Below are 72,089 nucleotides of genomic sequence, written 5' to 3'. Positions count from 1 at the left end.
TCCCTTCTCTGTTCCAAACTATACATATTAAGATATTTTAGTCTTTCTAGGTAAGTTCTGTGCTGTAGGCCATGCACCATTTTAGTTGCCCTTCTTTGTACCATCTCTAATGTGTCTATATCCTTCTGGAGATATGGCCTCCAGAACCGAACACAGTATTCTAGATGAGGATGTACCAATGACCTATACAGTGGTATTATCACTTCTTTCTTTCTGCTACTGATTCCTCTCACTATGTAACCAAGCATCTGACATGCCTTCCTCAATGCTTTGGTGCTTTGCTTGCCTTTAAGTCATTTGAAATGCTGACTCCTCAATCCCAAGTGCATGATTTTGCATTTTTTTTACATTAAACTGTAGTTGCCAGGTTCTTGCCCATTCCTCTATTCTACCCAGATCCTCAGTCATTTGTTTTACCCCTCCTGGTGTGTCTACCCTGTTGCATACTTTTGTGTCATCTACAAAAGGCATACTTTCCCTTCAATACCATTGCGATATCACCAACATAGATATTAAAAAGCACTGGCCCAAGTACTGATCCCTGGGGTGCTCCACTGGTAGCCTTTCCCTCCTGTGAATACACTCCATTTACTTCAACTCTGTTTCCTATCCTGCAACCAAGATCTTATCCATTCAATAGTCATAGAATCCAATCCCAAGCTTTCCAGTTTGTTTATCATTCTGCGATGCAGGACAGTGTCAAAAGCCTTACTAAAGTCTAGATAAGCTACATCTACGCCCCCCCCTTTATCTATTACTTTTGTCACTAAGTAAAAAAAAGTAAATAAGATTTGTTTGGCATGATCTTCCCTGAGTTAATCCATGCTGTTTGGGATCCTGTAACTTGTTGGATTTGAGAAATTCCACCACTCTTTCTTTTAATAGTGATTCCATTATTTTTCCCACTACTGATGTAAGGCTTACTGGTCTGTAGTTACTTGCTTCTTCTTTGCTTCCACTTTTGTACAGTGGTATTACATTTGCTCTTTTCCAGTCCTCTGGAATCACTCCTGATACTAGCGACTGGTTGAATAATTCTGTTAATGGTGTTACCAGGACCCCTTTAAGCTCTTTTAGTATCCTTGGATGTATCCCACCCGGCCCCATTGATTTATCCACTTTTAGTTTTGAGAGTTCTGTTAGGACCCTCTCCTCTGTAAATGAAATTTCATGTACTTCATTTTTATGAATGCCTCTGCAACTTAATTGTGGCCCCTTCCCCTCTTTTCTGTAGTGAATACTGAACAAAAATAATTATTTAGATGATCTGCTATTTCTTTGTCTCCCTCGATCATGTACTCACTCTCTGTCTTAAGTCTTGATATTCCTCCATTTGACTTCCTCCTTTCACTTATATACTTAAAAAAAGTTTGCTCCCTTTATCTACTGACTGGGCCATTTTCTCCTCAGCTTCTGCCTTTGCACACCTAATCACCTTCTAAAGCTGGCCACACACTAGACCAACTTACATCCAACCATCCAACTAGTTGATTGGTTGGAATGAAAATCTGGTAAGGTATGAAAGTAAATGACAATCAGCAATTTGCTCCCAAATGCCGGAAAATGGACCAAAACTGTTGTTTGAACAAATTGTTTAGATCAAACATTTAACAAACTTGTCTGAACGACCATTTTCATCTGTTTTCTGGCATTTAGGAGCAAATTGCTGATCATCATTTACTCCCATATGTTACCAGATTTTCATTCCAACCAATCAACAAGTTGGCTGGTTGGATGTAAGTTGGTCTAGTGCAGTGTTGGCTAACCTTGACACTCCAGCTGTTGTGGAACTACATATCCCAGCATGCCCTGCCACAGTTTTAGCATGCTCTAATAGCAAAACTGTAGCAGTGCATGCTGGGTTATGTAGTTCCATAACAGCTGGAGTGTCAAGGTTCGCCAACACTGGTCTAGTGTGTGGCCAGCTTTAGCCTCCTTCCTTCTGGCAAAATACACCTCTTTGTCTTTATTATTTTGAGTCTGCTTATATATCCTAAAAGCCATCTTTTTTAATTTCACACTAGATGATACCTGATTTGTAAACCACACTGGCTACCTTTTCCTGGTGCTTTTCCTAACCCTTTTAATACAAAGGCCTGTAGCCTTTAGTATTGCATTTTTTATTTTTTCCCACCTCTCCTGCACTCCTTCCAAGTTCCTCCAATCTGCCACTGACACAGTAACACATCTCTCCATCTCTGCAAAGTCAGCCTTCCTAAAATCTAACACTTTTGTTTGTGTATGGCATGAATTGGACCCTGTCTTTATACTAAACCATACTGCTTGGTGATCACTGGATCCTAGGTTCTCATCCACATTTACATCCGATATTCTGTCACAATTTGTGAGTATCAAGTCCAGAATAGCATTTTTGCGAGTCGCCTCCCTCACCATTTGTTTGAGAGATGCTCCCTAAAGGGAATTTAGAAAGTCACCACTTCTAGAGGAACTTGCAGCAGACACCTCCCAGTTTACATCAGGTAAATTAAAGTCTCCCATGATTATGACCTCTCCTTTTAAAGCCATTCTAGTAATGTCCTGCAAGAGGTACTTATCCAGCTCCCGTCCCTGTCCAAGCGGTCTATAGATCACGGCAGTGCGAATTATGTCCTTGTCCCCCGTTTCTATAGTCACCCAAAGGGCCTCAGTTATTGCTTCATCATTTTGTATTATAGTAGCATTTATGTTGTTTTTCACATACATAGCTACTCCTCCTCCAATCCTCCCCATTCTATCCTTTCTAAATAGAGTATAGCCTGGTATGTCCCAGTCATGATTTTCATTACACCATGATTCTGTAATTGCTACAATATCTAGTTCATCCCTTGTCATTATTGCAATTAGTTAAGAGATTTTATCAGCTATGCTTCTGGCATTTGCACACATAGCTCTAAAGCTGGCCACACACTAGACCAACTTACATCCAACCAGCCAACTTGTTGATTGGTTGGAATGAAAATCTGGTAACGTATCGGAGTAATTGATGATCAGCAATTTGCTCCTAAATGCCAGAAAACAGATGAAATGGTCATCAGACAAGTTTGTTAAATGTTTGATCTAAACAATTTGTTCAAACAACAGTTTTGGTCCATTTCTCGGTGTTTGGGAGCAAATTGCTGATTGTCATTTGCTTTCATTCCCTACCAGATTTTCATTCCAACCAATCAACAAGTTGGCTGATTGGATGTAAGTTGGTCTAGTGTGTGGCAAGCTTAAAAGTTTTGCTTGTGCATCTTTTTTTCCGAGACATGGTTAGATAGTATATTACAAATTGTTCAATGTTTTTCAACTGTTTTTTTAACTGTAATTTAAAATGAATCTACACTTTGTAAATCTCTTCACTTGGAAAATATCTGAACTCAGCCAACTGCCCCCACAACTGAATGCAAAGATAAAGTAGGTCTGATTAACACAGGCTACAGCTGAGGCCACATGACCAGCTAATCAAAGGAGCTAAATTACCCTGTGTTAAGTAAACACTAGGCCATAAATGACACTTCACTGACCAACATCTTCAAACTGGCAAAACCAATTCTAAGCATTTACAATATTATATACATACTTTTAAATTAGTGATGAGCGGTTCGGATTCTGAGGAATCCGAACCGCTCCGAACAGGTGGAATCCGAGTCCACCCGAACGCAAGTTCGGGTGTTCCCGTCTGACTCGGATTCCACCTCGAGGCCGAACGTCACCCGTCCGGCGTCGGATTCTCGCGAGAGCCGAGTGACGTTCGGCCTCAATAAAAAGGCGCGGCGCCCGGCAGTCGGCGCCATTTCTCGCGTGACGCGTAGTTAGGTAGTTAGCTAGTGCGCTGTCTGTTCTAGTGTTAGATAGATTAGAGTAGGCAGTGCTCTGTGACTTTACTGGGCATAAGCCCTTGTGTGTGCTCCGTGACTGGGCATAATAAGCCCACTGTGTGTATGTGTACTCTACTACTCACTGTATTATACAAGCTCCGTGACAACTGACAGGGCATAGCCCACTGAGTGTATTATACAAGCTCCGTGACAGGGCATAGCCCACTGAGTATTATACAAGCTCCTTGACAGGGCATAGCCCACTGTGTCTATTATACAAGCTCTGTGACAGGGCATAGCCCACTGTGTCTATTATACAAGCTCCGTGACAGGGCATAAACCCACTGAGTGTATTATACAAGCTCCGTGACAGGGCATAAGCCCACTGAGTATTATACAAGCTCCGTGACAGGGCATAGCCCACTGAGTGCATTATACAAGCTCCGTGACAGGGCATAGCCCACTGAGAATTATACAAGCTCCTTGACAGGGCATAGCCCACTGAGTGTCTATTATACAAGCTCTGTGACAGGGCATAGCCCAATGTGTCTATTATACAAGCTCCGTGACAGGGCATAGCCCACTGAGTGTATTATACAAGCTCCGTGACAGGGCATAAGCCCACTGAGTATTATACAAGCTCCGTGACAGGGCATAGCCCACTGAGTGTATTATACAAGCTCCGTGACAGGGCATAGCCCACTGTGTCTATTATACAAGCTCCGTGACAGGGCATAAACCCACTGAGTATTATACAAGCTCCGTGACAGGGCATAGCCTACTGTGTATATTATACAAGCTCCGTGACAGGGCATAGCCCACTGAGTGTATTATACAAGCTCCGTGACAGGGCATAAGCCCACTGAGTATTATACAAGCTCCGTGACAGGGCATAAGCCCACTGAGTATTATACAAGCTCCGTGACAGGGCATAGCCCACTGTGTCTATTATACAAGCTCCGTGACAGGGCATAGCCCACTGAGTGTATTATACAAGCTCCGTGACAGGGCATAAGCCAACTGAGTATTATACAAGCTCTGTGACAGGGCATAAGCCCACTGTGTCTATTATACAAGCTCTGTGACAGGGCATACGCCCACTGTGTCTATTATACAAGCTCCGTGACAGGGCATAGCCCACTGAGTCTATTATACAAGCTCCGTGACAGGGCATAAGCCCACTGAGTATTATACAAGCTTCGTGACAGGGCATAAGCTCACTGAGTGTATTATACAAGCTCCGTGACAGGGCATAGCCCACTGTGTCTATTATACAAGCTCCGTGACAGGGCATAAGCCCACTGAGTATTATACAAGCTCCGTGACAGGGCATAGCCCACTGAGTGTATTATACAAGCTCCGTGACAGGGCATAGCCCACTGTGTCTATTATACAAGCTCCGTGACAGGGCATAAGCCCACTGAGTATTATACAAGCTCCGTGACAGGGCATAGCCCACTGTGTCTATTATACAAGCTCTGTGACAGGGCATAGCCCACTGGGTCTATTATACAAGCTCCGTGACAGGGCATAGCCCACTGAGTGTATTATACAAGCTCCGTGACAGGGCATAGCCCACTGTGTCTATTATACAAGCTCCGTGACAGGGCATAGCCCACTGAGTGTATTATACAAGCTCCGTGATAGGGCATAGCCCACTGTGTCTATTATACAAGCTCCGTGACAGGGCATAAGCCCACTGAGTATTATACAAGCTCCGTGACAGGGCATAGCCCACTGTGTCTATTATACAAGCTCCGTGACAGGGCATAGCCCACTGTGTCTATTATACAAGCTCCGTGACAGGGCATAGCCCACTGAGTGTATTATACAAGCTCCGTGACAGGGCATAAGCCCACTGAGTATTATACAAGCTCCGTGACAGGGCATAGCCCACTGAGTGTATTATACAAGCTCCGTGACAGGGCATAGCCCACTGTGTCTATTATACAAGCTCCGTGACAGGGCATAAACCCACTGAGTATTATACAAGCTCCGTGACAGGGCATAGCCTACTGTGTATATTATACAAGCTCCGTGACAGGGCATAAGCCCACTGAGTATTATACAAGCTCCGTGACAGGGCATAGCCCACTGAGTGTATTATACAAGCTCCGTGACAGGGCATAGCCCACTGTGTCTATTATACAAGCTCCGTGACAGGGCATAAGCCCACTGAGTATTATACAAGCTCCGTGACAGGGCATAGCCCACTGTGTCTATTATACAAGCTCCGTGACAGGGCATAGCCCACTGGGTCTATTATACAAGCTCCGTGACAGGGCATAGCCCACTGAATGTATTATACAAGCTCCGTGACAGGGCATAGCCCACTGTGTCTATTATACAAGCTCCGTGACAGGGCATAGCCCACTGAGTGTATTATACAAGCTCCGTGACAGGGCATAGCCCACTGTGTCTATTATACAAGCTCCGTGACAGGGCATAAGCCCACTGAGTATTATACAAGCTCCGTGACAGGGCATAGCCTACTGTGTATATTATACAAGCTCCGTGACAGGGCATAAGCCCACTGAGTATTATACAAGCTCCGTGACAGGGCATAGCCCACTGAGTGTATTATACAAGCTCCGTGACAGGGCATAGCCCACTGTGTCTATTATACAAGCTCCGTGACAGGGCATAAGCCCACTGAGTATTATACAAGCTCCGTGACAGGGCATAGCCCACTGTGTCTATTATACAAGCTCCGTGACAGGGCATAGCCCACTGGGTCTATTATACAAGCTCCGTGACAGGGCATAGCCCACTGAGTGTATTATACAAGCTCCGTGACAGGGCATAGCCCACTGTGTCTATTATACAAGCTCCGTGACAGGACATAGCCCACTGAGTGTATTATACAAGCTCCGTGACAGGGCATAGCCCACTGTGTCTATTATACAAGCTCCGTGACAGGGCATAAGCCCACTGAGTATTATACAAGCTCCGTGACAGGGCATAGCCCACTGTGTCTATTATACAAGCTCCGTGACAGGGCATAGCCCACTGAGTGTATTATACAAGCTCCGTGACAGGGCATAGCCCACTGTGTCTATTATACAAGCTCCGTGACAGGGCATAAGCCCACTGAGTATTATACAAGCTCCGTGACAGGGCATAGCGCACTGTGTCTATTATACAAGCTCCGTGACAGGGCATAGCCCACTGAGTGTATTATACAAGCTCCGTGACAGGGCATAGCCCACTGTGTCTATTATACAAGCTCCGTGACAGGGCATAGCCCACTGAGTGTATTATACAAGCTCCGTGACAGAGCATAGCCCACTGTGTCTATTATACAAGCTCCGTGAAAGGGCATAGCCCACTGTGTGTATACAAGCTCTGTGACTCCAGTTCATAGTGATAAAGTAATATGGATCACGAGAATGAACTGAGAGGAGAGCAGAAACAACATGTAAATGCTAGCATTGCAGCGGCTGGAAGTCCATCACTTTTATCTAAAGCTGATGCTCAAGGGCGTAGAGGCTTTAAAACCTTAGGGAACCTGAAATCAAAAAATTTAGATTTTACAGGGGTAAAGACAAAAAAAAAACCTCTAAAGACTACTACTTTTGCAGAGAAACAGAAAATTGGCAACATACCATTCACCACACGTAGCGGCAAGGAAAGACTCAGGCTTTGCCCTTTATTTCTGAGTGGTGGTTCTGTAGCTGTCAGTGAGGCATCTTGTGCCTCTCGTGATGATAAAAGACCTTTTCAATCAGACTATAGAAGTGTGAAAAAATTTAAAACCAATAAGGCAGTCGAACAAACTGTGTTTTTTGAAACACAAATGTCAGAAATCCCTGAGGAGAGTCTAAGTGGGTCCACAAGTGGCATTTCTATGTGTAAGCCTGACCTTTCAGAGAAGCCGCCCTCCACAGTTTCTTTTCCATCTGTAGTTGTGGGGATGAGCAGTATTGCCGAGGACATAGAAATTGAGGATGCCACCGTGGAATTGCAAGAGGATGAGAGGAATATATGTGCAGCTGATGCTGGCACTAATGAGGATGTTGAGGATGAGGATATTATTTGTATAAGTCAGGCACCAGTGGAAGCAGCTCTTGGCCAAGATAAGAAGGCCATTGCCATGCCTGGGCATAGAACCAAGAAATCCACATCTTTTGTGTGGAATTACTTTTAACCAAACCCTGACAACGTTTGTCAAGCCATTTGTAGCCTCTGTGAGACCACAGTTAGTAGAGGTAGGGACGTTAAACATCTAGGATCCTCTACGCTATTACGTCATCTGCAGCGAGCTCATGACAGGTGTTTGATAACAGAAACTACTGCAAAAAAAATAACAACAAGCAGTCCAGCATTAGCTAGATGCCTTCTCTCTACTAAATCCCAGCACCTGCAATCTCCGCCGACAACACCTTCCTCCTCAATATCCTCAGGAATGATCAGTGGTAGTACAACATCCAATTTGTTAGTACTAAGTCACGGTGACTCCTCCAATTTCCAGGACACCTCAGAAGAAACTGAATCTTTGAGCGCTAGGCCTGCTGCTGCTGCTGCTGCTGGTGGATCTTCATCCCAGAAGTGGACAAAGAAGACTACTAGTAGTATACCAAAAAAACAATTGACTGTTAAAGAATCTCTTGCAAGGGGAAGCAAGTATGACAGCTCTCACCCTGTCGCACAGCGGATCACTGACGCCATGACAGCTATGCTAATATTAGATCTGCGTTCAATATCCTCAATTAATGCAGTGGGATTTACACAGCTAGTTGAGGTCATGTGTCCACGGTACCAAATTCCATCTCGGTTTCATTTTACCCGAAAAGCCATTCCTCGGCTGTACCAGGACATTAAACAGAACCTAATTATTAGTCTGCAAAATGCTATTGTACCCACTGTCCACTTAACCACAGATATGTGGACAAGCGGTAGTGGACAAACTAAAGATTACATGACTGTGACAGCCCACTGGGTGGGTGAATCGCCTTCAGCAGCAGCAGTATCTAACAAACAACACCAGCTCATTCAGAGGCAGGCAACTCTGTGCATCACCGGATTCAATAAGAGGCATACCGCTGACAACCTCTTAGAAAAACTAAGAGATGTCATAGAAACATGGCTTACCCCACTTGGACTCTCCTCAGGATTTGTGATTTCTGACAATGCTACAAATATAGTGAAAGCATTACAGCTGGGTGAATTCCAACACATCCCCTGTTTTGCTCACACAATAAACTTAGTGGTGCAGGGTTTTTTAAAAAACGACAGGGGCGTTCAGGAGATGCTGTCTGTGGCCCGAAAATTTCGGGACATTTTCGGCATTCAGCAACAGCGTGCAGGAGATTGCAGCACCTGCAAGAGCAGTTTAATTTGCCCTGCCATCAACTGAAGCAAGAAGTGGTAACGAGGTGGAACTCAACCCTGTATATGCTTCAGCTGATGGAGGAGCAGCAAAAAGCCATCCATAGCTATACGACAAGCCATGACATTGGGAGAGGAGGGGGAATGTACCTTACCCCAGCACAGTGGAGAGTACTTTCTGTCTTGTGCAAGGTGCTCAAACCATTTGAAGTTGCCACTTGTGAAGTGAGTGCTGACACTGCTAGCTTGAGTAAGGTGATTCCCCTGATTTCGCTTTTGGAAAAGCAGCTGGAGAAATTGAAGGATGATATTAAACAAAGTGATTCCGCAAAGTATGCTGGACTGATAGATCAAGTCCTTTGTTCGCATCACCAGGATCCACGGGTGGCCAAGATCTTGAAATCTGATCATTATATTTTAGCAACCATTCTTGATCCTAGGTTCAAGTCATATGCTGTGTCTTTCTTTACAACTGACCCAGATCTTAAAAGAACCAAAGCGCTCCTGGTGAGCAAGTTGGCAGCTGAAGTGACACATGGCACTACGATGACGTCTCCTCCTTCGGTTTCTCCAGCAGCAGCCAGAAAAAAATGCACCTTTTCCAAAAGACCCAGTGGTGATGCAGATAAGTCAAGTCAACATTTTGACATCTGGTCGGGTCTAAAAGATTTGCCCAACACCAGTGACACCTCTACCGCAACTCCATCTAATACGATTACCATCCAAAGAATGGTGGAGGATTATTTTCAGGACACCATACACGTAGACATGTCACAGAGTCCCTTCGAATATTGGAAGAAAAAAAAGGCAATTTGGATACCCTTGTATAAACTGGCTTTGCATTATTTAAGCTGCCCACCCTCCAGTGTGTACTCGGAGAGAGTTTTCAGTACAGCCGGGAACCTTGTGAGTGAACGACGAAGGAGGCTACTTCCACAAAATGTAGAAAAAATGATGTTCATTAAAATGAACTGGAAATTTCACGAGGAAAACCTTTCCCACCAATCACGTCACAGTACAGATACTTCTGTAATGGTAGATTCCAGCGGGGATGAACTGATATTGTGTGAGGAATCGGATGATGTACACACTGATGAGGGTGAGGATGGCAATGATGGTGACATCATGCCACTGTAGACCTGTTGCCTTTAGTAGATTGGAAGATTTTTTTGTGGGGGCCCAAACAAACCAAGCACTTCAGCCACAAAGTGGCAGTACCTGTCGCTGAAATGCTTTGTTTGTTAAAGTGTGCATGTCCTTTTTAAGATCCAACATAAAGGGTGGGTGGGAGGGCCCAAGGACAATTCCATCTAGCACTACCTTTCATTTCTGCCACTGCTGTGTGGCATAGTTTCATAGATGTGCTTTAAACTGTGGTGTCTGTGCCACTGCGCAGCTGCTCTGACGCTTGGTCACCAGTCAGCTCACTGCAACCTTTGGCCAATAATGGTGAAACCAATAATTTAAGCTGTGAGGTGGTCTAAATTGACTGTAAATGACTGGAAATTAATGTTATTGAGGTAAATAACACTCTAGGAAGAAAAAAAAGCCCAATTTATGTAATTTTAGCTTTTTTTGCCAATTTTGGCAAAAAATCCAAATCCAAATCCAAAGCCAGTCACCGCAGTTTGGCAAATCCAAATCCAAATCCAAAGCCGGATGACGAATTAGAACCAAATCCAAATCCAAATCCGGCAAAAATGGTCCGGCGCACATCCCTATTTTAAATACACAGCTAATTTTGCATTAGTGCAAATATAGATTAGGAGTTGTAGTTTACAGGATGGCAATTAAAATCACATACATTGTCTATACAGCTGAGGATACATGAGGGTTAATGCAGACTCTGGGACTTGTAGTAGTATTCAGCAAGGAAAATCACATACATTGTCTATATAGCTGAGGATGCATGGGGGTTAATGCAGACTCTGGGACTTGTAGTAGTATTCAGCAAGGAAAATCACATACCTGAGATGAAAAGAAACACATGATAAGTCCATGTTCAATGAGATTCATGCAGGATACTAACTGTTTTTTTTATGTAATTTAAAATGAATATACACAAATTTCTTCACTTGGAAAATTTCTGAACTCAGCCAACTTCCCCCCCCACAGTAGTGTGTGTAACCTGTTGACAGACTGTCCTCTCTAGTCTGTTCCTCCTGATTTGGATTGAGAGATATTTGTCCCTTCTTGCGGTGGCTCCTACCATCTTGAACAAGGGGGTCTGCAGCTGCCGAAAGGGGTACTGGGGAGACACTCACCTCCCAGCCAGGTCACGGCACCTGCGTAATAGATCTGACAGGTGCCGGGACCGGTGCATGTGCACTAGTGGCGGGGACCCGCACATGCATATATCACCAGCTTCTAGGGGCTGTGTCGGCTGCAGCCCCTAGTAGCCGGGTAAGGATGGCCGAAATGCAGAGGAGCGGCTCCCTACTGGAAGCCGCTCTCTGCTAATATCAGTCCAGACTGGAAGTCCCAGGGGGAAGAGACACCTTCTCCTGGAGCTGCATGTTGTGTACGTGACTGGCCGGCAGAGCTTCCAATGAGAAATCACTGCCAGTCACAGTGTAGCCAGTGCAGTCACGGATTGCAACTGGCTCACTGATGTCATGGATTTTACTGAGGGGGCTGCAGCCGTGCAGCCTCTATGTAAAATCCGCCACTGGTCCCTTCTGTCTTGTTCATGACACTTTTAGCATCTACACAGTTCATGTCCAATTTGTTGTTTATTGCTCCTCATTTGTATCTTGGGGGGGGATTCAATTCAATGTGCTATTGAATAGCGATGGGAACAGGGCCGGATTAAGACTTGTGGGGGCCCCGGGGCAACTAAGTTGTGGGGGTCCCAACCAATCAAATAGACACTAACCACCTGTTGCCTCTCCTATGCCCCTGCATGATAGTACGACACATGGCAGTAGGGAACATTGGTGGCAGTAGAGCCAGCAGGAAGGAGATCTCTGGGCAGCCAGGTACAATCTTGCAATGCAAGGTTGCCGGCTGGAGCCCCCCATCACAGCCGCAATGGGCAGTGGAGGGCAAAACGCACATACAAGGAGGGGGCCAGGACCCGGTGCATTACCTGTCAGGACCCCGGTGGCCGCGAGTGGTGCGCATCACGCCATCAGCTGCCATCTTCATTCTGCCAGAGGTGCTGTCACTGGCCCGACTTTCACAGAGGAGCAGCAGCAGCCTGGGCTTGTAGAATGGGGAGCCAGTCAAGCAAGCAGAGCACCGAGGAGCACATCTCCGCCGCCTGAGGAAAAGCCGGCCTGGACCCTGGATTGGAAGGTGAGTAGGGGAAGGGTCCAACTGCAGTGTGCGAGTCAGCTATGCTTGCGGATGCCGGGTGGGCAAAGAAGGTAGCAGAGTGGGCCAGGTAAGGGCAATGTTTGGGGCCCCCAAATGTGTGGGGGCCCCTGGACGACCGCCCCATTCGCCCCGCCTATAATCTGGCCCTGGACAGGAGGTACTCCCAAACCTATTCATTACACCGCGCTGTTTGGGCTCACTAAGGATTTCTTCTCGCACCCCCCTGGGGATGCGAAGAGTAATCCGACCAAAATGCCGGCTGTGCGGCTGTCTTTCTACATAGCGCGGCGCTAACAGCCACGCGCCCGGCACTTTGGTCAGAGAATGCCAGTTACCGCGCCTTAACACCCGGCGCTATTCAATTTGCGTTGAATTAAATCACCCCCCTTGGTTACAACTCTTGATTTTTATGACTTATTCTTGCCCCTTATAATTATCTTGACATTACACTTCTTTGTAGTTGTACATTTCTTTGAAGTGAAACTAGATTATGATCTTTGCAACTCTTTGCTGAATATTGTAAGAATACTAAATAAAACAAAAATCTTCTAGCATCTCAGGATTGGACAAAAATATCAAGTAACTTAAACTATTATCATAATTGGAGTGGGCCACAGATTACTACAGATGACAGAAAATAATATCAGTTCACATTATCCCTCAAAAAAATCCAAACAAATGCTTGTAGAGATGATGTCAGCTGGTAGCTGTTTATAATATCATTGTCTATTGTCCTCAAGCATGCAGGCTATCTCTTATCTATCATAACAGGTCCAGAGGATGTAATTCAATTTAAGTGATGAGGAATTACTTGCAGTTTACTTCTGTCAGATGTCGTAATACCATTACATATCATAACATTCCAGTTCATGACTATTGCACATTTGACCAGGTTTCCATAATATCCATCAGATCTCTTCAAAGAAAACACCTATTAGTTTGCTAATTAAATCTCTTGCTAAATCATTACGTACTGTTAGGAGTGACAGAGTCTTGCATAACTTGCATTCCTGTGTTCTCAACAGTGCTCATTTAAGGATTACAGTTGAGATTAATAAACAAATTGGTAAAGGAAAAGAAAATATATTAAGGTCTGTCATGGATAATTATTTTAATAGTGATTTATCAGGATTTAGTTCTTACAATTCAAAGAGGAGCTCGGGGGAATATATACAATCAGAATACATGCAGAATTATTTCAGCTCCCTTACAAATACCTCTGTGGATTGAGGCAACCAACAGTTTAATTATTCACAATCTGCACAGAAGTAGCATTGTTTGGATTTTGATTGGCATATTGTTACATAATAAAGAACGTTAGTAAGTTTCACCAGCTAATGTTACATTCTATTTGTTAGGCAAGTTTGTGCTTCTATTTGACTTGGTTTGCCACAATGAGCCAGGAGCAATATTAGGAGACGGATATCGCTATCACTATAAAGATAAGATATCACTTTCTGTCACTATAGAGATAAAAGTGATTTATCATAATTTGAGCTAATTTTATGTCCCATTTACTGTCAGGGCGAAAAAAGTGATTCTGATTAAAACAACTAATTTATTTTGTAGTTAAATTAATACAATTCTATGGAGCCGATGCAGATCTGAGAAACTATTCACATTTGGCATGCTCTGGAACCAAGGATACACAACTACAGGCCATTCTAAATGATACACCTTTCTGTGACATCTCCACTTGTGACTGAAGCAGCGTCACTGGGCTGTGACTTGGCGCTTTCACATGCTTGGACAGAGGCATAAATACGCAAGTTCTTTCAAGTGCATCTTTTGCACCAAGGATAGCTGATGCAGATGTACCCTGATAATGCTAATAGTATCAAACTATGCATATGGATATGGGCTGGTTCAGCAGCAAAGGTGCATAGTTCTCTACATATGCTAGAAAATCCACATTTATTCCGCGAATGCAATGCGGCAGGAATTGCTGTTGATGTGCGTTCAGCTCTGCATCTAGCCCAACATATTTAGAACTTCAAAATGGTACAAGCTGTCTGTAAAATTGGTTCTCAGATACAAGGTTTGAAAAGTCCACATTATCCCATACCTGCTGACTTATCGGTGGTGTAGGTAGGAATGTGCGTGTGTGGCACAGCTAAGTGGACGTTACAGGGGAGGGTGAAACAGCAACCGCATCATTGTGGTCCAGCCCCCACTATACAATGACATGATTACCGGCATTGTAAGGCGGGGGGCGGAGACACGATGCCAAAATTCAAACTTGCCCACTTTTCCGAGATTCACTTTTCTGGACGTTCTGGGCGAGAAAGGCAAGTATGCATTATCCACATCTGTAGAAGATATTACACAGAATTTTAACGGGTACAAGATAAAATATAAACATCTCAGGAGTTATGGAAGTGCATCCTAACAAAAAAAAAAGGTACACTGGCTAAAAGTTTGTGTAATGCAAGATACCTATATTATACAGTATATATTATATGTTGCAGTTAGGTTTAAAATAAGTTGTTTGGATTTATTACTATACTAAAATGTTATATGCCATCACTTACAATAATTCAGTCCAACTCAACACACTTTCAAAATAAGTCACATGACATAAGTGACATCACTGCGCAGGATATATTTCTCATGTAATTTGTGCAACTATTTTACCTACCTCCAAATTGATGAGAAGTAGCTGTTCCAATTTGTAATTATTAGGTCAATGTTCTATAAAAAATTGTTTTATTGGGGCATGTTCCATTGAAGGTGAATAAAGGCAAAAACGACACTATAGCAACTTAAACACTCACTTGCTGACTTATATATATTTATAATATTATATTATAACATACATAATGCAAAAAACGCAAAGAAAAATTAATGTTTATGTTTCTTTTGCCATTTAAATTAATTGAAAGCGTCTTTACTGGGGTTTCTCAGGACAGAAACACAAAAAATGTTGATAGAAAACAACCGTTGCCTTAAAACTTTAAGATTATTTTTACAGTGTTTGAATCCTAAATACAGAAAAAAAATTTTTGCTGGATTAATGGCCTGAGGGCTAGAAGTTGTAAGAGATTAGTTGTTATTGAAATAAAGCATTCTCCTTAATTTTACTTTCAAACTATACAATTCTCATGAATCACTGTATACTATGTTTACAAGTTAATTGCCCATTTTAATTTAATTTAAACAACCTTACTAAATAAACAGCCCCTAAAAAAAGTCAGTTTTTTTAGGTTAGGAAAAAAGACTTTGAACCATTTTATAAATACGTAAAGTCAAGGGTTGTTATTTTACATAAAGTTGTACATATCTATTTAAAAAAGAGAAGAAAAATGGAATTCTATGAAAACCGTTTTCAGAAACTAAACTCTACAATATTATTTTTTAGTGACATAAGGGAATCAATACCAGGGTCATGTCAGATTAACTTTTCTCAAGAGGTCATGCCCATGAATCCATACTTGATTAGTCTGTAACCCGACCACAGTAAAACCATCTGAACAGTTACTTGATCACTCATTGTTTTGCTAACTCCTCCTAAAGTGCAGCTCCGATGGATCTCGATGTTACCGATTAATCATACACTTCCTGGAGATGATGTGTGCTAAGAAAGGAAAGTGGGCGTCTTTATACACCTGCGTTCACTCACTGCCGACGCTCTCTAAGACATAGAGGGCGTCCTTACACCACACAGTGCGATAGCGGAATTTGCATACCCGGCCACTTTTGGCAGAGAGCGATCGCGGCTTAGCGTCCGGGGCTGAATCAGGCCCTCAATGTGCTCCTTTGAACACCTGAAGGTACGAGACACCTTCAGCTCTGGATTTGAACCTTAGTATGTTAGGGACCTACCCTAAGAGGTTACCATGAAGTTGTGGGTAGGCCCATAACCTTGACCATGATTATGCTAAAACCTCTATTTATTGCAAATATTTTATTGCAAAATGTACTATATATAATTAGTAATTTGGAGTTGTGCACTTGTAATTTGTCTCTGCAATTATAGTCTCAACAGGTAGCACCTCCCATTATATATATTCAGGGTTTGCAGTCTAGGGTCCTTTTCCATATTCTATTTGAAAAATGACAGTTAGGAGCTGATTGGTCGGTAGTGGTACATTATCTCTCTCCACTTTATCTCTCTTCAAGTTTTGATAAATCTCCCAATTCCATCTTGGTGGATGCAAGTAAAATAAAATAAAAGTGAAATAAATGTTAAAGCTTTGAATCACATCCTACTAGAGTCCTTTGACAATGAGTTTAAGACAAAAAGATTGTCAAAACTGGGATCAGGGCCGCTTTAAGGTCTATGGGGGCCCTCTCTTCCTATCATCAGACATCTCCACCATTGTTATGGGTGATTTCAATATCCCCATTGACAGTCCACAATCTCCTCACGCCTCCAGACTACTCTCTTTAACATCCTCTCTTGGCCTCTCCCAATGGACTGACTCCGCTACTCATCAGGAGGGTCACTGCCTTGATCTTGTATTCACTCGACTATGCTCAGTTTCTGATTTCACTAATGCTCCTTTCCCTCTCTCAGATCACAACCTTATCACCTGCACACTCTCCTCCATTACATCAACGTCCTTGAAATTAACCAAACCTAAACCTAAAACCCACAGAAATATTGATGCTATTAACTTTCAACAACTATCTACCTCTCTACAACAACAACTCTCACCTATTTCTACATTCACTTCTCCTGAGACTGCGGCATCACACCTAAACCAGATTCTAGAAAAAGTTCTTGATGAAGTAGCTCCAACTACCCATCACACACCACGTAGAGTTAGACGTCAACCGTGGCATTCTAACCTAACAAGGCATCTACAAATACTCTCACGTAAAGTTGAATGTCATTGGCGAAAGTCTCATACTCCAACTGACTTCCTCACATATAAGACTATCTACAACTCTTATCGTGCTGCTCTGGACACTGCCGAACAAACATATTTCCAATCTCTTATCTCTGCTCAAGCTTCTAACCCCAAGCGACTTTTTAATACATTTAAACTGCTTCTTACCCCTCCTTCACCCAAACCACCTGCTACTATCCGTGTGCAAGATTTTGTTTCCTATTTTAGGGACAAGATTGATGAGATCCGAAATGAAATGGTATGCTCTTCTTCAGCTAGTGACTTGCTCAATTCCGTACCTGAATCCTCTGGCACATTCTCTTCATTTGATCTCACAAACGAAGATGAAGTATCTTCCCTCTTCTCTTCCTCCTACTGTATTACCTCTACTCTAGATCATTTACCCTCACAAATCAGTAAAGCTCTGTCTCCTGTGCTTATCCCAACCCTAACTAAAATCTGTAATCTCTCTCTCTACTGGCAACTTTCCATCACTGTTCAAGCATGCAGTGATTACTCCTTGTTATGTTCTGGGTTCTTTGTGGACCCGGGGTGGTAGCAGGAGCGATCACAGAAGCAGATTTGAAAACAAAACTAGGATTTTTAATAAGTGCTTGAGTAGACATATAATGTGGCAGTAAATAAAAGTCCAGGAATATATAAATGTGCACAAGAGTTCTGTGGTGGGAGTAAAAGGGTTAATGTCCAAGTAGAAACAATTAGAGCTGTCCAGGTGTGCAGGTAGTGAAACTGAAAATAATCAAACCAGGTATGCAGGTAGTGAACTGAAAATAATCAAGCCAGGTATGCAGATAGTGAACTGAAGCGCAGGATGTCAGCAGGCTCACGCACTCAGGTATGGGCAAGGGTGATGGAGGAAGCAGGGTAGTCCAGTGGGAGCTAGGAGCTGACAGGCAGACTGGCAGACAGCGAATACACAGGAACAGGAAAGCACAGAGAACTCCCTCTCAGCTAGGCTGAGATACACATTGCACTGGCAAAGAAGGAAGGCACTGACCCTTCCTAAATACCCCATGACGTGCTGTTACTGGCGGAGGGAACATGTGACTCACCAGGATTGGCCAGCCGCATCACATGGCCAGAAGGCAAGATGGAGGCGCCCATGCCAAACGGAATGGAGACGCCGCCAGGCCTTACCAGCGCAGAGTGACAACAGGCCCGCACAACAACGCGCGCATCCAAAGCCCCCCGCCAGGCACCAGCTCTGCCACCAGACAGCCTGCGTCACAATGACCTCACAGGTAACACTCGACTAGCGCCATGCTGAAATACCATGGCCGTGACAGTACCCCTCCCTTTTGGGGTGGCCTCAGGACACTCACCAGGCTTCTCCGGATGGGCAGAATGGAATCTCCTGATGAGCGTGGGAGCGTGGACATCACGAGCATCGGTCCAGCAACGTTCCTCTGGACCGTAACCTTTCCAGTCCAGCAAATACTGTAGATGACCTCTGCGTAGACGAGAGTCCAAGATCTGGGCGACCTCAAACTCAACTCCTCTCTCTGTCTGGACTCGAGGAGAAGCAGGTAGAGCACTATGGATTTATCCAGGACCAGGGGCTTCAATAAGGAAATATGGAAGGAATTAGGGATTTTTAGGTATGGGGGTAACTGTAGATGATAGGCCACTGGATTAATGACTTCTGTTATGGAGAAGGGATCAATGAAGCGTGGTGCAAATTTCATAGAAGGAACCCTCAGACGAAGATTCCGGGTGGACAACCAGAACTGGCTTCCAACTTGCATGCGTAGAACTATTCTACGCTTCCTATCAGCCTGGGTCTTATAGCGAGAGGATGCCTTCAACAAATCAGACCGTACTTGAGTCCAGATGGCAGCAAAATTCCGCACCGTGTCCTCCACGGCCGGAACATCGAAAACAGGCAGGCTTCGGAATTTGGGAACACGAGGATGAAGGCCATATACAACCTGAAATGGCATTGGTTAGTCAACGAGTGGTAGGAAGCATTATGTGCAAACTCAGTCCACGGCAGCAAGGCAGCCCAATTGTCCTGGGAAGATGACATAAAAATTCTTAAGAAAGTTTCTAGATCTTGATTAACTCTCTCGGTGGAGCCGTTGCTTTGCGGATGGTAGGCCGTGGAAAAGTTTAACTTCACTTGAAGAACAGAACACAAAGCCCTCCAGAATTTTGCAGTAAACTGCACACCACGGTCAGAGACAATTTCAGCAGGAAGGCCATGTAGACAAAATATGTGTTGGACAAATAACTGTGCCAGGTCAGGGGTAGAAGGTAACTTCTTCAACGGTATATAGTGGACCATCTTATAAAATTGGTCTATTACATCCCAGACAGTGTTGAAACCTTGAGAGACTGGCAGGTCTGTGACGAAATCCATGGAGAGATGCGTCCATGGACGTCATGGAGTAGGTAATGGAAGCAATTCCCCAGCTGGAGCTTATCGTGATGATTTATGCTGGGCACAGGAGGAGCAGGAAAAGATGAACTCCATTATATCTGCCTTCATAGAAGGCCACCAATAATGTCTTTTCAGGAACTCCAAGGTCTTCCGAGTGCCTGAGTGCCCTGTGAAGCAAGAGGAATGTGCCCAAGTGAGAAGCTGCTTCCTTAATTCCGGGGCCACAAATGATTTTCCCATAGGAGGCTGAAGTTGTAATGCGGCGAAAACTCTTGATTCCAAGACAGGGGTATTGCTTTGATTTTCAGATTGATCATCACAGAGGAGAGATCTCGATAGGGCATCAGCCTTCTGATTAAGTGCTCCAGACCGGAAGGTCAGGGTGAACTGAAACCTGGCAAAGAATATTGCCCAGCGGGCCAAACGAGGACTCACACATTGGAGGTTTTTGAGAAATAGGAGATTTCTATGGTCCGTAAATACAGTAAATGGAAACTTGGCGCCTTCTAGCAAATATCTCCATTCCTTCAACGCCAACTTTACAGCTAGTAGTTCTTGCTCACCTATGGCGTAGTTCCTTTCGGCAGGTGAGAATTTTTTAGAAAAGAACCCACACGGATGGACTCGGTTGTCCTCATAACGTTGAGACAAGACTGCTCCCACAGCTTCAGATGATGCGTCTACTTTCAACAAAAAAGGCCTGTCCAGATCTGGTTGTCGAAGAACTGGTGCTGAGATAAAGGCCTGTTTTAGAAGATGAAAGGCAGACTCTGCTTCAGGTGACCATTGGGCAGGATTAGCACCTTTGCGGGTCAAGGCTGTAATGGGAGCCAGCAGTGTAGAAAATCCCTTAATGAAGCATCTATAATAATTGGCGAAGCCCAACAATCTCTGGATGGCCTTCAGTGTCTAAGGTCGGGTCCAATCCAGAATTGCTTGTACCTTCTTGGGGTCCATTTCTAAACTGGAGCCAGATATTACATAGCCGAGAAAAGGTACACTGGGCACTCCAAAGACGCACTTCTCCAGTTTGCAGTAAAGGTGGTTTTCTCTCAAGCGGGTCAGAACTTCTTTAACATGTTCTTGATGTTTAGCCACAGAGGTTGAAAAAATCAGTATGTCATCCAGATAGACAACAACTGAAACATATAACAGATCCCGGAAAATCTCATTAACGAAACTTTGAAAGACAGCAGGGGTGTTACACAATCCAAAAGGCATTACTAAATACTCGAAATGTCCATCTCTGGTATTAAAAGTGGTCTTCCATTCATCGCCAGCTCGGATACGAATGATGTTGTAATCCCCTCTCAGATCTAATTTAGAAAAAATGACAGAGCCCTTGACCCTATCAAACAACTCAGTAATCAGGGGAAGAGGGTATCAATTCTTTACAGTAATGTCATTAAGGCCTCGATAATTGATACATGGTCTTAGACCACCGTCCTTCTTGCCAACAAAGAAAAACCCAGCTCCGGCAGGTGAAGTAGAGGGGCGAATGAACCCCTTTGCCAGGTTGTCCCGGATGTACTCGGTCATGGCTTGAGTCTCAGGCAAGGACAGTGGATACGTACGACCATGAGGTGGTATCTTATCAGGTATCAATTCAATTGGACAGTCCCATTCCCTATGAGGGGGTAAGATATTTGCTTGTTGTTCAGAGAACACGTCGGCGAACATCTGATATTCCTTTTGAATGGCAGAAGAAACTAATGGAACTGTCTTTCTCACAGGTCGAATTTTTGGAAGACAGGATTTCTGACAGTCCATACCCCATGACAGAATCTGCATAGAACTCCAATCAATCCTGGGATTATGTTGATGTAACCATGGTAGACCAAGAACAATTTCTTGAGAGGCCTCTGATATCAACAGGAATTTTAAGGACTCAGAATGAAGTGCCCCAATTCGGACCAATACTGGTTGAGTCTCTTTGGTGACTATCCCGTTAGTTAGAGGGCGTCCGTCTATAGAGGTCAGAGAGATGGCATGGTTGAGAAACAAACAAGGAATCTGAAATGTATCTATGAAACTAGACGTTATGAAATTTCCGGCTGCTCCCGAGTCGAGTAGAGCAGTAGCAAAGACAGGTTTGGGTTTAAGAACCAAGGCTAGGGTAATCGTGAAATCTTAAATTTTTGGAGACGGGTTCATAACTCCTAACTTGATGTCTCCAGGGTCAGTTAGGATTTGGCATTTCCCGGTTTACGGGGGCAGGAGATCAACAGGTGACCGGACTCTCAGCAGTACAGACAGAGGTTCTTTTGCATTCTTCTCTGACGTTCTTCTTTGGAGGGGTGTGTATGATTCACCTGCATAGGCTCCTCTTCAGTAGGAGAAGGAATGGGACAGGTAGAAATGGAGGGGGTAAATGACCTTTGCCGGTCAGTTCTGTTTTTTTCAGCCTGACGTTCCCTGAAGCGTAGGTCAACTTTGATACACAACGAAATCATGTCATTCAGATTAGTAGGAAGCTCTCGAGTGACTAGATCATCCTTTAGTCGGTCTGACAACCCATGCCAGAAGGTCGAGGTGAGGGCTTCCTCATTCCATTTGAGCTCTGATGCTAAAATTTGAAATTGCACGGCATATTGACTGACAAGACGGACCCTTTGTCTCAGTGTCATGATGTTTGATGATGCTGATACAGTACGCCCAGGTTCATCGAAAATCCTCCTGAAGGATGACACAAAGCCTGCATAATTATCCAGCAGCGGATCTGAGCGCTCCCAGAGTGGGGAAGCCCATTCCAAGGCCTGGCCGGATAACAGAGAGACTATATAAGCCACTTTAGTTCTTGCAGTTAGAAAGTTGTCAGGCTGCAGGGTAAAATGTATGTCACACTGATTTAGGAATCCTCGGCAGAGTTTAGGATTGCCGTCAAATTTACTTGGTAAAGGAAGATGTAAGCGGGGAGATGATCTGCCTCCTGTATTCCCAGACGCTGATGCGGATGTAGATGCTGGTACTTCAGGGGTAGAAAAGGAAGTTTGCAAACTATCCTGTCGCTTGGACATCTCTTGCAGAAATTGAGCCATCTGATGCTGCATGTTTTCCAGATTTTCTAAACGACCAGAAATGCATCGGAACAAATCCACTCCTGACTCCTGATCCGTGGCCGGCTCCATGGGGCCAGTGCAAACTGTTATGTTCTGGGTTGTTTGTGGACCCGGGGTGGTGGCAGGAGTGATCACAGAAGCAGATTTGAAAATAAAACTAGGATTTTTAATAAGTGCTTGAGTAGACATATAATGTGGCAGTAAATAAAAGTCCAGGAATATATAAATGTGCACAAGAGTTCTGTGGTGGGAGTAAAAGGGTTAATGTCCAAGTAGAAACAATTAGAGCTGTCCAGGTGTGCAGGTTGTGAAACTGAAAATAATCAAACCAGGTATGCAGGTAGTGAACTGAAAATAATCAAGCCAGGTATGCAGGTAGTGAACTGAAGCGCAGGATGTCAGCAGGCTCAGGCACTCAGGTATGGGCAAGGGTAATGGAGGAAGCGGGGTAGTCCACTGGGAGCTAGGAGCTGACAGGCAGACTGGCAGACAGCGAATACACAGGAACAGGAAAGCACAGAGAACTCCCTCTCAGCTAGGCTGAGATACACGTTGCACTGGCAAAGAAGGAAGGCACTGACCCTTCCTAAATACCCCATGCCATGCTGTTACTGGCTGGAGGGAACATGTGACTCACCAGGATTGGCCAGCCGCATCACATGGCCAGAAGGCAAAATGTCAGCGCCCATTCCAAACGGAATGGAGACGCCGCCAGGCCTTACCAGCGCAGAGTGACAACGGGCCCGCACAACAATGCGCGCAGCCAAAGCCCCCCGCCAGACACCAGCTCCACCACCAGACAGCCCGCGCCACAATGACCTCACAGGTAACACTCGCCTAGCGCCATGCTGATATACCCTGGCCGTGACACTCCTATTCTGAAAAAACAAAACTCTGACCCCAACACTCTCTCAAATTACCGTCCTATCTCCCAGCTCCCATGCCCCTCCAAGCTACTTGAGAGACTTGTCTACACCCGCCTCACACAATTTCTTAACTCACATAACTTATTGGACCCACTTCAGTCCGGCTTCCGTTCCCAACACTCCACAGAGACAGCACTGACTAAGGTAGTAAATGATCTGGTCACTGCCAAGGCTAAAGGCCATTACTCACTCCTAATTCTTCTAGATCTCTCTGCTGCTTTTGACAATGTTGACCACTCTCTTCTCATACAAACACTACAATCCCTAGGTCTTAAGGACACAGCTCTCTCTTGGTTCTCTTCCTACCTATCTGATCGCTCTTTTACTGTTCGTTTTTCTGATTCTGCCTCCTCTTCACTACCTCTATCAGTTGGAGTACCGCAAGGCTCTGTCTTAGGGCCTCTGTTATTCTCAATCTATACCTCCTCTTTTGGTAAACTAATCAGCTCTTTTGGATTTCAGTGCCATCTGTATGCAGATGATACTCAAATCTACCTATCTTCCCCAGATTTATCACCATCTGTACTGGTCCGTGTCACTGAATGTCTTTCTGCAATTTCATCTTGGATGTCATCTCGCCACCTGAAACTTAATATTTCTAAAACAGAATTAATTATATTTCCACCAGCCAATAACAGTTACCAAACTGATCTCTCTATCTCTGTTGACAACTCGGCAATCCACCCTGCCCCACAAGCTCGCTGCCTTGTTGTCATCCTTGACTCTGAACTGTCCTTTGTTCCCCACATTCAATCTGTCTCAAACTCATGTTACATACATTTAAAAAACATATCCAAAATTCGACCATATCTCACACAAGACACTGCAAAAACTCTAATCCATGCACTTATTATTTCCCGCATTGACTATTGCAATAGCCTCCTTACTGGTCTTCCCAAAAACAGGCTATCTCCATTACAATCAATTATGAATGCAGCTGCAAGGCTTATCTTCCTTGCCAAACGTTCATCGTCTGCTGCCCCGTCTGTCAGTCCCTCCATTGGTTGCCGGTTTTCTACCGTATTCAATACAAAATACTCTTACTTACACATAAGGCTATTAACCAAACCACACCAACATACATCTCTTCACTCATTTCTAAATATCTCCCTACCCTACCTCTCCGCTCAGCACAAGATCTGCGTCTCTCATCCCCACGCATTACATGCTCCCATTCACGGTTACAGGACTTTCTTCGGGCTGCACCCACTCTATGGAATGCCTTGCCACACACAATACGACTTTCCTCTAGTCTCCAATCCTTCAAGCGATCCCTGAAAACTCACCTCTTCAGGCAAGCTTATCAGATCCCAGAACCACCCACATAACCTTCATAGCCTCCATATGTAATTACATCCCCTTTCACAGTCCACACTACGTCTTTCTCTCACATCCTCATGACATTTGGCCGACATTCCGGTGTAAATGGGCTATGCAACTGTGCATTCTGGCTGGACCAAAATGCAATATATAGCACCTATCCTTGTGTATCAATGCCTATTTCCCTATAGATTGTAAGCTTGCGAGCAGGGCCTTCCTACCTATATATCTGTCTGTTATTACCCAGTTCTGTTCTATTAATGTTTACAATTGTAAAGCGCAACGGAATATGCTGCGCTATATAAGAAACTGTTACTAAATATATATATATATGTATATATATATATATATATATATATATATATATATATATTAGCACAGATACAGGTACAGAGGGGCAGGGCTTATTCACGGACCTCCGTGAAAAAAAAATTATTATTCTGATGTGGCCAGGGATGGGGGACAATGTGTGGGGGGCCCCTGTCACCCCTCCTATAATCTGGCCCTGGCGGGGATATTGTCCATCCTGCATATCTTAAGTTTACATAGAGATGAGTGGATTGATAAATTGTACTGTCAGTCACGCAAGGGTGTAGCACACTTTGGCTCCAGTTTGCAGGATTAACTCATTTACACACCCATCTAAAGTCTAATAATAATGTGATACTTTTCATTATGAACAAAATGATGTCTGTATAATACCCCCCCTTATTTACCATCATGTATTGTCACTAGACAAAAGTGCAGTAAGCTCTTTGGAAGGCTTAGTAGCAGGACAAGGGGTTTGACGCCCACCAAGGCACTGCTGCTTCTGTAATTATGGCCATCCATCTCCAGGTTGCCAGGGGGAACTTGCCAGGGGAGGAGAGAAGTGGCAGGAGGACCAGAGAGCCGGCCGGAGGACTGAAGAAAAGTAGGAAGAGAACATCTCTTCCCTGCTGTGTTCCACTTCATCAAGTAGAAGCAAACTTTATTCATTTAAATACAAAGTAAAAAAAATAAAGGTGGAAATAAAGTAGAAGAATAGGTGACTTGGGGATAATTTAAGGCAACTTTAAATAAAAACATAATAATAAAAAGATAAAAAGCAATTATATTTAATTTAATTAAATACTGTTATTAAATTTGGGGTGCACAATACAATCTGATACCCCTTTTCCACTGGCCAAAATACCCGAGTTATTGCTTTGTCAACCTTGGTAGCGGCTCAGTGGAAAAGGGTCCTAGGAAAAAAATCCTGATTGACCCAGCATTTTTTCCTGGGTCTCGAGCAGGGTTTTAAGAGGGTAAAACCCTGGTCAGGCTCAGTGGAAACAGGTTACCCGGGTCTTCCGACCCAGGACCCGTTTCCCGCATGGTGATTAGCTGTCATTTGGGAGGCTATCTGTGACTGTCACCGGGGAGGGAGAGATTACAGCCTTCCCATATAGTCCGGATTGCCCAGTTTTGACCCCATCCCCGCTTCATATGGGGAGGCTGTAATATTTCCCTGCCCGGTGAAAGCTGTCACAGACAGCCTCCCAAATGACGACCCCCTCCCCTGGATGGACACCTCCCCTGGCTGCTGGTCCGCTCCAGCGTTCAGGGGAGAGCTGGAGTTTCTGGTGCTTGGTGATGACATCATCGCCAAGCACCGGGACTGCACCTGGGTGCAATGTGAACGGCGTCGACCCGGGATATTCCTGGGTCTACACCACAGTGGAAATGGGGTAAACCTGTGTTCCAAATCCCAGATCAGACCCGGGATTTTTTGGTGGAAAAGGGGTGTAACAAAGAACTTTATTTTGGGCAATTTGAGGCCATTTATTTCACACCAATAATGACATGTAATTATTGGATTAATTAAGCTAATTGTAAACTTCCAATTGCTTCATTAATTTTTGGGAAGGGGTGGTCCAAGGGTTACTGTAGTAAGTCCTGACATTTTTAACTTAAAATAGGGAATTTTCCAGACGTTGCACCTGTGGTTGCGAGAAATTAGCTGCGTTAATTCCCAACTTATTGAACAGTAAAAACCTCACAGCTGCCAGAAAAACCCTGAATTAAAGATTTGCTCACAATTGAATATGCTCCCTAGTCTTCAGCATCTGAAGTTACCCTGCTTGCTTTTCATTTATGAAGACTCTGGAATTAATAAAGGAGTAGCTTCCAGTTTAGCATATGTCACAGGGATGGACCAGGTGGTTGACTCAATACAACAAAAGGCATGATAACAAATGCAAAATGTTGAACTACTCAAGTTTCTCTATACTATTAGCCAGAAACTGTCCTGTCCTGTGGGATAGTCGGCATCGGGGGGGTGTCACTTCTATTTGGATTTTACCCGCCTCCTCCTACCCACCTTAGCCCAGAGCCGCAGGGAGGCTCCTTTTGCCGGGTGCCTGCTGAGATTTTGTTTCCAGCGGGCGCCTGGCTCCCCCCCACCCGCAGCATCAGCAACAGCCACTCCTGAGCTCCGGTTTCTGGCTGAACTCCCCTCACGGGCACTATGGGAGAGACGTCATAGTTCAGAGGACTCGGAGCAGCCAGACGGACCGGAGGCTCGCATGAGCGGGGCTTAAGGTAAGTATTGTTTTTTGTGTGTAAATGGCTTCACTATAGGGGGCGTAACTTCTGTGGGCACTTATACTGGGGGCTTTACTATTGGGGGCACCACTACTGGGGCATTACTATTGGAGGCACTACTATAGGGGGCATTTCTACAAGAGGCACCACTCCTGGGGGCACTGCATAAGGGACACCACTCCTGAGGGCACTGCATAAGGGGCACAACCACTACCGTGGGCTTTGCATAAAGGGCACCACTACTGGGGGAACTGACCACTACTGGGGGAACTGCATAAGGGGCACCACTACTGGGGGCATTGCACAAGGGGCACCACTACTGGGGTCACTGAATAAGGGACACTACTACTGTGGGTTTTGTATAAGGGCACTGGAATCGGTATGAAATACTGATGGACAGGATGCCGGCTGTCAGTACATTGACAGCGGCACCCTGAAGGTTTAAATCCCGACAGGGGAACAGTGAGTACTGTTCCCCTGTCCTATTTACATCATAACACTAACCCTCCTTTCCTGTACCCTAATACTAACCCTCCCTGCCCTGCACCCTAATGCCCCCTTAGTGCCTAACCCTAACCCTCCACCCTTAGTGCTTAACCCTAAACCCCCCAAGTGGTGCCTGAACCTAACCCTCTAGTCCTTGCGATTGGGATGCCATCTGCCGGGATCCTGACATCGATACACTGACTAATGTTGGGATTTCGGTGCCGGTGTTGTCACTGTGTTTGGGATTCCGATGTCGGGTTCCGGCAGATGGTATGCCACTTGTTGGGATGCTTACCGCATCCTGGGGCACTACCACTTCTAGGAGCACTGCATAAGGGGCACCTCTACTGGGGACACTGCATAAGGGGCACCACTATTGGTGGTACTGAATAAGGGGCACTATCACTGTGGGCATTGCATAAGGGACACTACCATTGTGGGCACTGCATAAGGGGCACCACTACTGTGGGCACTGCATAAGGGTCACTACCACTACTGGGGGCACTGCATAAGAGACACCACTACTGAGGGAACTGCATAAGGGGCCCCACTATTGGGGCCACTGAATAAGGGGCACTATCACTGTGGGCATTGCATAAGGGGCATCACCATTGTGGGCACTGCATAAGGGGCACTACCACTACTGGGGACACTGCATAAGGGACACCACTACTGAGGGAACTGCATAAGGGGCACCACTATTGGTGGCACTGAATAAGGGGCACTATCACTGTGGGCATTGCATAAGGGGCACTACCATTGTGGGCACTGCATAAGGGACACTACCACTTCAGGGTCCACTGCATAAGGGGCACTACCACTGCTGGGGGCACTGCATAAGGGGCACCACTAGTGGGGGCACTGCATAAGGGGCACCACTGCTGGGGTCACTACATAAGGAGCACCACTACAATGGGCATTGCATTTGCATTAGGGGCACTACTGCTGTGGGCATTATGTGTAAGGGGCACTACTGCTGTGGGCATTGTATAAGGGGCACTACTACTGTGGGCTTTGTGTATAAGGGACACAAATGTGGACATTGTGTAAAAGGGGCACTGCTGTGTGTCATATATGACTAAGGGACACTACTATGTGGTGCAATGTGAATCAGAGGTGAATCAAGATTGTGCTACTGCTTGGTGTTATTTGAATTGGGAATACTATTGTGTAACCATGCCCCTTTCTTTTGAGACCATGCCCCTTTTTTTGGCACACGCTGTCCCTTTTTTTAAAATAGCACAGAGGTGCCCACCACTTTTCTAGGACCACATTAAGCGCTGGTCTGCCCCATTGAAGTCTATGGGGAAGTACTGATTGGCTGAGAGCCATGGCAAATGGCTCTCTCAGCCAATCAGCGGTCAGCCCATTGATTTCAATGGGACTTTTGAAATTGGCGCCAGAGGCAAAACCACAAGATCCAATAACGGGTTCACGTGGTTTTGCCTCTGATAGGGATCCGATGCAGGCGTGGAGAGAATGGTATTGTACTGCCAGCGGCTGTTTAGCCCCTGGTTCAAATCCCGACACTGTGAGCTCAACAGATGGAAATCCTGACAGCGTGAGGTAAGTACCCTAACCCTCCCCTCTCCCTCCCCAACCTCCTTTAGCGGTGCCTAACCTTAACCTCCCCCCTAGTGCCTAACCCTAACCTCCCCCCAGGTGTGCCTAAACCTAACCCCCCTCCCCGCACCCTAATCCTAACCCTCCCGAGAGGGGGCCTAAACTTAACCCCCCCCTGGGGATGCCTAACCCTAACCCCCCCTTCCCCTAGCCTAACCCTAACCCTCCCGTGGGTGCCTAAACCTAACCTCCCCTCCCCGCACCCTAATCCTAACTCTCCCGGGGGGTGCCTAACCCTAACCTCCCCCTGGGGATGCCTAAACCTAACCTCCCCTTCTCCTAGCCTAACTATAACCCTCCCGGGGGGTGCCTAACCCTAAGTCCCACCAGGGTGCCCTAAACCTAACCCCCCTCCCGCAGCTAACAGGATGGGCGCTCCATACTCACCTCGTTCGGGCCCGCGTGGTACTGGATTACGGCATCGGGATTATGACTGGCGTCGGTATCTCGATGCCTGTCATAAATCCCTAGCCGGCATTCGGCTGTCAGGATTGTGACTGGTGGTCACATAACTACATACCGGTGTGGAGATCCGAGTTGTGTCTCGGATCCCCCCAGATCCCGTAAGTTCATCTTTAGATGTAAATATACATTGTAGAGATATGCAGTTCGGTTTTCCTGAAATACGAACACATTCAAACTTAGGGTATCCGAGTCTAACTAAGTCACAGTTCCAATCTGCTGTCAATTCGGAATTCAGATTTAAAAGACGATCATGGGTTTTAGATTGCATGTAAACTGGTCCAAATTACATGATTTTAGTTGTTTTTATCGAGTTTTTATCAATTTTAAAGGAATCCCAAACTGTATCTGAACCAAAACACTTCATGGTGGTTTTGCCAAAACCAAGACATGATGAATTAGAACCAAAACCAAAATATTGTGAACATCTCTAATACTGTACATTCTGTAGTTACAGCTCCTGTGTGCACGTGTGAAGTCTCAGGGGGTCATTCAGACCCGCTCATGAGCGGCAGTACGCTCGCCTGTGGGTTGATATTCCCCCACTGCGCATGCGCACGATGGAGGGAGCTCCGTGGTGCGTATGCGCGAGACCCGGCGAGCGACGGGCTCTCCATCGCTCCGGGTCTCACACCAAAGGGGGCGTGCTGTCGATGTTGATTTGGTGGGAACGCCTACCGTCTCAAGCCGGCCCCACTGACATCACTAGTGATGTCAGTGGGAGTGATTTTGGCTCTGATAGAGCCAAAATCACTCCAGGGCTTGCTGCAGTGAGACCCTACCGCAGGGTCTCCGTCGCAAGCCCGATGGTCGCGATGGTCAAGACCATCGTGACCATCATCATGGACGCTCGCTATAGCTGATGGTGGTAACCCACAGCTATGCGAGCGTCCATGAGGACGCTCCAAAAAAAGGTAGGAGGGCCCTGATTCAGAGCGAGCGCTCTGGTCAGAGCGTTCAGCTCTGAATCAGGCCCTCAGTTCTACGTGAACTTTGCCCAACATATTAATAAAAGATTTTTTTTTTTCAATGATAAGGGGATAAAAATAAGTCCTGATGTCACCTCACTCTCATGAATGATTTAGGCAATAAATAGTATTAGCAATATTTTTTAGTGTTAGCTATATGACAGCTATAGTAACATAGAGTAAGATTCAATACTAAAGCTGGATACATACTAGGACGATGTATCGTCCACCCGGCCAATCCGCCGATCTATCTGATGATTGGTAAGTGCATATACACTTACCAATCGTTGGCCCACTTACATAGGCCTGCCCAGTTCAGTTGCCAATCACTGGCAGCCTCTGCAGCAAGCTGACCGCCCATTCACACAGCATGATGCACCAATTATCTGCAGATATATTTGGCATCGGCTGTGCTGCTGTGGTACACACCAGTCGACATGCCCATGATATATATGTTGGCCAGTGTGTACCCAGCATTAGGAAGAACCAGGGTAAACCGCAGAGAGAGTGGCTATACAGTATAGAGATGAGAAGCAACCTTACAATATAGAGGGAGGACTCTGCATTTTAGTGTCGGCCTCACTGGAGTGTATTTATATAACTATTAAGCTGTTAAACTTGAATTTGACATTTCAACTTGAAGTGCAGTTAAAAGGAATTAAATAAACTATAAATATTGCCTTTCGTGGCTGTTTGAGCTTTAATAGCTATCTTATATATTGTATTTAATGTTTTTTTATTTGAACATTTAACATTACAATGTTTGAGTTTGAAGTTCAAATTCACTCTTTGGATGGAAACAATGTTAAAATACCACATATTGGAGTTATTTAAGCATGAACATGTTTTAAGTTAACCAGCTCTAGCATACAGTACTCAAACTTGGTTCAATGTTTTTAGGCTTTTTTTTTTAGCCTACTGAAGACACTTGTTGAAAAGGTAAAAAAAAATGAATTTACAGCATCTCTGTGTAAGTCAGTGTCCTTATGTGTGCTCCAACAAATGACCAAGAAGAAGAGAGAAAAAAGGTGATGTAATAAAATTACGCATTTATTTAATCAACAGACATGGACTGTAAACCGTTCATTTTAACAATTCTGATTGCACGAGCTATTACATTTGTACGTAACAAAAATCTAGTTTCTGGGTTTTTTTTCAAGTATACTCTATATACAGTATATATGATATCTACTGTATATACTGTAATAATCTGTTTTTATTTTTAGTTAAAGTATAAGGGACGCTTAGCAAGAATACCAATTCGTACACCATACACCGGGTTGGGTACAATTAGTCACCAGTTATCATGTCGACATGAGACTGTCTGCATGGTCAAATAGTCAACATGCAGCATGTCAACATGATCAGTATTTCAACAGCGATCAAGTCAGTATTCATCGTGTGTACATGAATTATATTTCGACATTATGAGTGAGTCAGGGTTCGGCCTCGGATCGCCCGTTACTCACCCCAGCACCGACTTCCCCTGACTTCTCGTGTGGTCAGATGTCAGCTGCGGCGGTGGGTGACGCGCTGAGGATTTTGCCTTAGGTGCTTTTGGACTTCCATGTGTGGCTATACATGTGTGTCTTGGTTTCCGAGGTTGCGGTCATGGGCACCGCCTTGTTAGTCTTTCTCATCTGACTGTTCCTGCAACCAATGGTAGCGTAGTCTCGGCCAGCTGACGCTGATCTCCAATGTACTGCTACCTTAGGGTATATAACTGGGCTCTGGATACCAGGAAGTTGCCTGTGCAACGTCGTCACTACTGGTGTATGCTTGTTATCATTCCATTCCAGGTTCCTGTTCCTCACTCTCGAGTTATTTCCAAATATCATCTCGATACCATCCTCCGTTGAGTCTGGATTCACATGTTGTGTACTCAGTACACACAACTGAGTACAACTACTGAACCACCCTCCGGTGCATCTGGATTCGCACGTTGTGTACTCAGTACACACAACTGGGTACAACTATGGAACCACTCTATGGTGCATCTGGATTCGCACATTGTGTACTCTGTAAACACCAACCGAGTACAACCACTGAATCACCTTCTGTACCAACGGTGCACCAGTATCCACACTCCGTGCAAGTCAGCACCCTCCTAGTCAGTGCAACCACCACCTTCCTTCAGTGCCAGCTGAGTATTCTACTCAGTGGACCTCCCCTCTTGTCGTTCTAGTACCACTTCTGGAAGCATTCCCCATTGTGCCAACTCTGTATTGATAGCTAGAATAAAAAAGTATTAGTACTTCTCCAAAGTACTTCCTCTGGGCCATAGCGGTGTACCTCTCTCCATTTCCCACTCATATCGGATACCTGACCAAAGGACCATGACCTGCTTGACGGGAGCAGCTAAACCAATATCCCGCTCGGAGGGATCACTGGTGAACACCTTCCAGCGAGTTAGACTCTGCGCCTTTGGTCAGGTCTCATCAACATCCGATACTTGTGGATGAGGAGAACTTACATTCAGGCCCCTCACCTCAACCCAGGACCTCAGCTTTTAGCCCCCTCAGTAGGGGATTCCTCGGAGCCGGCGTGACAGAGTGTCAGTTTTGGTGGCGAGGTCTCAGAAGTGGCGTTCCAGTGACTATATTCCTCACTATCCTAATCCAATTCCCTACACCTAACCCTCTCCCTAGTGCTTAACCCTAACCACCCCCCAGTGCCTAACCCTAACTGCCCCCTATGCAGCATAATCTTAACCTCACTGGCAACCAAAGGGCATATATCCACAACACGATTCGCTCCATGAGCAATATCATGTAGTGTATCCCCGGCAGTGGTGTGCTCAATGTCCTTAATGACATTGAGCACACACTGAACAATATAACGTTCAGTATCGTCAGGTTGGACAGCAGGTTCGGGCGATGAGCAATGTTGTCAACGACCAGCAGGAGCGTGCATCACTGGTCGTTGACAATATAATCACTGGACGATATAAGGAACGATTGAACGATAACGATATTTTTATGGTTCAATCGTTCATTATATCGTCTAGTGGGTGCGCTGCTTAACCCTATCTCTCCTGGTAATGCCTAACCCTGACCATCAGTATTCCCAGTCTGTCGACATTACACATGGTAACAGTTCATTATGAACATGTCAACATTCTGAGGATGTCGACATGGTGCCCCTGTCAACAATTTGAACCATGTTAACATTCTAAGGTGGTGTCAGCATTATAAATGTTGACATGGTTTCTGTCGCCCCTTCTGACTGGATACTTATACACCGACATAACAAAAGATCTATTCACACTTCTGAAAGAAAATCTTACAATATATAAAGAGAACCTCACATCCTTTTTCTTTCTTCCTAAGCAACGCAGGGGTAAAATCCATCTGCTCTCCATTATATTTATAATCTCACTCATTTTTATTTTCCGAGGGTTTTTTTTTTGAAGAGCTTTGTACATTTTCTTAAAATTTACCTAATTTTCTTAATATTTCCACTTCTGTCATTAAATATCTTGATAAGAAGCCACAAAGTAGTTAATTGCAGTTTAATGGATTTGGCATGCCGCCATTTGCGGGCACAGAGATACAATCTGGGGATGATTGCATAATTAAGATATTATTTATACTAAATGCCAGCCATGTCCCATATCTCTTTCCCTCATTACATGCCACAAGCACCAAAAGCATGAGGTGTAAGCTGATCCAGGATAGTTCCTAGCTGCTAGCGCGTATAATCCTGCAATTAATGGATGAGATAAATACACAGGCCTTTATATGTATTCTAGCAATTGTGTAATAATTAATTTATAGTATAATACTAATATCAATATCCCTGTGCAAAGTAAATAATTGTTAGAATTTAAAGGTGTTTTCTACCTTCAGATGCTTGCTCTTACTCTCCTGAATATTTTACTAAAAGCATTACAACTCTTTTGTAGTTTTTCGGCCATGCATTTACATACTTCTCATACTGGCGCCATGGATTGCGGGACAGTGTGTGTGCCCGCTGGTGTGGGGCAGTGGTGGACAGACATAAAGGGGACATGGCTGCTTCATGTTGAGGTCACTTGGGGCTGTGCCTAGCATTTCTGAAATGCAGTTAACAGAACAGTCCCCTGAAATCAGGTCTCCTGCCAAATAAGGACAATTAGGACACTGCTATGCTTTCTGCTAGGGACAAATTTATAATATAATATCAAGGGTACTATAATGGAAACTACAGAAGAGGAATGGGACTTAGGAGTTACTATTTCAGATGACTTGAAGGCAGGTAAGCAATGTGACAAAGCAATGAGAAAGGCAAGTCAGATGCTCGGTTGTATAATAAGTAGCAGGAAGAAATAAGTAATAATGCAACTGTATAGGTAATTGGTATGGCCTTATCTGGAATACTGTGTTCAGTTCTGGAGGCCATATCTTCAGAAGGATAGAAATACATTAGAGACTGTACAAAGAAAGGCAACAAAATTAGTGCACGGCCTACATCACAAGACTTACAGCTTTTAATGTATAGTTTGGAGCAGAGAAGGGAAGGTGGGGACATATTAGAAACTTTCAAACATATCAACGGTTTTTATCGAGGTAGAGGAGGGAGATATTCTTCAAAGCATAACCCCCAACTGTCCCGATTCAGGCGGAACAGTCCCGTTTTTCTGGGACTCCCAACTGTCCCGCATTCAGCGGGACAGTCCCGTTTTTCTGGGACTGTCCTGGTGTCCCACCCGGGGGCCACAGTGTCCCACGGTGGGTGGGGGGAGTTGGGGGAGCACACAAGCATGGAGAAAATAGATGCCGTGCACATGTGTACGGCATCTTCACAGTGTAGGGGGAACCCGGGGCAGCCCAGCACACCCGATTGCCCCCACAGTGACGTGAACAGGGGTGCCACGAGGCCCCAGCTCTGTTTCCATATGCCCCACCTCCTTTCCCACAAGGCCCCAACTGCCTTTGTGTAAAGCTCCGTCCCCTTTTTGGGCATAATGTCCTACAACCTGAATCTGAACAGTTCAAGGGAAGAGAATGCTATAGTAAAACACGAGGACATGCACTGAAACTGGAGGAATGTAGGTTCAAAGGAATTTGAGGAAAATTTGCTTCTCAAAAAGGGTAGTGGATAAGTGGAATAGCCTGCGATAAAAGGTGGTAGAGGCTAAAACAACAGAGCAATTTAAATATGCTTGGTATAGACATAAGAATATCCTTACAAAGGACTAACGATCAATAGAGTTGAAGTTACCAAAAGGTTAAAAAAAAGGCAGACTAGATTGGCCAAGAGGTTCTTATATGCCATCAAAATTTATGTTACTATGTGGATGGGGCACGTGCCCTTGGTGACAGCCAGGGCCACCATCAGGGGGGGACTGCCAGAACTATAGTCCCGGGCCCGGACAGAACGGGGGCCCGGGTAGCAGCGGAGTGGACAAGTGCCAGCAGTATTTTCAATTTGGAGCCGGCCGCAAGCTGATCTGAGCTTGCGGACCGGCAGCCAATCAGGAGCGGCCGTAGTTGCGGATCCTGATTGGTCTGCCGGTCTGCAAGCTCTGATTGGCTTGCGGCCAGTGCTATATTCAAAATGCGTTGCCTGCCCCCCGGGTCCCTCCCTCTGTCCGGGTAAATGTGAGCGCCGAGCAGGAGCAGCAGGGATAGGCTGTGCAAGGAAGACAACAGCCGGGGATAGAGGGAGCAGCAGCTGCGGGCGGAGAAGCTATTTACAGCCACTGCATGTGGTGCAGAGGAAGGACGGGCAGGAGCAGGAGAGGCTGGAGACTGATCAGGTACATAGACTCCAGCTCTCACACCCTCACCCTGCTCTCACACCCTCACCCTCACCCTGCTCTCTCACTCACACCCTCACCCTGCTTTCACACCCTCACCCTCACCCTGCTCTCTCACTCACACCCTCACCCTGCTCTCTCACTCATACCCTCACCCTGCTCTCTCACTCACACCCTCACCCTGCTCTCACACTCACACCCTCATCCTGCTCTCGCACTCACACCCACACCCTCACCCTGCTCTCACACCCTCATCCTGCTCTCACACTCACACCCTCATCCTGCTCTCACACTCACACCCACACCCTCACCCTGCTCTCACACCCTCACCCTGCTCTCACACCCACACCCTGCTCTCACACTCACACCCACACCCTGCTCTCACCCTCACACCCTCACCCTGCTCTCAAACTCACACCCTCACCCTGCTCTCACACCCACACCCTCACCCTGCTCTCTCACCCTTACCCTACTCTCACTCCCTCACCCTGCTCTCACACTCACACCCTCATCTTGCTCTCATACCCTCACCCTGCTCTCACATCCTCACCCTGCTCTCACACCTTTACCCTCCCACGGCTTACACCCTCACCCACGTTGCTCTCACACCCTCACGTTGCTCTCACACTCACACCCTTACCCTGCTCTCACACTCACACCCACACCCACACCCTGCTCTCACACTCACACCCTGCTCTCACACTCACACCCTCACCCTGCTCTCACACTCACACCCTCACCCTGCTCTCACACCCACACCCTGCTCTCACACCCACACCCTCACCCTCACCCTGCTCTCTCACCCACACCCTCACCCTGCTCTCTCATCCTCACCCTGCTCTCTCACCCTCACCCTACTCTCACACCCTCACCCTGCTCTCACACCCTCACCTTGCTCTCACACCCTCACCCTCACCCTGCTCTCACACCCACACCCTCAGTCTGCTCTCACATCCTCACCCTGCTCTCACATCTTTACAATCCCACGGCTTACACCCTCACCCACGTTGCTCTCACACCCTCACCCTTCTCTCACACTCACACCCTTACCCTGCTCTTACACCCACACCCTCACCCTGCTCTCTCACCCTCACCCTACTCTCACACCCTCACCCTGCTCTCACACTAACACCCACACCCTGCTCTCACACCCTCACCCTGCTCTCACACTCACACCCTCACCCTGCTCTTACACCCACACCCTCACCCTGCTCTCTCACCCTCACCCTACTCTCACACCCTCACCCTGCTCTCACACTCACACCCTCACCCTGCTCTCACACCCTCATCTTCAGTCTACTCTCACATCCTCACCCTGCTCTCACACTCACACCCTCACCCTGCTCTCACACCCTCACCTTGCTCTCATACACTCACCCTGCTCTCACACCCTCACCCTCAGTCTGCTCTCACATCCTCACCCTGCTCTCACACCTTTACCCTCCCACGGCTTACACCCTCACCCACGTTGCTCTCACACCCTCACCCTGCTCTCACACTCACACCCTCACCCTGCTCTCACACTCACACCCACCTCTCACACTCACACCCTCACCCTGCTCTCACACCCATATCCTCACCCTGCTCTCACACCCATACCCTCATCCTGCTCTCACACCCATACCCTCACCCTGCTCTCACACCCACACCCTCACCCTGCTCTCTCACTCTCACCCTACTCTCAGACCCTCACCCTGCTCTCACACCCACACCCTCACCCTGCTCTCACACCCTCACCCTGCCCTCACACCCTCACCTTGCTCTCATACCCTCACCCTGCTCTCATACCCTCACCCTGCTCTCACATCCTCACCCTCAGTCTGCTCTCACACCCTCACCCTGCTCTCACACTCACACCCACACCCTGCTCTCACACTCACACCCTCACCCTGCTCTCACACCCACACCCTCACCCTGCTCTCTACTCTCAGACCCTTACCCTGCTCTCACACCCACACCCTCACCCTGCTCTCACACCCTCACCTTGCTCTCATACCCTCACACTGCTCTCACACCCACACCCTGCTCTCACACCCACACCCTCACCATGCTCTCAGACCCTCAGTCTGCTCTCAAACCCTCACCCTGCTCTCACACCTTTACCCTCCCTCGGCTCACACCCTCGCGTTGCTCTCACACCTTGGCGTTGCTCTCACACCCTCAATCTGCTCTCACATCCTCACCCTGCTCTCACACCTTCACCCTCCCACGGCTCACACCCTCACCATCATGCTGTTCACCCACATTATCCACAGCGACGCCCACCTCTGACAAACTGCCCCCCCCCCACCTAAGAGGAGGGGCCCTGCCTATTTTGTCAGTCTCGGGCCCCATCATTTCTGATGGCAGCCCTGGTGGGGGCTACCAGTAGGGGAGCTGGAGCCGCAATCCTGGGTGGGATCCAGTTGTTGTTTTGCTTTTTAAACAAAGTTTTTGTTGTCAGTTTTCTTCTTTGCAATAAAACAGTTAAACAGCAGCAAATTTGTACATAGAACAAGAAGGTATAACAAGCTATGCGCAGCAGGAGTGCTTGTCTCCACTCGATGGGAAACAATGAAAAATATAGTGTAAGGCAGCATAGGGCATTTCAGGGAATCAAAAAAAGAGAACAGAGTAGCTGTACTTGAACGAAAGAACAAAATAATATAAGAGGACGAAGAGCAAAAAAAGAGAGACAAATGGAAGGAAAGATGAAGAGGATAAAATAAGAAGAGAGGCTGTGGAGAGGATACATAAGATAGAGAGAACATTAGCAAGGTGAGAGGGGGGAGTGGCCTCATTATATGAAAGCCATGGAGCCCAAATGAAAGAAAATTTGGCAGGGTGCTCATGCTGAATGCTAGGTGTGTACTCAAAGTGGTTGGTATTCCTGATGGAGTTGCGCAGGGTAGAGTGTGCCCGGGTGTTTCCAGTTGGCAGCAATGGTAGAATTAGCTGAATTAAGGACATGATTAATTGTATGTTTGTGCACAGTACAGTATGTCAGGAATGGACCTAGGCAAGAGGGAGTAAGAAAGGCATTGAAGTATGGTAATAACAGTGATGGAGCCAATAAGGTGGTGAACCGCTACCCAAAAGTTCATCATTATCAGACAGAATCACCAGATATGACTAAGAGTACCCCCTTTCCCCACAGCACCTCCAGTACCTGCCGGTGGAATAAGGAAAAATAGCATGTAGACGTGAAGGTACCAGATACCAGCAAAACATGTGTTTGTAGGTGTTTTCTTGTAGATGCCCTGGCAGCATTTTGCCTGATGATTTTCCAATCATCCGGCGTCAGATCCGCCTCCATCTCTCTCCCATAGGCCAGCTCTTAGGGCTGTCCAATGGGGTTGGTTATGGGAAATCAAGAGGCCACAGGGTGATGATATGCGACCATAGGAATTCATGCGTTTGAGACAAAAAGTCTCCTAAAGATTATATTATGGGAGATATAAAAGTGGCAAAGCTAAAGATATAGGTATGAACACTTAGATGAAATGCCAAATATATCCTGTGTGGTAGAGAACTCAGGAAATGTGGCTAAAGGGGAGAGATTCTGGAGGAATTTAATATTGTGCCTCATCCAGGGATCAGTCGTCTTGAGATCCAGACCCTGGGGGAAGGTGGTATTGTTCCACACAGGGTACACGAGAAGGAGGTTATTAAGTAATTCAAATAACCTGGTGCAGTAATTCCATATGGAGAGGGTGAATCAGAGAGAGGTAGGAACCCGGGAGAGAGGGAGCCTCTGGTCAGGTGGGAGTCAAAAAAGAGAGTAGGGAGAGAGGAGGCAGTTTTTAGATCTACAGAGTCAAAGTTGTGGGTCAGCATGGGCTGGGACAACTTGAGTGAGATGGGTAACTAATTTCTGGAAACAATGGGCCTGATTCAGAGCCGTTCGCTATTTGCGGTCGTTCGTTCAAAAACAAGGGGTGGCTATTCAAATGATCCGTTCGCAAATTGCAGTCTGTTCCCACCTCTAAGTCTGAACGAGCGAGCAAAACATACGCTCGTTTATTTGTTAAAAACGCCCCCTGGCCGCTCGCACCATACGTCATGTCCGCTATTTATTAGATTAATCGAGTACATCGACCAGCGTATGAACTGCTCGCTATTCTTGTGGTTGGTGTTTGCTACCACAAATTTGCGAGCAGTTCTGGCTATAAAATAACCCAGTGACGTGGTCAATGACGCTGCTGTATTAATTATGCACACCCATAAAACGCCCGTTTTGACCTTTAAGCACACCTGCGTTCGGATCTCCACTCCCCATTTTCAAGCACCTTCCCCTGTTACCACCCACATACGCCTCATTCTGTCACTCAAAATAGCAGGCACTCGCTATATAGCGTACAAACGATTTTTGGCCGCACTGACTGGTTCGCGCATGCGTACTAAAAACCGTACGCATGCGCAGATGTGCAAACATCGCTCGAAACGAGCGTACTGCCGCTAACGAGCGGCTCTGAATGAGGGCCAATGTAATCCCAGCCCTTCGTTCCTAAAATGTTTGCACAGAGCACAAAAATGCACTCTGGGTCTCCAACCTGCCCAGATGAATCTCATGACGCCCTGGAGATGAGTGAGAAAAGGGGAGGGAACACGACCAGGGAGAGTTCATTCAATTGATCCAAGAGATGAAGTGGCAACATGGTCTCTTTTGATAGTTGTGGGCAGCGCTGGCAAATTTGTGGAGAAGAGAAAATCATAAGATGATGTAAGATATTTCAAAGAGGAGGAGCATCAGATGAAATTTAAAGTAGACTTGAGGGTTTGGAGCATGGAGTGGACAACGTTTAATGGGACGGCTTTCGTTATATCCAATTTAAAAAAAAGTTAAATACAGATGTGTCCTCGCTCATCTTTGCTGCAGTCGGGCCGAACACCTCCTCTCGGCGTGCCTGTTTCTGTGAGACTTTGCTAGCACCGGGCATCTATTTTGCATCTTTTTTTGCCGAAGATGTGTCTAAGTTGCAATGCGATGCAACTAGAACACCAGGAGACTGTGATGATTAATTTTATATGTGGCACTTTTATATCGGTGTGCAACTGAGTCTCTCAATCAGCATTTGAAGTGCTTCAAAGCAGCGACCATAGCGTTTTCCCACACCATGTTCCTTTTACAGTCTCAGTCACGCACAAGTATACAAGTGTCACATATCACATTACTCAGCATAGTCTCCTCTGTCATAGTCGCATCGCATTGAGACTTTGGCGCATTTTCGGCAAAAAAAGATGCCCAATGCTAGCATAGTTGCACAGGCCCTGACTGCTCATTCACACCAGGCATATAGTGCATTGAGGCTAGATGGCCAAAGACACATGTGTAGCTGACCATAATAGGTGTATAGAACCAGTTTATTATCAGCAGGACCAACTCGAATCCCAGTTATTGAAGGTTTTACATGCACTTTGGCAGCAAGGGACTCAGGGCCTGATTCAGCAAGGAACGCATGGATGCAGATGCATGCACCTGTCTTCTGTGAGAATATGCTAACCAATGCACAAGCATGAAGACCGCAGCACAAGATGCAGATGCCCAGCCCCATATTAAGCCGCCCATGTCCCTTTACTCACAGCCTGATCAGAACACAAGATAGCGTAAACATCGGTAACATCAGGATTTTGTCTGCTTCCTGTGTACAGCTTACGGTATGGCTGCGTATGTCGCCGCACTGCCTTAATTATGTACACCCCTATGACGGCATTATATACCTACGTTTGCCTGACCACACCCCCGTCACCACCCACAAATGGCACTTCCTGTCAATCAACATTGGAAGGGTCTGCATACACACTGCGTGTAGTCTGCATAACATAACCCGATCGCACTGGCTAGTTTGCGCATGCACAGTGCGATGCATATGCATGTGTAGTGTAAAAACATCGGCCAAGTACGTGCGTTCTCTCCTTTGCGTTCCTTGCTGAATCAGGCCCTCAATTACCAGTGCAAAGAGGAGTAAATGGGCATCCTTGCCTTGGGGATAGTGAAGGGAGTGGAGATGAATCCGTTAGTGAGGACTGAGGCCGAGGGGTTGAAAGTACAATGAAGTCACAACCTGAAAGAAATAACCTCGAAAACCAAAGGCCCAAAGGCTAAGATGCATGAATCTCCAGTTTACCTCATCAAAGGCCTTTTCAGCTTCAAGGGCCACCACCAGAGCAGAGAGTGAGTGCTGATAAGCCAGATGGATGAGGTCAATGACTTTGCAGGTGTAATAAGCCACCAGGCGAACAGAAATGAAGCTGACTTGATCGGGATGTACCAGGGTTGGGATCACAACTGCTAGTCTGGAGGCCAAGATTTTAACAAAGTTAAATAGCTTGCAGATTATTGAGGGAGGCATAGAACTCCCTGAACCTGTGGGCTATGGTGGCTGCTGATGTTCTCTGTATTGCATGGCAGTCACTGATGCTCTGTGTATTATATGGAGGTCAGTGATGCTCTTTGTACTATATGGAGGTCACAACTGCTCTCTGTCTTTATTGTGGTCATTGAGGCTCTGGACCTGATTCAGAGATAGACGATAAGGCATGTGCAGCTGTGATAATTTGCAAATTCTAGTTTAAGACATCCCCTTCCGTTACTGCCAGCGCCGAAGATTGCAAGTCTGCCGGTGAACTCAAACACTTTACCATCGGTGCACCATGATGATGACCGTGGACAAACACTTAAATGCCCTATGGCTGGCGTTGTGTCTCCTAACATGGCCTCTGTGTCTGCAGCACTGCGTTTGAGAATACAGTCGCATTCATTGACATTCTCATAACACGCCCATGAGACAGCATTTTTTCATTTTCAGGCCACCCTCCCAGGAAAGTCCATGCCTTTCCATCAACATCTAAAATGGGTACAATTGTGTATGCAACAGAGATCTCAGTGGTATGTATGTGCAAACATCAACACTGAGTCAGACCCTCTTTGTATTTTATGGTAGTCACTGCAATGCTTCCTGTATCATATGACTGTCAATGTGATGTGCTCTGTGGTAGTCAATGAAAATGTGGTGCAGGCAGCGATACTTACCTTTATACTGTGGAGTCTGCATGCTCCATTTAAAATTGAAGACACCCCAGAACCGTAGAATAAATGCAGCAGGCACTGTCACCTAAAATTGGGCTTTGCCCTCACACTACGAACATTTCAGTCTCTACAATGTTGATTTCATTATTCAAGCAAGCCAAGGGTGACTATTACCTACTGGAGAAAGGAGGGGGTGCAAGCTGAGGGCCTGATTCAGAGCCGGTCGCTATTTGCGGTCGTTCGTTCAAAAAAAAAGGGGTGGCTATTCAAATGAACCGTTCGCTCTTTGCGGTCTGTTCACGCCTCTAGATCTGAACGAGCGAACAAAACTTGCGGTCGTTTTTTGGGAAACTACGCCCCCTGGCCGCTCGCATCCTACGTCATGTCCGCTATTTATTAGATTAATCGAGCACATCGACCAGGGTATGAGCTGCTCTCTATTCTTGTGGTTGGTTTTTGCTACCACAATTTTGCGAGCAGTTCTGGCTATAAAATAACCCAGTGACGTGCACAATGACGCTGCTGTTTTAATTATGCACACTCATAAAACGCCCGTTTTGACCTTTAAGCACGCCTGCGATCGGATCTCCACTCCCCGTTTTCAAGCACCTTCCCCTGTTACCACCCACATACGCCTCTTTCTGTCACTCAAATTATCAGGCATTCGCTATTTTGGCGAGCACATGAATTTTGGCCGCACTGACTGGTTCGCGCATGCATATAACGATCCGTACGCATGCGCAATTGGGCAAACATCGCTCGGAGCGAACGAGCGGCCGCTTACGAGCGGCTCTGAATCAGGCCCTGAGTCTTTGCCCTGGTTTAGAGAAATCCTATATTCACTCCTACTTTCTGCATTAGCTAAAACATCAAATGGGAAGTACAAGTAGTACTCAAATATTATAGGGGTCTATGTACTAAGCAGGGGCGTAACTAGGTATTTTGAAGGCCCCGTAGCAAAAATTTGTAAGGGCCCCTATGTACCACCCAATGGTGAAAAATGTACATAACACATATAACCTTGACAAGGAAAATGGACCTCCCTCAGCTCTGGGCCCCATAGCAGCTGTAACCCCTTGCACCTATGGTAGTTATGCCTATGGTACTAAGCCTTGGACAAAGATAAAGTACCAACCAATCAGCTCCTATCACTTTACAGGCTGTGGGGTCTATGTACTAAGCCTTGGAGAGAGATAAAGTGGGTGAAGAAAATGTACCAACCAATCAGCTCCTAACTGTCACTTTATAGGCTGTTTGAAAAATGACATTTAGGAGCTGATTGGTTGGTACTTTATCTCGATCCACTTTATCTCTCTCCAAGGCTTAGTACACAAACCACTAAATCTCCAGATCTGTTAAGTAGGCGTGTAACTGCTCAGTAACTAATTTTGCATTGTGGACCTCTGTTAACCTGTCCTGTGCGTTTAATCAGGATTTATTATTAACTAGAGGCTTAGCTACTGAGAGTGCGATTGCTATGGGGTCCACAGAGTCTACAGGGCCCACCATCTCCCTGCCCCCACTGTTTGTGGAGTGAGTACTCGATGAGGGTAGGGACGGGACTGATAAGTTTGATAGGGTACCACAGCAATGATGATCCCTCCTGAATACTGCTTCTTAGTAACAGGCATGGGTGTCGGAATGGGGGTAGGGGGCAAGGGGGCGGCTCGCCTCCCCCAAAACATTTGAAAGGCACGGCAGACCCTGTAACACATGGAGGAGGAGGTGTAATGTGTGGTTTTGAAATTAAAACACAGCACATTACACCTCCTTCTCCATGCGGTGCAGGGGCTGTGCAGCCTATTGCTATAAAGCAAAGCCCCAGAACATCCACGGCCGGGAGGAGGGGGCTCGTGGGCGTCGGAACAATTTTATGTTGCCCTCCCAACATAAAATCTGATGCCCCTGGTCACAGGCACACTTCAGCTTGTGACTAGGAGGCAGTTTGCTGCAGGCGATCATCAGCGCTGTGGGCCATTGTCAGCACTCTGTAGGTGGCACCGTCAACCATCCACAGTCCCTGTATCTGGCTAGCAGTGTGTCTGAAATTACACCCTGTAGCCCAAATCGCAGATGCAGTGCTGCGCCAGAGTGTCCTCTGGATGCTTCGAACAGCAGACTGCAGCCATAACAGTCTCCCGGAGCATCCTGAGGATGCTCCAGGCAGCGCGGTTGTTTGGGTCACTTGTGACCATGCTCCCCGTGGCATGACATCATGCACTAAGAGGGGGCGTGGCCAGCACCCGGGCTGTAACTCCAAGTTACGGGGCTGACATGCTATATAGGGGATTTGAAACCACCATACACTGCTTGTGGTTTGAGTTTTCACCTACAAACCCCTGGATAGAAAATGCAGTGATTTAGAGCTAAGAACTCCCTGTGATGTGCAGCAGTTTTACACTGCCACATAGACAATTTCTTACAAAGTATTAGAGATGTCAGCGGACCACCATGTTTTTTTTGGCAAAAACCACCTTCAAATGTTTTGGTTTTTGTAAAACCACGCAAGTGTGTTTGTTTTGGATTTCCTTGAAATTGATAAATACAGCTAAAACATGTAATTTGGACTTGTTTACATGCAACCCAAAACCTGAGATCAGTTTTTTAAGTTCCAGACTTACAGAAGACTCGAGCCGGGACTCGGTTCTACTTGAAACCCCAAAAGTGATCCGAGTCGGGACTCAGTTCTACTCTAAACCCCAAAAGTCATCTGAGCCGGGAATCAGTTCTACTCAAAACACCAAGGGGTAAATTTACTAAGAATCGAGTCTGGGAGAGTTTGCTTTTTTTTCAACTCGATTAGCTTTGCCGAAACTCGGGTGATTTGAGGCTCCTGAAACTGTCATATTTACCAAGAAGTGAGTTTAGCTGAGAGTGAGATGTCTGATGGTGAAGCAGAACGACATATCTCACCCGAGTAGCAAGTTTTGCAGGAGATTACTCACCCGAGATTGCAGTGTCTTCTCTCTGCAAAACTCTCCCGAGCAAGCAGCCTGCACATATCAGTGTATATATACCACCGTAAATTAGAAACCAACACCAGGCTGCAGGGCCAGTCCTGGTTTTAAATATAAGGGGTAAAAAATTGCATAGGGTACCCCCTATATTTTAAACCAGCAAACCAGATACCTCACAATTGCCAGCTGACGGGACGTCACGAGGTTTCCCACATCCCGCCAGCCAAACGGCGGCCCCTAACTGTTCCCACGTGAGAACTGTCAGTGGGAAACCTCGTGACATCCCATCAGCTGGCAATCACGAGGTATCTGTATGTGTGGCAACACACATACAGATACTGGATCCATCTGGTCGGGATTCATTTTTCTGTTTTGGGTAGCACAGCGACACCTTAACTGGGTAGCCCAGCGACACCATAACCTCGTAGAAACTCAATTTAAGGCTGGAGAGTTTTAAAGGGGTCATTCAGTTTAGGACAGAATTGCAAGCTGCATGTAGGCAGCTTTGCAATACTGTCCTTGCTAATAGGCAAATGAAGCAGAAGGTGTATGATACCCCCTCCTGCAATTGCGATCCCAGCACTGTGACCGAGATCGCAGGCTGGGATCACGATGGTCGCAATGGTGGATGGAGCTAGGCCACTGGCCAGCTGAGTAAGCCTCAGCTACTCCATACTTACTGACATTCTGGCAGCCCCATCCACAATCACGTCATCATGGCCCTGACCCCCGACGAGATTCAGCGTGCAGGCACGGGGGGGGCATCGGGCATCCAGGAGACTTGCCTATTCTTGCAAGGGGAGAGTAGGTAAGTATGGCTTACTCAGGCTGGTCAGTTTGTGAGGCCAGGAAACTGTGTCCATGGACACAGCCCCTGTCCTTGCCCCTCCCAGAAATGGGGGGGGAAACACCCCGTTTCTGCGAATGCCTGCTGTCCCATACCCCGTCTCCTGGCTGCGGCATTACACCCTGGTTGGTTTGAATCCGGTACTGGTTTTAAGTATAGGGGGACCCATATGCATTTTTCCCCCCTGTATTTAAAAGCACGACTGGCCCTGGAGCCAGGTGCTGGTTCCTAAACCACGTTGGAGCCCTACACGTTTTGTTTCCCACAATATTAGGAACCGGAACTGGCTGACCAGTTCAGGGCTGGTTATGCTTTGGGGGGGGGGGACCCCACATCAATTTTTTTATTAAAAACGAACCCTTAACATATAAAAAAACAAACAAGTAGTCTGCACATATTTCACTGATATGTGCAGGCTGCTTGTTCGGGAGAGAAAGTCGGGCAGAAAATTCGGGGCTTCAACACGGACAGGATCAATCAAATACACCATCAAACAAATCGATCCTGTCAAAACCGGGAGCATGGTAAATTCCCGTTTTTTAAAGTGAAAAAAACCATCCATTTTTGATCGATCCTATCCGAGTTGAAAAATTAGACAAATTGGGACCAAAACGAATCTTAGTAAATTTACCCTTCTTTGTCCTCCTGTGGTCTCAGGCCAGTGATTCACAGATCAACCTACAGTACTGTACACCGTCTTGGTTTAATACAATTAGAAATAACCACTTGGATTAAACACGCAGTCAGTTGCTTGTACATACGTTTTTTATACTAACTTACTAATTAATGTCTGTTAACAAAAAGATAAACAACTTAAACATAACAATTATCTAAATCAGCCATAAAGCATTTCATGCGTAAAGAAGTTTATCATCACACATTTTCAGCTTAGCATATTACTGCGTATATAGGATTTAATGTGCTCCTTTATGTAGGCCGCACATCGTGTGCCAGCATACCCAAATATTTTCTCTAGAACTTAAGAACAAGAAGAAAATTTGCATTTATGGAAATAGATTATATCTGTAGCATTTGCATGAAGAAACGAATGTCACCTCTGCACAACCTTTCCAGGCAATCTCCCACTGTGCATGGATTGCTAACACGGTAGAACAACAAGACAGGTGGCCGGCCACTCTGCATTCATTATTTCATGTATGGAACTTTCATTTACTATGACATAATTGTCATTGTTCATGTATAGGCAATCGTTAGCGAGGGCGTGATGACAGAATTGCAGGCTATGCAGATTTGTGCGCCAGTATTCAGGATCTCTAGCAGCAGATATAGGGCTGTAGCAAGTACGTACTGGTAAGTTAGCCCGAAGGCTGACAATTAAGCATGAGGGACATTAAACCACGAGTGTTTGGAGTGTTGCCATTTTAATAAGGAGTTTGTTATTGCCCTTTAAGTTTAGTTTCGATAGGCAGCCAATGACTGGTTTGGGGGAGTGGTTAAGGTGTGTATAGTGGGGAGAAGCAGTGTGATCTGCCTCTTTGTTCCAGTTTTTTCCCACCCTCCCTCCCTCCCCTTTTTTTTGTTTTAATGTTTGATTGTTGTTTTGAGTGGTGGAAAAGAACAGCACTTTGAGTTAGTTTATGTTAATAGTTAGGCATAGTGGGAGTGCTCTCATTAAAGTGGAGTAAGGCGACAGCCAATTGTCCTGGACGGGAAATAGCTATACCACATGGACCGGTGGTTGCAGGTAAAGGAGAGTTGAGCATTAATGCATGGCTTGTGTGTGTGACTGTTTGAGCTGTTTGGTTGTTACTGTCCTGAGCGTTCTTTTTGTGCCGTCACCATTATTATTATTATTAAAAATGTAATATCTTGTCAAAAATAAATTGACAACAATTTTAAATGCCAACACTGTTGTCTGTGTCAAAGTTTCATTGTATTTAAGAAGGTTATTAATTATATGGTAACACGATAATATACGTTAGTGAGTTTATGATAAAACCAAGTGTATGGATAGGGGAGTTGCGGTTGCATAGAAGCATACAGTACAACTCATGGGCGTATATCCGCATTTGGGGCCTGATTCAGAGACGGAAGCTAATGCTTCCACAGCTGCGTCTGTGTACATAGTGGATGTGGAATAATATGCAATGTCGCAGATGCCTAGATTTGTTTTGAGACATATCCAAGCGTCTGCGTACAAAGATGCAGCATTGGTCGTAGATTGGTCAATAATCAGCCTTCTGAGTAATCCTATGGTCGCACAGAATGGCCGCACTAACTGAGGTGCCGGAGCCATGTTTTCCGTTTACGGGATAACAGCTGCAGTTTCCGACAAACCCTAGAAACGGTAGCGGCACACAAGCGTTTTAGCCGTCATTCCCCTGTTACCTCCCCAAAACGATCCCTGACTGTCAATCACACTGTGGTTGCTGCTGCCGCCAATGTTAATGTAAGTTGAAGCATACACAGAGTGACTCAGATGCATGCGCAGACCACATATAATTGTCCAACTGTGAAAACAATGAGGGTGTAATAACTACTAAGTTGCTTTCAACTCTGGAAAGAAATGAATAACTCATTCTTCTGTGTGGTGGGGCTACGGTAGAGCAAACAGCATTTACAGTGGGGCCTTAGTCCAGGGGCGGATCTAGACTGTTGTATTAGGGGGGGTGAGTTAATGATTAATTCCGCCCCCCTCACGGCAACCCCTGCGACCCCCCCTCACGGCAACCCCCCCTACCCCCCTCTTTTACTTTCACTTACCTCCGCTGCTCCGGTGATGTTCTCCCTTCGGGCTTCGGTCAGCTGCTCTCCCATCCTGCACTGTAACATGGTCAGTCTAATGCAGCAGCTGACCAGGGTCACAGTGCAAGAGCCGGGAGACCAGCTGACTGGAGGGAGGACATCACCGGAGCCCCGATCTTCGGTACCTGGACAGAGGTAAGTTGTTTTTTTGGGTTTTTTAGCAGTGATCAGTCGGTGGTCTTTTTAGACCACACAGCTGATCACAGGGTGTGAGGAGCCCGGCTGTCATCGCTTACTCCCTGGCTCCTGGGTCAGGTGACAGCCTGTCACTGACACATCCCCTAACTGGGAGACGCCGGGAGCTCTGATCACAGCACAGCCCAGCCATTATCATCTCTCTCCTCTGAACTTAATGATGCAGAGGAGAGAGATGATAATGGTCGGACAAACTGTGCTAGGGGGGCGATCGCTCCAATCGCCGCCCCCTGGATCCGCCACTGCCTTAGTCTGAGTCAGACGTAGCAGCAATATTAGCAGTAGAAGAGTGATGTTTTCCGTCTGTGCACATTGCACCACGCATCTGCCGCCACTTTGTATGACCATAGTAGCAGAACACATATAGACGCACTGTAACAGAAATGTATGGAGTGTTGCGCCTTAAGGGAGTGTTGCGTACGTGCGTGGTGCTGATATTGACACAGATTTGTTCACATTGGAGACAATGGGCCTGATTCAGAGCCGTTCGCTATTTGTGGTCGTTCGTTCAAAAACAAGGGGTGGCTATTCAAATGATCCGTTCGCAAATTGCAGTCTGTTCCCACCTCTAAGTCTGAACGAGCGAGCAAAACATACGCTCGTTTATTTGATAAAAACGCCCCCTGGCTGCACGCACCATACGTCATGTCCGCTATTTATTAGATTAATCGAGTACAGCGTATGAACTGCTCGCTATTCTTGTGGTTGGTGTTTTCAACCGCTATTTTGCGAGCAGTTCTGAGTTAAAAAAAACCAAGTGACGTGGTCAATGACGCTGCTGTATTAATTATGCACTCCCTTAAAACGCCCGTTTTGACCTTTAAGCACGCCTGCGTTCGGATCTCCACTCCCCGTTTTCAAGCACCTTCCCCTGTTACCACCCACATACGCCTCATTCTGTCACTCAAAATAGCAGGCCCTCGCTATATTGCGTACCAACGATTTTCGGCCGCACTGACTGGTTCGCGCATGCGTACTAAAAACCGTACGCATGCGCAGATGTGCGAACATCGCTCGGAACGAGCGTACTGCCGCTAGCGAGTGGCTCTGAATGAGGGCCAATATTCAGATGGATAATCTGCACATGCCATCGATGCTGCAACCGATGTTGCATCTAAAGACATACCAAGCGGTATTTCAGCATCTACAGATGCAGCCCTTGCACATTCGGATGCACTGATGTACTGTACACCAAGCAAGGGCTTTGTAGATATATTAGCTTAAAGTCGCAGACACAACAGCGGTAAAACTCTCAGGCCTTTAATGTCATCCTCCACTTGGGAAACTTAATTATTTCCATGGAAAAAGTGAAGTGTTTTGCAGAAAAGTGTTTTGCTGATCTCTAACACTTTATTCACATATTACTTAGAACTTTATTAAGTTTACTTTTTTTTGCTAGTTTTCTTATTCGATGATGGTTACAAAAGAGCACAAGGCTTTCACCCGCAATGCTTTTCATGTCAGCACTGATAAGATCCTGTTTCGGGTATGGAATACAAAGGCTGAACATGAGACAGAATACATTCGGCGGTAATGCAATATTTATTCTTCCAATTTCTCCCCACACAAAAGAAGTCTCTACTCCAAGTACAATTTCAAAGAAAATGCTGCAAGGGATGTTTTATTATTCATAGCATATCATTATTTATTCATAATGCCGACATAATCCAACATATTTGACAAAATAGAATAACCCTTACTACGCAAGGTTTCAAATGTGTCTCATTTACCTTCACGGTTAGAAGCCGATATATTTCATTAATATTAATTCAATATTTTTTAATATGCATCAAATATGGTAATTTATGTGTAGGACCAAATGTACCTTTATTTGTGCTCTCCTGTAATGTGTTTATTTAATTATTGGTCCAAAACAATTTCTGTTGAAAAAAAAATTACATATGAATCATTTGTACACACGGAAAACCCATAAATAGTAGCAGATCTTTTTAGTAGACTTTGGGGTCGATTCAGACCCGGACGCTAACATGCGCTCTATCGCTGCCAAAAGGGTCCGGGTATGCAAATTCCACGATCACAGTGTCTGGTAAAAGGACACCCTCTATGTTTTAGAGAGCGACAGCAGAGTGAGCGCACGCCGGTATAAAGACGCCCACTTTTCTTAGCACACGTCATCTCCAGGAAGTGTATGATTAATCAGAACCATCAGAGCTGCACGCAGCCCTTGAGGTCGACCCTACCCCACCGCAAGCACTGCAATCACAGCAGGCTGAAATACAACTAAGTGATGTGTACAATGACGCTTCCATGCTAATTATGCACACCCATAAAACTCAGTTTTGACGCCTAGACATGCCTGCATTCGAAGCATCACTCCCCCATTCACAAACTCCTTCCCCTGTTACCACCCACAACCGGCACTATATGTCACTCAAAGTAGCACTCAGTCTTTGTGTTAACAGCGCTCGATTCCCGATCGCAATGACTGGTTCGCTCACTGCAATGCATACGCATGCGCAGACGGGCAACAATCGCCCATAGCGTGCGTCCAAGGCTTAGCACCTGGGTCTGAATTGGGCCCTTTATTCATATTTCTTATACAGTATTTAAGTAACCCCCGCCCCCCTCCCCCCCCCCACACACACACACACACACATTTCCTTCTGTAAAATTTTTGTTTCTTTTTTTTTTGTATATTGTTTTTAGGGATGTGCGCCGATCCCCGTGTTTTGGTTTTGGATCTGTATCTCCTTCGTGTTTTGGATCAGAATTTGGTTTTGGCAAAACCTCCCTGGCGTTTTTTGGTTTTGGATCTGTATTTTTTTTTTTAAAAATCATAAAAACAGCTAAAATCACATAATGTGGGCCTGTTATTGTTCCTAGAGTATTATTATCTTCAATAACATTCATTTACACTAGTTTTCAGTCAATTTTGACCACTTCACAATATTGTTTTCATCCAGTTTAGCCCCATAATTTGCACCAAGCTAGCTGGCTGACTAAGCTAAGTGGCAGCAGTGGGTGGCACAAACTCTGGTTCTATTTTAAACATGGCATATAAGGAAACATATGTTTTCATAAATCAAGAGGCCTGAGGGAGAGGGAGTATGTATTGTGATATAGTCAGGGTAGGGGGTCCCTCTCCTGGGGTAGATGGACACCTCCTTACACACAGCAGCCAGGAAACAGCACACCAGTCCAGGGTTTTCTTGCAAGCTGGTTGGAACCAGTTTTATTGTGCAATATAAACAACAAAATAAACAAAACATAAAAATAAATCCTAGCCCGTCTGGGCACTAACTAGACAGGTTATTCCCTCTCTACAAGTGGCAGGGCCTACTGCCTTACCACAAACACAGCACTTCCAAATATCACAGTGTCTCTGAACAAAGTTCAGTGTCTGTTCTCCCCCAGGGTATGTGAGCCACTGAACCAAAACTTAACACAGCTATTATGAGCCACTTCCAGGTGCAACTACTAATCAGCCTGCTCTCAGACTGAAACACCCAACACCTGGAACGGCCTGTGGACCCATTATCCGGCTTTTACCAAAAGCCGACACTTCTGGTCTGTTTGGCATAACAGACTTTTCCTGGGGGGTTTTAAAACACATATGAAAGAAATCTGGGACACACATATATGCCATCCAAGACTTCTCCAGTGCTTCTATCACAGTATGTAGTTGAAGGCAGGGAAAGGAAGGATTGATTAGTAGTAAATTTATTTAAATTTTTTGATTCCAAAGCAAATTTATGAGAGAGGTAGGTGGGGAATCATTTTCAAAAAATATTTGACTCATTCACATCAGTCCTTGCCCCAGTTGAGCTCTTGTGGTGGTCCAGTATTTAAAAAAAAATGAAAGGGGCATGCAGGCGATGCTGTATGTGGAAGCACATAAAGCAGAAGCTCTGAACAGGAAGGGTGCAGAGCGATTTTTAAAGTCTGGTACTAAACATCTCTTATCATTGTGCTTCTGGGATTAAGGATGGGAAGGATGGGAGTTGAGGAGAGAGAACATCTCCAGATGCCATCACAAAATAGCCTTTCCATTTTGTGTTTGAGTTGCATCTGACCAAACATGACTGTTATGATCAAGGAAAACCAAGCCCAACAGGTTGGTATCTACAAATTGAGGTTGAAAAATGGCATAACAGTATTTTGCAAGCATACTTATTTGTGATTTAAGTTGAAATAAATACAGTATGAAACTATAAAAAAAAAGTAATTGTCAGAGCAGCGGCACAAAAGCACGGCAGTTTAAAAAAATATAGGACATCTATTTCTTTTGCAACACCGCAGTGGCAGACAGGATGGCAGTTTCATAAACTATAAAATTAAAAATGTCTGGAAGCAATGCCCCAAACAGCACATAATGCAAAGAAAAGAGGTGCAAGATGGAATTGGTCTTGGACCCTTCCACCCACCCTTATGTTCTATATATGCACAGTTTAACAAACCAATCACTTCAGCGACAGGGACTGCCAATTGTGTCTGAAGTGATTGGTTTGTTTGGGCTCCCACTAAACCAACGGGCAGCTGACATTGCTGGCAATGATCTCTATGTGCACAAATTGGCTTTACAAAGGCAAGATGTTGTCACCATCATCATCCAATTCCTCACCTTCATCAGTTTGTACATCATCTTCACGCAATATTAATTCATCCCCGCTGAAATCCACCATTATAGCCTTAAGTGCCTCTGTAATTTTTTGATGTAATTGGCTATAAAGGTCTTCCTTGTGAAATTTGTAGTTCATTTTGATATTTGGTGAACATCATCTTTTCATCATTTTGAGGAAGTAGCCTCCTATGCCCATCGCTGACAAGGTTCCTGGCTGTGCTGAAAACTCTTGCTGAGTACACACTGGAGGGAGGGCAGCTCAAGTAAAGTAAAGCCAGTTTGTGCAAGGGCCTCCAAATTGTCTTTTTTTCCTGCCAGTAGTGAAACAGGCTGTCTGACAGGCCTATTTTGATGGGAATGGGATTGATATATCGGTGGCTCAACAACCGCTTGTTCAAATCCCAACACTGAGAGTCCGACAGTGAGAGATCCCGACGAGCATTGGTAAGTACCCTAACCCTCCCCTGTCCCTCCCTAACCCTCCTTTAGGGGTGCCTAACCCTAACCTCCCCTCCCCGCACCCTAAACCTAACCCTCCGGGGGGCTATCTAGCCCTAACCTCCCCTGCTAATGCCTAACCCTGACCACCCCTTCCCATAGCCTAACCCTAACCTTCCCTGGGAGGTGCCTAACCCTAAGACCCCCCCCAGGGGTCCCTAAACCTAACCTTCACATCCACAGGCTAAATGGATCAGTGGACGATCAGGATGGTGGGGGTCGGTCCTCCGGCATCGGGATTAAGATAGGCGTCTGTATTTTGATGCCTATCTTAAGTCCCTTGTTGGGCAGGTCCAGTCGGGATTTAGACCAGCGGCATTACGTCCACCGGTCTATTAACTACATCCCATTTGGATGCTATCACTAAAATAGTCCTCAACCATTCTTTGAATGGTGACAATATCAGATGGAGTCATGGTAGAGGTCTCATTAATTGTAGGCAATTCTGTTAGACCCGACCAGATGTCAATACTTGGTTGTGTTGACTTATCTGCATCACTGGTGGGTCTTTTTTGGGAAAGTTTAGTTTTTTCTTGGCAGCTGCACTTTCTGGAGAAACTGAAGGAGGCGCCATCACTGCATCACATGCCGCTTGAGCTGACAATTTGCTTACCAACTGCTCTTTGCAATTCTTCAGATCTGTGTCCATTGGGAAGAAAGACACAATGTATGACTTAAACCTAGGATCGAGCAAGGTCGCCAAAATGTATTGCTCCAATTGGAAGATCCTAACAACCCTTGGAACCTGGCGAAGCGAATAATTGATCTACAAGTCCGACATGCTTAGCGAGTCACTTCGTTTAAGCTTCTCCTTTAGTTTCTCAAACTGCTTTTTCAACAGTCTAATGAGGGGAATTACCTGATTCAAGCTGGCAGTGTCTGAACTCACTTCACAGGTGACTACTTTGAAAGGTTTCAGCACTCTGCACAACACGGAAAGTATTTTCCACTGGGATTTCGTAGCAAGGGCAGAGGACCTTAATTAACTGTCTAAAACCCACTGCACTAATGGTGGATATCGGATGCACATCTAATACAAGCATAGATGTTATGGCATCAGTGATCTGCTGTGCAACTGGGTGACTGCTGTCATACTTGCTCCCCCTTGCAAAGGATTGTTTAACAGTCCATTGTTTTTTAGAACTATTACTATTACTAGTAGTCTTCCTGGTCCCCTTCTGTGATAAAGATCCACTCCCAGCAGCAGCAGGCATAGTGCTCAAGGATTCTTCTGAGGAATCCAGGATAGGGGAGGACTGAGTTTGCCTTATCAAATTGAATGCAGGACTACTTCCGATCATGATTTATGATATTGTTGATGAAGGTGTTGGTGGTGAAGATGCCAGGTGCTTGGATCTAGTAGAGAGAAGGGAGCTAGCTGTCGCTGGACTGATTGTTGTTACTTTTTCATCCAAAGTTTCTGAATTTTGCAAACACTTTTGATGGATGCATTGTAGATGACGTAAGGAAGGAGGTTCCTAGATGGTTAGGGTCCCTACCTCTACTTATTCTGGCATGACAACTGGTACAGATGGCTTGACAATTGTTGTCCGGATTTGGGTAGAAATGATTCCACACATAAGAAGTGGATTTTTTTGTTTTATGCCCAGGCATGAGAATGGGCTTTTCCTTCTCATGGGCAACAACTGTTTCTGCTGGGGCCTGATTTACACAAACAACATCCTCAATAAACAGCATCCTCATCATCAACATCCTTATTAGCATTAGCTACACAAATATCCTCCTCATCCTGGTGCACTTCCACAGAAACATCCTCAATTTCTATGTCATCATGTTGACTTGTACTGTTCATCCCCATGTTTGCAGAGGACGCACAAGTTGTGAAAGGAAGCTCCTTTTTGAGTACAGTTTTGGAAAGGTCAGGCTCACACATGGCACAAACCGACACACTGAGAAGTACGTTACTAAGGTGGGAGTTCTATTTAAGAAGTAATGTTGCCCACAGCAACCAATCAGATTCTACTTCTCATTTATCTAGCACCTTCTCGAAGATAATACCTGGTATCTGAATGGTTGCTATCGGCAACATCACTTAAATAGAACTCTCATCTTAGTAAATTTACCCCTCAGACTCTCCTCAGGGATATGTGACATTTCTGAGCACACAGTAGGTTCCTGTGCCTTTACAATTGAATTTTTTTTGAAACATCTACAGGGAGAAGGGCTTACATCTTCATAAGAGGCAGAACCACCAGTCATAAATAAAGGCCAAGGCCTTAGCCTTTCCGTGCCACTTTGTGTGGTGAAAGGTAAATTGTAAATTTTATGTCTTTCTGCAGCGAACTTTCCCTTTGATGTTTTTTTCTTTACCAATGCAAAAGACTAGTTCTTTGATTTTAGATGCCCTGACTTCAGTCATGTATGCCCTTGTGCATTGGCTTTAGTAGATGACATAGATGGACTAGTATCGTCATGACTGGTGGCACTGGCTGCAGCTCGCAACCTAGTATGTCTCTCCTTCTCTCCACTCAACTGATCATTCTCCATATCAGCAAACACGAATGAAGTGGGGTACAGCACACACGTCAATTTGTACCAATTTTAAATATTACACTGCGGTATCAATGACCTACAGTGTCACATTATGTTTTATGAATAAGAAAATAATAACACACTGTGGACCTCATTCAGAGTCGGTCGTTGCGGCCGCACGGTCGTAAGGTAACAGGGGCCGGATATGCAAATGAAGCGCTATCAAGTTGCGTCGTTAAGATGGGATCGTTAGCTGGACGAGCGAGGGGAGGATGCGGCCGTAAGACTAAAAATACGCCCCCTTCTCGATCGCATTACACATCATCTCCGGGCATATAAGGATTAATCGAGACCATCGGGAACCATCGGAGCTGGTCGTAGAGCTTAAGGTTGACCATACCCTCTCTTAAATACTACGATCTAGTCAGTGTAAAAACCTCCCATGTGACATGTGCCATGACACTACTTAGTTAATTATGCACTCCCATAAAACGCCGTTTGCATAGTCAGGTACGCCTGCGTTTGGATCTCCACTCCCCCGTTCACAAGCACCTTCCCCTGTTACCATCCACAAACGCCTCATCCTGTCACTCAAACTAACGACCTGGCCAAGTTGAAGGAGAGAGAAATTTCTGATCGTAATAGCTAGTTTGCGCACGCGCATTGCGAATATTACGCATGCGCAGTTTAGCGAACATCGGTGGCGTACGACCGTGCGGCCGCAAAGACCGACTCTGAATGAGGTCCAGTGTTACCACTTACAGAGTCACAAGATTTTTTATGAGTAAACCACTGCGCTACCACTTACAGTGTCACAAGATTTTTTATGAATAAGAAAAGAATAATACACTGTGCTATCACTTACAGCGTTACAAGATTTATTTTGAGTAAAACACTGCACTACCACTTACAGTGTCACAAGATGTGTTATGAATAAGAACAGAATAACACACTGCGTTACCACTTACAGTGTCACAAGATTTTTCATCAGTTAAACACTGTCCTACCACTTACAGTGTCACAAGATTTTTTATTAATAAGAATAAAACACTGCGCTATGACTTATAGTGTCACAATAGTGGATGATAAACTGTGGTTTGGGCGGCAGTGTCATTGAACAATAATAGCGTACCTAGCACACACAAAAAAAAACTTTTTTTATTTTTTGTGGAATGCTAATTTTATTTAACTTTTATTTTGTTTTACCCTAGGGAAGAGCACCCCTGGATGACACAGCACCCCTTTATGTACTGCAGCCCCAGCCCTTGATGGACAGGACAACACAGCAGCGTTATGTACTGCAGCCCCAGGCCTGCTATGGACAATACAGCAGCAGCCCTTTACGCAGTGCCAGATTAAGGTCCAAATGGACCTGGAGCTGAAATTTATGAAGGGCCTATTGTATGCTGCTGCAGGGGTGTGACCAGTTTCACAGGGGTGTTACTAATGATGTGGGGGGCTTGATGTGTGTTGGGGAGTGGTCTGTACAAGGGGTGTGGTTAGCACCATGATGGGCATAGCTAGCGCCTACCTACCACCACCCCAATAACCCTCCCCTCTTCGCATATATATTTTTGCCCCCCCTCCCCCCCCCCACACACACATGTATTTTAGTAGGCCAATAGTAGTCACCTATCGCATCACCTTTGTGCAGGCACAGGTGTAAGTATTGCTGTCTGTACTACACTACCTTACCCACCACACACTGAAATACCTTTCGCCCATCAATCAATGCTGTATATCGAACCTCTTACCCACTACCATTCATACAGACCATCTCTCAAACACTGAACCCACCATTCACAATCGCTCATCGACCCCATATTTCAACATCTTTAATTTCTCTCACCACCACTCCCTGACCCTAATGCTTACACACTGATATAGCCCTCACTCACCATCATACCCTGACCACATAACAGACACAAATATCCCTCACTCAAACCATGCCTTGACCACATAACAGACACACAAATACCCCTCACTCACATCATAATCTGAACACATAACAGACACACAAATACCCCTCACTCACATCATACCCTGACCTCATATCAGACACACAAATACCCCTCACTCACATCATGCCCTGACCACATAAGACACAAATACCCCTCACTCACATCATGCTCTGACCACATAACAGGCACAAATACCCCTCACTCACATCATTCCCTGACCATATAACAGACACAAATAACCCTCACTCACATCATGCCCTAACCACATAACAGCCACATATACCCCTCATTCACATCATACTCTGACAATATCAGACACAAATACCTCTCACTCACATCATACCCTCACATCATATCAGACACACAAATGCTCCTCACTCACATCATTCCCTGACCACATAACAGACACACAAATACCCCACACTCACATCATGTCCTGATCATCAAACAGACACAAATACCCCTCACTGACATCATGCCCTGACCACATAACAGACACACAAATACCCCTCACTGACATCATGCCCTGACCACATAACAGGCACAAATACCCCTCACTCATATCATGCCCTGACCACATAACAGCCACATATACCACTCACTCACATCATGCCCTGATCACCAAACAGACACAAATACCCCTCACTCACATCATGCCCTGACCACATAACAGACACAAATACCCCTCACTCACATCATGCCCTGACCACATAACAGACACACAAATACCCCTCACTCACATCATGCCCTGGCCACATAACAGACACAAATAACCCTCACTCACATCATGCCCTGACCACGTAACAGACACAAATAACCCTCACTCACATCATGCCCTGACCACATAACAGCCACTTATACCCCTCACTCACATCATACTCTGACTTAATATCAGACACAAATACCCCTCACTCACATCATACCCTGACCACATAAGACACAAATACCCCTCACTCACATCATGCCCTGATCACCAAACAGACACACAAATACCCCTCACTCACATCATACCCTGACCACATAACAGACACACAAATACCCCTCACTCACATCATGCCCTGATCACCAAACAGACACAAATACCCCTCACTGACATCATGCCCTGACCACATAACAGACACACAAATACTCCTCACTGACATCATGCCCTGACCACATAACAGGCACAAATACCCCTCACTCATATCATGCCCTGACCACATAACAGCCACATATACCACTCACTCACATCATGCCCTGACAACATATCAGACACAAATACCCCTCACTCACATCATACCCTGACCACATAACAGACACACAAATACCCCTCACTCACATCATACCCTGATCTCATATCAGACACAAATACCCCTCACTCACATCATACCCTGACCTCATATCAGACGCACAAATACCCCTCACTCACATCATTCCCTGACCATATAACAGACACACAAATATCCCTCACTCACATCATACCCTGACCTCATATCAGACACACAAATACCCCTCACTCACTTCATGCCCTGACCACGTAACAGACACAAATACCCCTCACTCACATCATACTCTGACCACATAACAAATACACATACCATTTTTAAATCTGACAAAAAAACAAAAACACCAAATTATATTTATAACATTTTAATTTCTTAAATTAAATGTTCCTACCTCTCAGTTGGGCCCGTTGTTATTCACTCCTCCTCCCACTAGCTGCATTACGCAGAAGCTTCTCTGTTGCTGTCTTTCTGTCACTGGCCTGGAACACAGGGGTAGCCCGTTTTTAATAGGGGGTTCACAAAATACAAAATAAAAAATGGCACAAATACAGTATATAAATAAATACACAGGTAAATGGAATATGCAGTATATTATGCTTGTAATAATAATGTAAATGTAAATGCTATCTATCTAAATATATTAACCTCAAAAATTCTCATAGAGAAGGTAAATGGGGTAAAGTAATAATAAGTAACTGACAATTATCTATTCTGACAAAGCCCATTTACCTTCTAAGGTTTATATATTCAGATAGACAGCCTTTATTCTAATATTACTATTGCAGTCATAATATCCATTTTATTTAGATTATTCATTCCATCTTACATTATTTCTTTGTTATCCTCCGTCATTTGATATGTCTGATTCTACCCCTCTTGGTCTGTATGTCCTGTATTGTTTATCCCCTCCCCCCATAACTATATGTGTTGCACTAAGCTTCCCACCTCACCTGTATGTTCTGTCTTGTGCTACCACCTCATCTGTATGTTCTGTATTGTGCTACCCCCTCATCTGTATGTTCTGTATTGTGCTACCCCCTCATCTGTTTGTTCTGTATTGTGCTACCCCCTCATCTGTATGTTCTGTATTGTGCTACCCCCTCATCTGTATGTTCTGTATTGTGCTTCCCACCTCACCTGTATGTTCTGTATTGTGCTACCACCTCACCTGTATGTTCTGTCTTGTGCTACCCCCCCATCTGTATGTTCTGTATTGTGCTACCCCCTCACCTGTATGTTCTGTCTTGTGCTACCCCCTCACCTGTATGTTCTGTCTTGTGCTACCCCCTCATCTGTATGTTCTGTATTGTGCTACCCCCTCAACTGTATGTTCTGTATTGTGCTACCCCCTCACCTGTATGTTCTGTATTGTGCTACCCCCTCACCTGTATGTTCTGTCTTGTGCTACCCCCTCATCTGTATGTTCTGTATTGTGCTACCCCCTCATCTGTATGTTCTGTATTGTGCTACCCCCTCATCTGTATGTTCTGTCTTGTGCTACCCCCTCACCTGTATGTTCTGTCTTGTGCTACCCCCTCATCTGTATGTTCTGTATTGTGCTACCCCCTCATCTGTATGTTCTGTATTGTGCTAACCCCTCACCTGTATGTTCTGTATTGTGCTTCCCACCTCACCTGTATGTTCTGTCTTGTGCTGCCCCCTCATCTGTATGTTCTGTATTGTGCTACCCCCTCATCTGTATGTTCTGTATTGTGCTACCCCCTCATCTGTTTGTTCTGTATTGTGCTACCCCCTCATCTGTATGTTCTGTGTTGTGCTACCCCCTCATCTGTATGTTCTGTGTTGTGCTACCCCCCTCATCTGTATGTTCTGTATTGTGCTACCCCCCTCATCTGTATGTTCTGTGTTGTGCTTCCAATCTCACCTGTATGTTCTGTGTTGTGCTACCCCCTCACCTGTATGTTCTGTATTGTGCTACCCCCTCATCTGTATGTTCTGTATTGTGCTACCCCCTCATCTGTATGTTCTGTATTGTGCTACCCCCTCATCTGTATGTTCTGTATTGTGCTTCCCACCTCACCTGTATGTTCTGTATTGTGCTGCCCCCTCATCTGTTTGTTCTGTGTTGTGCTACCCCCCTCATCTGTTTGTTCTGTATTGTGCTACCCCCTCATCTGTATGTTCTGTATTGTGCTACCCCCTCATCTGTTTGTTCTGTATTGTGCTACCCCCTCACCTGTATGTTCTGTGTTGTGCTACCCCCTCACCTGTATGTTCTGTGTTGTGCTACCCCCTCATCTGTATGTTCTGTGTTGTGCTACCCCCTCACCTGTATGTTCTGTATTGTGCTACCTCCTCATCTGTTTGTTCTGTATTGTGCTACCCCCTCATCTGTTTGTTCTGTATTGTGCTACCCCCTCATCTGTATGTTCTGTGTTGTGCTACCCCCTCATCTGTATGTTCTGTGTTGTGCTACCCCCCTCATCTGTATGTTCTGTATTGTGCTACCCCCCTCATCTGTATGTTCTGTGTTGTGCTTCCAATCTCACCTGTATGTTCTGTCTTGTGCTACCCCCTCACCTGTATGTTCTGTCTTGTGCTACCCCCTCATCTGTATGTTCTGTGTTGTGCTTCCAATCTCACCTGTATGTTCTGTATTGTGCTACCCCCCTCATTTGTATGTTCTGTGTTGTGCTACCCCCTCATCTGTTTGTTCTGTATTGTGCTACCCCCTCATCTGTATGTTCTGTATTGTGCTACCCCCCTCATCTGTATGTTCTGTGTTGTGCTACCCCCTCATCTGTATGTTCTGTGTTGTGCTACCCCCTCACTTGTATGTTCTGTATTGTGCTACCCCCTCATCTGTTTGTTCTGTATTGTGCTACCCCCTCATCTGTATGTTCTGTGTTGTGCTACCCCCTCATCTGTATGTTCTGTGTTGTGCTACCCCCCTCATCTGTATGTTCTGTATTGTGCTACCCCCCTCATCTGTATGTTCTGTGTTGTGCTACCCCCTCACCTGTATGTTCTGTGTTGTGCTACCCCCTCATCTGTTTGTTCTGTATTGTGCTACCCCCTCATCTGTATGTTCTGTATTGTGCTACCCCCTCATCTGTTTGTTCTGTATTGTGCTACCCCCCTCATCTTTTTGTTCTGTGTTGTGCTATCCCCCTCATCTGTATGTTCTGTATTGTGCTACCCCCCTCATCTGTATGTTCTGTGTTGTGCTACCCCCCTCATCTGTATGTTCTGTGTCCATTATTATGCCCCCCCCTTTGTGTCCATTATTATATTCCCCCATGTCCTTTATTATGCCCCCCCTCTGTGTCCATTATTACCCCCTCTGTCCATTATTATGTCCCCCCTGTGTTCTTTATTATGACCCCTCTGTATCCATGATTACCCCCCCTCTATGTCCATTATTATGCTTTCCCTCTGTGTCTATTGTTATGTCCCTCCATCTGTAGCTCCACCCACCCCATTGTTAATCCGGCCCTGCCTTTACGTACTGCAGCCCCATGATTGACAGGACAACAGTGACACAGCAGCACCCCCCCCTTTATGTACTGCAGCCCCAGCCCGACCACAGTGCACCCTTGAACAGACAGAGCAGCACAGAGCACGTCTGTTTTCTGTATACTATCCACAGCTGGAGTGAAAATGGCGCCGATCACCGGGACCTTTATAGAATCCAAAACCCGCGAGAATCCGAAAGCGGGATGATGATGTTTTGCCTCATGTTGGATTCCAAGTTAGCCGGACTCGGATCCGCTATTTTCGTGTGGGTCCGGTTTTCGGAGAACCGGATCCGCTCATCTCTAATTGTGTTTATGATATTGTTTACTTCCATTTATGTTATGTCTATGGTGGCAATATTATTTGTTTGTTAGTCCTGTCGTGTAACATTTTTTATAATTACATTTCTGTTTCCAGTAACTGCATCTTGTTAATCTTGAAGTATACAGTATCTCCTACTACAAGATAGTTTAAAGGATTATTTACATCATATCATCGGTGGGCATTTTAACATCTGCAGAAGTTTATAAATACAGATGGACATTGTGATAATAAATAAATAATAATAATAAATAAATGTCCAAAGCCTATAGAAGGAGAATATCTTCCATTAAAGTGAATTGAGGGCTTCCCATCTGTGTTTGTTTGGTACACACCACCTTCCATTCTATGTAACCTTTCCCCGAATATTATAGATCAGAAGGACTCCAAGACATCCTTGCCTAAGCATCTACCTTAGGTTAATGGTATAAGGTCACCCAAGGCACCACTTTAATATCTTATGCTGTAGTCACATCGGCAAATTTATTCTACTGCTATTATCAGCCCTTCCCCTGGTGTACAAGCATGAGTCTGACTGTACAAGGACTGGGACACCCACTTTGTGTGTGTTTAGTAGAGATGAGTGGGTCCAATTCTCAGAGAGCCGGATCCACCCAAATTTCGGGGAAGCTGGGTGATCCGAGTCACAGCTTGGATCTCCCTGCCGGCCCCGGATCCCTTTCCGAGGCAAAACCTCGCGATCCCGCTGTCGGATCACGAGGTTTGCATTGAACAGGCTTAACGCTTATTCGCTGAGAGAGCCATCTGTCACGGATCTCAGCCAATCAGCATTAACCCCACAGGAAGTTAGGTTTTAGGAAGATGCCGCCCTTGTCTGACACCGCCAGCACCCCCCCGCTGCCGACACCGCCGTTACCAACTGCTGCCGACCCCCACTGGCAGCATCCCCCAATGCCAACACACCTGCTGCCGACACTGCTGGCACCCTGCATTGAGGACACCACCGGCACCCATGCACTGCCGACACCATCAGGACCCCCACACTGAGGACACCGCTGGCACCCCCACTCTGCTGACACCGTCGGCACCCTGCACTGAGGACACTGCCAGCGACCCCACACTGCCAATACTACCGGCACTCCCACACTGAGGACACTGCTGGCACCCCTGCTTTGCCGACACCTCTGGCACCCTGCACTAAGGATACTGCCAGCACTCCCGCAACCCCTACTGCCCCACGTATTGAGGACGCCTTCAGCAACCCCGCACTGCCACTACTCCCACACCGAGGGCATCCCCGTACAGCCAACACTGTCAGCACTCCTGCACTCAGGACACTGCCAAGACCCCCACTCTGCCAACACTGCCACAATGCCGATGGCACTTCCGCATTGAGGAGACCACTGGCACTCTCACATTAAGGACACTGCTAGCACGCCGCACTGCCAACACTGCTGTCACAGTAAGTGAACTATTAGTGTGTCCAACCCACACTGTATAACACACTGTATCCGTGTTGGAACTTGGAAGCTCAACTGCCACATGTTAGTGGCGCCCACTGCAGTCACTTAGCTTAGTCAGTCAGCTAGCTGGATGCAACCTCTTGGCCCTAAATTAGATGAAAAAAATCAATATTTTGAGGTGGCAAAAATTGATTGGAAATGACTGGAAATAAATGTTATTGAGGTTAGTAATACTGTAGGAACAAAAACAGGCCCAAATTATGTGATTTTAGCTGTTTTTATCATTTTTTTTTAGAAAAAATACAGAACCAAAACCAAAAAACAAAACACGCAAGGGTGGTTTTGGCAAAACCAATCCAGATCCAAAACAAGAGGAGATACAGATCCAAAACCAAAACATGGGGGTCCAGGTACATCTCTAGTGTTTAGACACAATGATCCTGCTTTGTGCGTCTTTAGATGCTACCATAGGACGCACCATCGAAACTAGCACCTGCCCTATGGTAGGTCATAATTAGGTATACACCATGATCACAACACCCCATAACATGCCCATAAGACAGTGCATCTCCGTGCGATTGAATAGCCATCGAGGAACACCTATACATTTTTCAATACATTTTTCAGACCATGGGGCAGATGTATGAAGCTCAGGAAAGTGATAAAGTGCAGAGTGATAAACGACCAAACAATCAGCTCACAACTGTCATGTTACAGGCTGTGTTTGAAAAATGAGACGTGGGAGCGGATTGGTTGGTCATTTATCACTCTGCACTTTATCACTTTCCACAGCTTCATACATCTGCCCCCATGTATCTTAATCGCTGCTGCTGCTCTGTGTATACACCCCAGGGGCGGATTGGGCCACCGTGACAGCGGGCATGTTCCCGCTGGGCCGGTCCCATATTCCTCTCTGCCGCACCAGCTTACACTGCCGGTCTGGCCGACTCACATCAGCCGGCTGTGCGCTGTCTTGCATTATTTCTGTTCCCCTATGGAATGCAAAGCGGAAGCTGTCGGCTGTCCCGACAGTAAGCACTTCCGGGTGCAAGAAGGAGGCGGCAGGGACAGCTATAGTGGTGGCCATGCAGCTGCGACACTAGCGGTAGTCAGAGTGGTGACTGACAGTGACTGCTAGATCCACCTGTCCGGAATAACCTCACCCCAGCACCGGTAACTTTGGGCCTGATTCAGAGCCGGACGCTATTTGCGGACAGTCGTTCAGGAAAAGGGGGTGGCTATTCAAATGAACCGTTCGCTCTTTGCGGTCTGTTCACGCCTCCATGTCTGAACGAGCGAACAAATCTTGCGGTCGTTTTTTGGATAACTACGCCCCCTGGCCGTTCGCATCCTACGTCATGTCCGCTATTTATTAGATTAATCGAGTACATCGACCAGCATATGAACTGCTCGCTATGCTTGTGGTTGGTTTTTCCTACCACAATCTTGCGAGCAGTTCTGACTATAAAATAACCCAGTGACGTGGTCAATGATGCTGCTGTATTAATTATGCACACCCATAAAACGCCCGTTTTGACCTTTAAGCACGCCTGCGTTCTGATCTCTACTCCCCGTTTTCAAGCACCTTCCCCTGTTACCACCCACATACGCCTCCTCCTGTCACTCAAAATAGCAGGCATTAGCTATTTAGCGAACAAACGATTTTCGGCCGCACTGACTGGTTCGCGCATGCGTATTACGATCTGTACGCATGCGCAGTTGGGCTAACATCGCTCGGAACGAACGAGCGGCTCTGAATCAGGCCCTTTGTCTCTATCTGGGAGGGGGAGGGGGAGTGATTGCAGCTAATAACACTACTGGTGACACCTTCCACCTCAGTGGTGCCACCTCACACCTCAGTGCCTCACACCTCACCCCCTGCACCTAGGGACCTATTAATTCACACCCACTGCCTTTACCTGACTATATATATATAGAGGTGTATATATATATATATATATATATATATATATATACAGTACCTCCTCTATTATCCTCATCTTACCTCCCCCTTTCCTGTCAATCCTATCTCTTCCCTGCCACATCTATTCCCCCTTTACATATCCACCCTCCTCCCTTACACATTTTCTCCCCCCTACAAATCCCCTTCCTCCACCCCACACATGCTCCCTCCTCCCCACTACAAATCCACCCTCTTCCCCCCTACACATCCTCTCCCATACACATCTACCCTTCTCCCCCTACACATTCACCCTCCTCCCCGAATACATCTATCCTCCTTCCCGCTGCACATCTACCCTCCTACACAACTATTCCCCCTACACATCCAACCCCTTACAAATCTACCATCCCACACATCTACCCACCTCCCCCGTACACATCTATCGTGCTTCCCCCTAAACTTTCTTGAGCTACTGGAGGCACTCCCTGGTCTGGAGGCTGGTCTCCAGAGGCTCCGCAGCTATCTGTGACAGCCCAGCAGGTGAGGTCACTCAGTCTTCTGTAGGGGACTGGGGGGAATCAATATTTGTTTGTTTGTAGGAGCAATCATTGAATCAATGTGTCTAATTTTTTTCCCTGTGGGGGCTATTGTGTGTTTTTTGTCCTGTGGGGGCTATTGTGTGTGTTTTTTTTCCTGTGGGGGCAATGTTTATTTTCCTGTCGGGGGGTCAATGTGTTTTATTTATTTTTTGTGGGGGCCATTGTGTTTGTTTATTTTCCATTTAAGGCCAGTGTGTCTGTTTTTGTTTCTGTGGGGGGTCAAAGTTTTTCTTCTTTCTGGTGCAATGTTTTTCGTCTTCGCGTGAGACTGAGTTGCGCCATGTATGTATCCCTATGGTGTTTATACAGAGTGGTAGTACAGATTCAGAAGTGTAGTGTGTTAGAAATGTGTTGGGCATTCCTAGGTGGTTACAGAAGGTTGGCTAATTAGATGCAGCTGTAACGTAGTACATGGAGTAACACAGGCATTTTGCAGAAAGAGGTTGTGTACAGAGACGCTGACTCACTCACATGGGAAGACAAACTCAGATGGATGATGTGCACCTAGCATAGGGCTGGTGAAAGTTTCGATGGTGGCGTCTAAAGACGCACAAAGCACAATTGCAGCATCTGCAGACACTGACAGTGGGCATCTCAGTCCTTGCATATTAGGACGAACGTATGAACAAGGGCGTTGTAGCATAAAGTCACAGAAGCAATTTCAGCAAAAGAAGCAAGGAATCGCAACTGCGTTCAACTCGGCCCTATGAAGAGGGATCCCTCCCCCTCCTTGACAGACCCCACCCCCATTAGGGCTGCTTCCATAAACTTCCCGGGCTGGTTTTCCATCCCAATCCGCCCCTGGTACACACCATGTGACACATGCGCTGTGTGACTTTTTAGCTACTTAGTAACATACGCAGTTGAAAAACATTGACCATGGACTCTGCTTGGAAATCGGCATTGAGTGTGGATCATAACCAGACCCAAAGTCAAGCAAGTTTTGTTTTTATTATTATTAATGTTTTTAGTAGAGCTGTGCGGTTTGGTTTTTTCAGAAATCTGAATCCACCCGAATTTTGTGATTCCGGATAAATCCGAGTAGTGTTTCTGATCTCCTGAAGAGATCCGGGTAAATCCGGGTCGCGGTTCTGATCTTTTTGCGGTTCGGAATTCAGACTTTAAATACGAATTTTGGCTTTTGGATTGCATATATTACATGATTTTAGCTGTTTTTAAAACTTTTTATCTTTTTTTTTATAATCCAGATCCAGAACCAAAACACTTGAGGGTGGTTTTGCAAAACCAAATCCAGATCCAAAACCTTGAAAGAGATACAGATCCAAAACCAAAACCAAAACACGGAGGTCGGAGCACATCCTTAGTTTTTAGTAGAGATGAGCGGTTCAGTTTTACTCTGTTCTTTTCGGTAAAATTAGTACATCTCTAGTGTTTAGTTTTGGGGTCAAAACTGCAGATAATCAGCGATTTGCAAACGCATCACTTAGTAAATCTGGCACCAGGAATCCATAAATTACAGATGACATAAATAAACATCCAGTTTTGTGTGTGAGAAATATATAGAAAGAAACGTGGATTATGTAATGTTTGGAATGCATAAAGTGCCTTTGAAAATCAAATCTCATACTGTACATGTAATACACAGCCATTCATTATTTTTTCATCTTTGTTTCCTCTGTACAAATATTGACTTTCCTTCCATGAAGTTAAAAGTAAAAGAAAAAAAAAGCGTAATATAATTGTCTTACATCGTGAGTGTTAGGGTCACCGTGATCCTGTAATAAATCACAGCCAAACAAATACAAATCACACTCCAGGGACTATTTGAATTGATCATTATTTTAATTCAGACTTTTTCGATGTTGTATTTGCTGTACTTCAAATAAAAGTAAAGTTGTGCATAATATAGCAATAGCCATGCAAGCCCAGGGACGGTGTGCCAGCTAATCTCTGAGCCTGAGGTGATATCATTGGTCCTATTGGTTGTAGCCATCTATTTACGCAGCTCTTACCTGTTTCACAATTGTCCAGGTACAAAAATTTAGGAATATGCACTCTGAGAATGGTGAGTGCTGCGTCCAAAACCACAGCAGTGATGCTATTAGTGTCAGGGGCGTATCTATAATGGGTGCAGGATGTGCGTTGCACACGGGCCCCCAGGTCTAAGGAACACCCTACACCAGGGGCGGATTGGGCCACTGGGACAGCGTGCTGGTTCGCGCTGGGCCAGTCCTCACAGTGGCCGGTGGCCACCCAACACTTACCCACCAGCGGCAGCAGGTTCTCCCACAAGCCATTGCAGAGCCTGTCAGTGACCACTGATGGCTCCCCCTCCATCCGGTTCCTCTGCACCCGGGCCCAACTCCACGCGCCCAGGACAGCAGCACAGTGCCGTGGCCAAGAGAAGCAACTCTGCAGTGGGCAGCCAACTAGAGCAGCTGCAGGTAAGTTGCGTGCGGCAGCGGGGGGGGCAACGATCAGACAAACACTGGGGCAGGTGGGAATGAATAAGGCTGACACACGAGCCCGGCTGAGACACACAGGTGCTGGGGGGAATGAGGCTGGCACACATTGGGGCTAGGGCACACAGGGGCTGTACACAGGGCTGGGGGGAATGAGGCCGACACACATTTGGGGCTGAGTGGAATGAGGCTGACACACATTTGAGGCTGGGTGGAATGAGGCTGACACACATTTGGGCTGGGGCACACGGGTTGAGACACACAGGCTGATGGGAATGAGGCTGGCACACATTGGGGCTGGGCGGAATGAGGCTGACACACATTTGGGGCTGGGTGGAACGAGGCTGACACATATTTGGGCTGTGGCACATGGGTTGAGACACACAGGCTGATGGGAATGAAGATGGCACACTTTTGGGATGAGACCCACCCTGGAGCTGGGGAATGGGTTTGAGACACACACTGGGGCTGGGGGACATGAGGCTGACACACACTGGGGCTGGGGGGAATGAGGCTGACACACACAGGCTGGGGTGGGGGA

Source organism: Taudactylus pleione, unplaced genomic scaffold (assembly GCF_031769625.1).
Source record: "Taudactylus pleione unplaced genomic scaffold, aTauple2 ptg000333l, whole genome shotgun sequence".
NCBI classification, from domain to species: Eukaryota; Metazoa; Chordata; class Amphibia; order Anura; family Myobatrachidae; genus Taudactylus; species Taudactylus pleione.
Note: the sequence above shows the minus strand (reverse complement) of the source record.